The 72,089-nt window shown below is 37.4% G+C and overlaps 4 protein-coding genes across 6 annotated transcripts; 1 reads left to right on the top strand and 3 right to left on the bottom strand.

The window, feature by feature from the left end:
• Positions 1–12,890: 12,890 nt before the first annotated feature.
• On the bottom strand, positions 12,891–19,658 carry stxbp6l (syntaxin binding protein 6 (amisyn), like). 2 transcript variants are annotated; one of them, XM_082147087.1, is made up of 7 exons: positions 19,475–19,658; positions 18,588–18,755; positions 18,338–18,468; positions 18,020–18,263; positions 17,827–17,925; positions 15,457–15,650; positions 12,891–15,009 (listed from the first exon to the last, which is right to left on the bottom strand). In XM_082147087.1, the coding sequence occupies exons 2-7, from the start codon at positions 18,742–18,744 to the stop codon at positions 14,989–14,991; spliced, it is 846 nt and encodes a 281-aa protein (XP_082003213.1). In that variant the 5' UTR covers positions 18,745–18,755; positions 19,475–19,658; the 3' UTR covers positions 12,891–14,988. The 2 variants fall into 2 exon arrangements, with proteins under 2 accessions (XP_082003213.1, XP_082003214.1); XM_082147088.1 differs by having other exon boundaries at positions 15,457–15,647; positions 19,475–19,655.
• Positions 19,659–21,673: 2,015 nt separating this feature from the next.
• On the bottom strand, positions 21,674–42,749 carry ddhd1b (DDHD domain containing 1b). 2 transcript variants are annotated; one of them, XM_082146676.1, is made up of 13 exons: positions 41,541–42,749; positions 39,719–39,925; positions 39,247–39,375; positions 37,524–37,671; positions 37,337–37,446; positions 37,124–37,230; positions 36,626–36,873; positions 33,535–33,610; positions 33,296–33,445; positions 31,018–31,082; positions 30,684–30,862; positions 26,089–26,337; positions 21,674–24,128 (listed from the first exon to the last, which is right to left on the bottom strand). In XM_082146676.1, exons 1-13 carry the CDS (start codon positions 42,304–42,306, stop codon positions 23,947–23,949), a joined length of 2,616 nt encoding a protein of 871 aa, XP_082002802.1. In that variant the 5' UTR covers positions 42,307–42,749; the 3' UTR covers positions 21,674–23,946. The 2 variants fall into 2 exon arrangements, with proteins under 2 accessions (XP_082002802.1, XP_082002803.1); XM_082146677.1 differs by having other exon boundaries at positions 39,719–39,895; positions 41,541–42,743.
• Positions 42,750–43,685: 936 nt separating this feature from the next.
• Positions 43,686–48,562, top strand: cgrrf1 (cell growth regulator with ring finger domain 1). The gene is made up of 6 exons (XM_082147031.1): positions 43,686–43,941; positions 44,117–44,253; positions 44,343–44,520; positions 46,511–46,658; positions 46,739–46,846; positions 47,638–48,562. Exons 1-6 carry the CDS (start codon positions 43,838–43,840, stop codon positions 47,974–47,976), a joined length of 1,014 nt encoding a protein of 337 aa, XP_082003157.1. The 5' UTR covers positions 43,686–43,837; the 3' UTR covers positions 47,977–48,562.
• psmc6 (proteasome 26S subunit, ATPase 6) lies at positions 48,298–54,762 on the bottom strand. The gene is made up of 14 exons (XM_082147029.1): positions 54,607–54,762; positions 54,138–54,217; positions 53,996–54,035; positions 53,848–53,900; positions 52,855–52,922; positions 52,599–52,713; positions 51,754–51,841; positions 51,567–51,628; positions 51,333–51,456; positions 51,185–51,246; positions 50,906–51,026; positions 50,739–50,819; positions 50,562–50,633; positions 48,298–48,765 (listed from the first exon to the last, which is right to left on the bottom strand). The coding sequence occupies exons 1-14, from the start codon at positions 54,689–54,691 to the stop codon at positions 48,647–48,649; spliced, it is 1,170 nt and encodes a 389-aa protein (XP_082003155.1). The 5' UTR covers positions 54,692–54,762; the 3' UTR covers positions 48,298–48,646.
• Between the last annotated feature and the right edge of the window lie 17,327 nt (positions 54,763–72,089).

The following is a 72,089-nucleotide window of genomic DNA, read 5'->3' as shown; positions in this document are numbered from 1 at the left end:
TTCAATGCAGGGAAATTCATGCGTGAATTTAACTGAGTAGTACATGACCATGCACTCGCACAAATGCGACCACATAAAATTTTAACTCGCACATTCTCAAAAAATGGTCGCAGTCTGGAACCCTGGAACGTAATCCATTCATCTCTCACAGCAACATGTTTTGGTAAAGCATGAAAGCTAATACCAATATCTCTCCTCTTAGCATTGCAACCCGCTACCGCACATAGGTATTGATCCGCCATCGTCTTCTCTACTCCTCAGAACCTGACCGACCGGGCGGGCCCCGCCCAGTGGAGTTACTACGTCACAACTCCAGTCTATTTTAGCCGGCATTTTAGCGTCTGCTACTGATTCACAGCCATTTGAATGCAGAAATACTCAGAAATACAACTTTGAGCTTATTTTTCTCAAGATATGTCCTCTAGCATAAGAAAAATGCCACAAGAACATGTTAACACCTAGAAAAACATGATTTTCATCGGAGTGGGTCTTTAAAGAGAGTAAGTTGACATGTAGTGGCAGAGTTACTTATAGTTAGTAGAATGTCTAAAGTGGACAATCGAAATAAAGCGTGATTTTTTATCTTTATATTTTTTTATATCTTCTCTCTCAGTCTTCTTCTGTCCTCTCTGAGAGCATCATAGCCTGATCTGATGACGTGAGGACACATGGGGGAAAGTTATGCTGAAACAGTGGCTGTAAGTTGATGCCAACCATCTGCCCAGAGCTCCAGCCGCTCCAACGATGGATTCATGCCCAGACAAACACGGGACACCAGGAACCCTCGGCACTGATTTTCCTGCAGATCATATTTTGGTGTTTTAGCTCAGTAGATGGCTGTAGGCACAACTAGGCTTTCATGATTAATAAATGACAAACAGTCTGTTGTGAACAGACTTGCCATAGACTCTTTTTGTAATGACAGAGCTATGCCTATTCCTAGCTGATACAGTAGCTATGCAGCAAGTCTACATCTTTATATTGAGGCCACAAAACAGACAATTGGATTTTATGTGAATTAAACATTTAAAAAGATTCACAAGATATGTATGTGAGCTAAAGCTGAGCATTGTTTTTGTTTGTTTTTATACACTTTAATATGTTTGTGATGGCAGTGCAGCTCACCATAGCAATAAAAGCAAAGCTTGTGTAAAAACTTCAATTCAACAACACATTTCTGTCATACTTCATCTACTCTAGCAGTATTCCTATTGTTACAATAAACATAATCTGAAGGCTATAACACTTTTGCATTATATAGTTTGTAGCTTTAGTACATTTTTATATAGCCTGTTAACTGTCAGTGTCTCTGAAGCTTTTTTATTGCCTTTTCCCTTGTTACATATTTTAGTAATCATGTTCCAGAAGCATTAACACTCAAAATTCATCCCCTGAAAACCGTTTTGAAATTGGACATTGTGTTACCATGGAAAAAAGATTTTATATTACATTTTTGTAATATCTACTTCAAATTTAAAACATAACTTGGACACATCATTGATATTCTAGCAATTACTAGCAAATTCTAGCAAAAACATGTTGAGAAGACTCTGTTTCCTGTGCAGCAAAAGTTAATCCACATTGCATGCACTTCCAAAGGATGAGGACTCGGGCTTGACTTGATATGGTAAAACCGACGCCATTGTTACTGTCTGTATCAATGTGTATCAAGTGCTGAGAAAGAACCTGTAGCTGAAATTCAGACATGGTAATAGGCGTTTTGTTACTGACATGCACTGTAAGTCATAGACCAATCAAAACAGACTGGGCTGTCTGACCAATCAGAGCAGAGTAGACAAATCACAACAGATTGAGTTATTTGACCAATCAGAGTAGAGTAGACCAATCACAACAGACTAAAGGCCAATTTATACTTCTGTACTTCCGTAGGCGACGCCGTCGTGAGCATTTATACTTCTGCGAATGTCTGTGTTGCTCTGCAGTTACACCGCCGAAACGCTAGTTGGCGCGGGTGGGTTTTAATGTTCCAGTTCCACTGTGTTTACATTCCTCGCGGCTATTTTGAGTTTAGGTTTCTACGAGCAATGGCGACTGAAGGAGTCATACAGATGGCTGTTTTCCCGTACTTCTTCAAGCAATCACTCGGTCACTTGGTCTATTTCCATGGCTCTTCACTGATCTTCGGAATTTAAAAATGGCGGGCGGGCGGTGCAGAGTGCAGAAGATCATTCCGGAAATGCGTAGGAGGAAACGCGATGCTATCCAGCTGACCAATCACAGATCTTACGGTCCGCGTCGCCGCGACGCGTAGTTACATTTTTGAGGAGGTGCGCGTCAGGGTACGGCGAAGGGTACGACGTATGGTACACGTCAATGCGTATGCTACGCCGTACCTTCTACGCGCACCCGACGCAGAAGTATAAATTGGCCTTTAGTCATCTGAAAAATCAGAGCAGAGTAGACCAATCACAACAGACTGGGCAATCTGACCAATAAGAACAGAGCAGACCAATCACAACAGACTAAGCCATCTGACCAATCAGAGCAGAGTAGACAAATCACAACAGACTTAGCCATCTGACCAATCTGGGCTGTGTTTCCCAAAAGCATTGTAAGCCAAGTTGATCGTAGAACAATTGCCACAAATGGTCTCTATGATCAACATAGGTTTACAGTGATTTTGGGGAATGCAGCCGTGAGCAGAATATCAATGTGTCACTTTTAATCATTCATAAATGTAGGAAAGCTAACACATTTTCACAATAGTAAAAATGAGAATATGATGTAGCCCTGGTAATCACATACAAACAAAACCTAACCAATCAATCACCTATGGCAACAGAGGAAAAGCCACTGCACACACACTCCAATCAGTGATAAGGGGCGACATCGCCCTCAAGACCTCCTTTAGTTAAAGCAACACTATTTATTTTTTCAACCTTCATAATATATTTCCAAGACCCTTGTGATGGTATATCGACTTACAATAGGTTGAATGACACGTCTGCCATAGCCTGACGGGGTCTGTATCGCTTTTACTGGCACTACGGAACTTCGGGGTTCGGGTATTAACCCGAGCACAAAAAGAACTACAAAATTCGACTGCTTTACTGCATACGTCACTTCCCCCACCACTTCCTCAAATTCTGACGTGAGAGGCCAACCAGCGTTTGTTTTCCGGCTTTCGTCCGTATGTTTTTGTCATGGCCAAAGCAGCAACGGACAAAAAAAAAAAAGTCAGAAGTAAGCCTATGTCTAAACGGCGTGTAATTTGGTAGGAGCTACATTCTTGCAAGTAAATAATACATGATTAGACGGACAAAATAATATTTTAGGCTAAGTAGCCTAATGACTGCAGGCTGATAGTCATGTTTGTTTATTTCTTTTTCTGTGTCTTGCCTCAGGCTATATAATGCAAATCAATTTTTCAACTTTGCAGATTCATCTATGGTAGCTTGATATTATAATATTGACGAAAAATGGCTATTACCTACCACAAAAACATTGAATTGAATTAGCATTCTGTAAAACAGTAGCCAATAGACTACTATAATGACGATGGCTTGTAAACGTGAGCTACGCGATCTTTTGGCGTTTGAAAAAAAAATAAAAACCAAGAAATTATATTCATATGACATGCTGAAATATATGCCACTGTACCTGGGATGAAGACATTTCACACGCAACGCAGGCAGTCTGCCCAAGACGTGAGAACTCCTTCTGCAGAGTTTGGGGGTATCGGCTTGTCAACAAATGCACGTGTATCCCCTGGTGTAACCATGACAGATTTTACGACAGTAGTAGAAGACAATACTGTTTCCCAACTGTAGGGGGACCCCGAGAGCAAAAGTTACCTGGTGTTGCTTTAATAACACTAATGATGCAATCTGACCGAGAAGCACTTTGGGAAGTAAAGGAATGCTGCTTTAATTATACCAGGGTTTCTCAAACTCTGTCCTGGAGGGCCACTGTCCTGCACAGTTTAGCTCCAACCCTTATCAAACACACCTGAGCAAGCTAATCAATGTCTTCAGGATCACTAGAAACCAGAGCCCGTCTACGGAAAGCCTTGGCACTTCCTATTAGCCCCATTGTATCGATCTTGGTTGCAGTTCCATTAGAATTTCACTGGAGGGGATCGCGGGCGAGTGCAGACTGAATGGGAGTCTATGGGGCTAGACGGCTAAATGTGTCTCTTTCACCCGATTGCCGTTGAGAAATTGTAGGTTTTGCAAGTTCAACATGGGTTATAGGTCGAAAATTGAATGAACGAGTACTTATGTCCTTTCGATTTCTTACAGGCTGAGTTGTTGTTGCCCGTAACACGCTAGCATTCTGCTAATGAACGCTGATTGGTCAATGAAGGACTGATTACGACCAGAGATACCGCTTGATGGCATCGTGGCATCCGAAGCGGGACCAGAAACAAACAAAACAAAAACTCTTCTAGCACGTGTATTTACCTGTGTCAGCTGTGTTGTCGATGCCTCGAGAGAAAAGAAAGTGCAGAGCGCGAAAGCACCAAAGTGACTGAAGGATTGCCGTAAAGCAGTATCTCTGGTCATACGATGTGTATCATTGACATTTTAAAAGACTTTTTAAAGCAAATAAGTGACTCTAAAAAATCTAACACCCAGCAATGTGTAATTTCTTTGCATCTCCTTTCGAATACAACATTCAAATTACTAGACAAAAAATTAAATCCTGAGAAAAGTGGATTTTGATGGGTATAGCGCCATAGACCTCCATTCATTCTGCACTCGCCTGCGAGCGCCCCCGCATGGACAGAGACGTGTTACTGCAGCCAGTCCAGAAACCGGAAGTAAGCAGAGAGTGCCAATTCTCTTCCTATTCGACATTCTCTGCTAGAAACTCACAGCTAGGTGTGTTTGATCAGGGTTGGAGCTAAACTGTGCAGGACAGTGGCCCTCCAGGACCGAGTTTGAGAAACCCTGAATTATACAATATTTTTTTAATGAAATTTACACATCACAAGCAAATAGCAAAACAAACACTAAGTGCCTTAGCTAAGTAACTGTGCTAAGAATAGCAAACAACAACTTTGGTTGCGCAAGACAACCTCAAATGATTGTCCGACAAAAATTACTGACAGAAAGTTACTCTTTAGAACTATAAATAGTTAGTAAAATAACAGTTGGTGTGATGCCGAGATATAAGTTAACTTTTCCATTTCCAGTAAATTGGTTCCATTGTTCAATCAATTCAATTAGAATAATAAGACACTATAGTGCTTCTACTAGTCAAATGAAATATCAACAAAATCCATCTTTGCACAGAGGCTGCATCTGAAGTGGCATTTAGATGTATCTACACAACTCAGGTGGCATAACTGTATTTACACTGCAAATATGCATTTTGAATATAAAAATATGAAAATATGAAGTGGCGGAAAGTCACTTTCTTAATGAGCGAGTCATCAATTTAAGCTATTTATTCAATAATAATGATGCATTCAGTAACAAAGCAAGTGATTAATTGAATCATTCACTCAAAGTTCAAAAAACAAATTCATTCATGAACTAAATACCACTGAGCTGCTCCGAAATGCGTAACGGTTCTGCTGTGGAACTGTGTGGAACTACTTACTAGCTATATTTATTTATATTTACTATTTAACAACTGTATTTATTAGTAATTAGAGTTAAAATCCCCCCAAAAAATGCCTCTTGTAAATGGTTTGATATACAGATGTGAAGCCTATTTGACTTTTCACATTCAACTGAAAGACTCTCCGAGGTTCAGCCATGCTTTTGATGAAATAAACACTGCTGACCTCGCGGAGAAGTCTCTACCTCTCAATATCCGTGCAGCGCCCTGACCATGAACCCATATGCGCGCGTGCACACTTACCTCTCCCTTCATAAATCACCAGCCGAGGGATTAAGGATGTGATCTTCAAAGAAGCTTAGAACTGCCTGTTATTTACCTAAACTGTCCTCTGCCTGGCTCTAGTCCCATACATAAATGCACTCATTGTTTTAACCCACATAGGAAACTGATTTCAAAACCAGACCAAGCTGTCACAAAGGATAAACAAAAAGTTTTTGATATGACTGCCAGGAGAAAAAGAGAGTAATGATTTATACACCAACGATAACATCAGAACAGGTACGTGACTCCACCAGGGTATTCCTCAGTCCAGAGAGAGAGAGAGAGAGAGAGAGAGAGAGAGAGAGAGAGAGAGAGAGACAGACAGTGACAGGTAAGAGAGACAGTAACACAGACAGTGATCTCTCAGAGGACGGGGGCTTGGCATTGGCAGCACTTGAATTTTGAAGGTTACCAGAGGTTTGGCTGGGATGGAAGGTGGAGAGAAACATATGGCCCTACTGTGAGAGATAGCGCAGAGTCACTGGCGAAAGGCCTGTGAGAAATCAACTGATAGCGCAAAACCCTACCTGCTCTGTCAGCTCTTCCACACTCTTTCCATGACTCTAAAAGTGTCCTAAATAGCACTTCAATATCAGATCAGTGACATTGGGGTCATTGCCACTCCATAATTTATTCAAAAACATATTCAAGTTGAGATGTACAGGACTTGGTTCTATCATTTGGTTGTTGATTGGATGGAGGCAGATCTGAATACGAGCTTGCAGTTGATTTTAAGAAAAAGGTGGGGTTTAAACGGACTAAATGATTGTAGAATCTGGTGTACTTCAACAGAGAGAAGTCTTTCGTTTCACCTGAGAATGTCTGGTCTGTCTATCATTAAAAAAAAAAAAAAAAAAAAAAAAAAAAAAAAACAAGACACATTGGTCAAACTCAGGCGAGTATAACCTCACAATCCTGACCAAATATTTCACATTCACATTCTATGACTTTAGTCCATTTATTGTGGATATTTTAAACTAATAAAGCCCATTACTAGTAAGGAAAGAACAACATTCCAGCAGAAGAATAACAGCTAATTTGAATAGCTATATATAATCCAATTGAAAATTTAAATGTTCATGCATTTTCATGCCCAGTATAAATTGACACAACCGGGTGGACATGTTATGTTTTACACCATTAGACAAGTCTTCTAAGAATAAGGAAAAGAGAGAAAGGTTTATGACTGATACTTACTTTGTTCTTTAAGTTTCTTTCCCTCCAAGGATATTATGTCACTTCTTGCAAGTCATGTGATTTAGATCATTTGCTTAAGATTTTAAAGGGCAAGTAGCACCAATGTAAAAGGGTGGACTGGAGTTTGAGGGACATAAACTAAAAATAATGTACCACAATAAATTGCATTTTGTGTCAAAGAGTAATACTTAAAATTGCTCATTTTAAAATGTGTGTGTAACCTTTATTTTAAAGTGAAGTAGAGAAAACATGACTGAGGACATGGGAATTAGCCTGTCAAGTGTTTCAAAATGTTTTATCGGGACATAAAATCCATTATATTTATACATTAATAATTCATGACATTTGTGAAAAAGTTTTTAACTTTTAATACATTTTATTATGAAAACAATGTTTGTGGAAAGGAACATATGTTACTTGTTACTTGATGGTTAAATCACATTACAGTTTTGATTACATTTTCTTTAAATTTATTTTTATTTTTGAGAATGGTATAAACGTTTTTCAAAACTATATGAAAACAACATGAACCAATTTGAACTTCAAACATGGCCCATGAGATCTACACTGGATATTTTAAAAGCTTTTTTCTTTTCTTTATATTCTATTGGCTCTAAACCAATCTAACTTGGCACAGATTTAGTATTGGCATTTTTGCCTTATATTATGTTAGGACAGTATGTAGACAAGAAGCAAAGTGGGAGAGAGAAAGAGAGGGACGGGACCGGGAAAGGTCCTTGAGCCAGAACTCGAACTCGGTCGCCCGAAGCGCAATGGTGCTGTATGTTGGCGCACTGCCCACGAGGCTATCAGTGCCAACTAATTTAGGACTTTTAACCCATCCTGAGATTATGGCTACATCATTTAACTCTACTCAATCAGCCCATGTCTAATGGCCACTTTAATTAATTTGTAATGTAAATCAATCATATGGAGATTGAATAAGTGGGTTAGTCCTTTAACACTGATATCAGACTTCTATATAATAGGCCTAGTACAGATTATGTGTGCTCCCCATCCCAACCTATTAGATCTATGAGGGCTAAACTTGTTTAGGTACAGACTGGAGATTCAAATATGTATGACCTGACTACTGCAAGAAGTCTGGTAAAGTACCATCTCTTCTCTCTGCACGTCTGTCTTGAATGAAACTGTTGGTGGGTCGGACATCCCCTCAGAGAGGTTGAGAATTCATCTAATCCGTTGGTGTGGGACCTGATGGGCTTCTGACACAGAGAGAGAGAGAGAGAGAGAGAGAGAGAGAGAGAGAGAGAGAGAGAGAGAGAAACAAACACTCTCCTGTCCCACTTCTTCCGTTAAAGGGATAGTTCACTTTGAAATAAATTTTTGGTATGTTTTAGCTTACCTCAAGGGCATCCAAGATGTAGGTGTCTTTTTTTCTGCAGTAGTTTCAATTTTGATATTTTTAGGTCAAACCGTTCTTGTCTGTCAGTCATATAATGCAGGTCGATGGTCACTGTCTCAAAGAGCATGCACAGAGTCCAAATTAAAACAATTCCCCATCGTCCAAATTAACAATTCATCAAACAATTAACAAAACAAGTGATCTGAGAGCGCGGGCGGGTATAGATATATACAATAGAAGTCGCCTTGGCTACTGCAGTTCATTGGAACGAAACCGTAGCCAATGCGACATCTAGTGTATATATCTATACCCGCCCGCGCTCTCAGATCACTTGGACGTGGCTGTGTACAAGAGGTAAAAACGATTAAATACTGTTCGTTTTCTCACACAAACCGCTCGTTTCGTGTCTTAGGCCATCAATGTGTACTTACGATGGGGAATTGTTAATTTGGACGATGGGGAATTATTTTAATTTGGACTCTGTGCTTGCTCTTTGAGACAGTGACCATAGACCTGCATTATATGACTGACAGACAAGAACGGTTTGACCTAAAAATATAAAAATTGAAACTACTGCGGAAGAAAAGACACCTACATCTTGGATGCCCTTGAGGTAGCTAAAACATACCAAAATTTTATTTCAAAGTGAACTATCCCTTTAACTAACATCTGGCCTAAATCTCTCTCAGTATCTCTCTCTCTCTCTCTCTCTCGTGCTCTTCTACTCTCTGTTTTCTTATGAGCAACAAATTGAATTTTATTATTCCCCTATCCCTAACACAGCATTTGTCTGGAACAGAGAGAACTCTGGGTAAGAATGATGTTGTTTGTGTACTGGGTGTATGATCTCTCCATCCACTAATCGCTTTTTCTAGGTCTTCATTTTCACCAGTGACAAATACAATTTTCATCAGGAGGTGGAATTATGGGCCGTTTATGTTTAAACATATTTAAATGATTGTTTTGAAGCTAAGATGACAATGGACAGCGCTATTTTTGGTAACACAATGTACAATACTTCTACCTGTACATCATTTATTAACAGTGTTGGGTGTAACGCATTAAGGCCCGGTCACACCAAGGACAATAACTATAAAGATGTAGTTCTAAAAATAAATCTCAATATTAAAAAATAGCAGAGTTCACTTCACAGCTATAACAATAACAGCACAGAGAAACGATATAATTGGAATCACTTTCAGAAAGATTTTATCCAGCTGATGAACAATAAAAACATTGACAGCCAATCAGAATCCATCTTGCTGTAACAAGCTCAAGCATTTAAAGTGACAGACAAGCACGTGCTTAGAATAAATTGAACGAAATCGTCCGCTGGTGTGGACGCTAATATAGTTATCTTTATACAGCAGTTATCGTTCTTGGTGTGAACGGGCCTTTACGAATAACTTGAGGTATGTAATCAGATTACATTTTTCAAGTAATGAGTAAAGTAATGCATTACTTTTAAATTTACACCAACATTTTTTAAGTAACGAATAAAGTAATTCCTTAATAGTCTGGTGAAATAACTTTTGTTAAGTGTGTCAGAGAGGTTCTGGGTTCTAATCCACCCTTGTATAGTTTTGTTTTTTTTCTCATAAAAAACAATTACCCAAGGTGTTCATCAATGATTGTATCAAGAGCAGGGCATTTTGTTTTGTGATTTCACTGTAACAAACAGAGTCTCCGCAATGGCGTTAAGCTATTGATTGAAGTGCTTGTCTGTGCACGAGCGCCAAGAGAGAACTGATAACATTTATGGTTTCCCGAGATACCGGGAACGAGCATTGCGTTAGCTCACTAACGCGTATGGGGAAAACTCCTGTTTTCTCAGAATCCTGAAGCCTGATTGGTTCACGTCTGTGCTTTTCACAGTAAAATTGCATTTCAGCCTGCCGAAAGGGGCAGGGTTGGCTGCCAATATAAACCATGTAGAAATGCTGAATCGTCAGAATCTTTCGACTGTGGACTGGCTAGCATGACTCGCCTGACTACATAGTACACAAGCACTTAGACTGACAACACCCGTGCTTGAAGAGCAGGAATGTCCAGGTTGTAAAATCTGAAGAAAATGGACGGCGAGGACCAGCTGGCCGCCGCACAGATATCTGCAATAGAGATTGAGGTCTACTGACTTGTATGCCAGCGCTATTGCATCCACATTTAGACACGCACTTGCGAACTTCCCTAAGCACTTCCCCTCAGGGGAATTCCTGCTGCCATTTTGAAGTGCGTTCCACTTCGTGAAGTGGACGAGGGAAGTTTATATGGACAGTTTATATTCCCTCGATTTTGACCGAGGGAGCAGGTCTACTTCATATGTACACTTCAGGCACCTATATGTCCCACAATGCAGTACGATTGTGACGTCACCAAAAATCTTGTCTAATCACCACCACAACAAACAACTCTATGATATATTAATTATATATTTATTTTATTTAAAACAACCCAAATACACCTATATACATTTGGATGCTGAATTAAACAAATTATTAAAGGGAAAAATTTTTTAATAATAAATCAACTCCACAGCTGATTCCAAGTGATCAAGGGCTTAGGGCATTCCAATTCAGTCGATTGCAGTTTCCGCCAGTAGTGGGCACTCGTGCAACGTAATCAATGACGTAGATCCGAGTGAACGAGACAGAGGGAAGTTAGCGAGTGAAGGGCATGACAATTTTCGACTGGAACGCAGCACGGGTCATCTTAAAAGTGCTGTCGGAGCTACCAATCTCTGTAAAACGGCCGCTGGAGCCCTCTGCTGGTAGGGAATCATAAGATGGCCGCTCGAACACGGTGGCTTCGGTGGCCGGTGGCTTCACTGCCTGCTGGCAGTTTAGAACGTCATGAGCTATCCAGTCATTATATAGATCAGTGGGTCGAAAACACTTTCGGCACGTAACCTTTCCTCAGCCTGAGGACCACTTTAAAGTCGTTAGGACCGAACTCAAGACAGGAAGGTTCCACAGACAGAGCCTGCAGATCTCCAAATCTAAACCAGTCTTAAACAAGAACTTAAGAGGGTTCAGGCTTCAGGATTCGAAAAAAAAAGAGGGTGTTTTCCCATAAGCTTTATTGAACCAACGCAATGCGAGTGAACTGTTTCGAAAAGGAACAGCGACAACGAACACTCAAAAATCAAGTCCATTGTATTACATGCTCTCTGAAGTACCCAATTACAAAACAGTTCTAAGGTCAATTACCATTCAAAATTCATTAAAGGCCATTTGGTTGTCATTTGAAGATCTGGTCCAACATTAAAACTCAAGAGGGACAATCCTGTACGAGTCGATACACGATTGATGCAGAAAATCACGACCTGCACCTCTTGCTTCGTGCTTCTGGAAATATATCTTCCAGGTCAATATCACACTCCCAATGCACATCGAAAATGCTAAATCATATCGATTGATCACCATGATGCTTTTCAGAGGGGCAGATTATGGTATAATCTATAGCACATCAGATTATGAAATAAGAGAGAATTAAATTGTGCAGTGTCATGCACAGTCCTACAAGTTATCAATCCTGGAGTCAAACGGTGAGTCTTGACCTTCATTTGGTCACAGCATAAGCACATAATCCTGCAGGATGCTGCATGCAGTAGATGCTGATCCAGCAATGCAGCGCTTCAACCGTGCAGGTCACCGGATGCACACTGTGCCTGTTCATCACGCTCTTCATGCGCCAGCACTTTGCCAAAATGTAAATGCCAACACAAATGCATCAGTAAACAAAAAATCAATATGTGTATGTGTACATCTGGTATTAACTAGAAATATGAAAAAGTCCAAAAGACCACAGGTGAATATTCGGAATAATTGGTGTATACCCACACATAAATGTAGCCCGATAATAATAATAATAATAAAAAATGCTGTTTGGATTTTAATAGTCAAATGCAAAATAGTCTATGATTGGATGCAGTGATTATTATGTTTCTAGCATGTTAAATGTTTGGCAACAGTTCTTCTCATCCTAATTTATGGAGTGTGTAGCTTTTCATTTCTTAAACAACCATATAGGAAGACATATCATGGCCATATTCCAGGATGACAATGTCAAGATTCATCAGGCTCAAATTTGTGAAAGAATGGTTGGGAGGGAGTATGAAGAATCATTTTCACACATAAATTGGCACCTCTGAGTCCTTACATTCATTAAAAGTCTTTAGGATGTGCTAGAGGAGACTTTACAGAGTGCAGGACTCTTGCATTGCCAATACAAGATATTGACCAAAAATGTATGCACTTCTTGATGGAAATAACATCACAACATTTATTTCCATCAAGAGGTGCATACATTTTTGGTCAAGATCTTGTGTTGACATATAAACATATTATAGTTAAATAAATGTTGTTGTTTTTTTGTAAAAAAAATAAAAATAAAATTATTATCTGCTTAATTTGAGTTTAAGTGAAATGCTTAATTAAAACAATATACAATGAAAAAATACATTTCAGAATGGCATTTTATTACATTTGATATGTCCCTCTTTTGCTAAAAACAGCACACAAGCTGGAATGGAATCAAGAACATCTGTCCGTCAGAACATACAACTGCTTCACAAAATTGCTTATTCCATTACTGCCATAGAAATATTAAAGAATCTTAGATTTTTCTTATATATTTTCCCCCCGTTATATATGCTTTGGTTTGAAAGTTTTAGATGAGTAAAACGTACCATTTTACTAAAATTAATTCCAGGTTTTACACTGAATAACAGATTCTGGTGGACATTAGGACACACACACACACACACACACACACACACACACACACACACACACACACACACACACACACACACACACACACACACACACACACACACACACACACACACACACACAAAAAAACATACACACACATATACATACATTACAAATACACACACACACACACATCCAAGTCTGGAAGATGCTAGTCTGCAGGCATGTTGAACTGGTTGTGTGTGAGCGCGCTCTAGTGGTGTGAAGGCGCACAGACAACCACCACATATATTTTGTGTAATAATAGGCTTTTCCGAAGTTGGTCCCATTTCATTTATTGTGCAAATGATGGGCGTTTACATATTTAACATGTTCTTAAATGCAGACAAGAGCTGTCAAAGACAAGGACAGATAGAATTCTCTGTTACACACATATTATGGAATATAAAACCGAACACAACACAAGGAGAACAGCAGAAAGCAGGATGCATCACACATGCATGAAGGGTGTCCGACTCTGTGCGGAAAACACCCTCTGGCTTCTCATGACATGTTGCTCCTGCTACTGATGATCACAATCACAAACAAGACGGACTGACTGTTATAACATTACACAGAATCAGGAGACAAAGACAGAAGAACAAAAATGTGTTATCCACACACATTCACATTCAAATAGATGAACGTTGAGTTCATAGTGAATAGCTGTAATTATAAAACAGCTTGCAGCATCTCTAATGAACTTAAATCTAAAAAGCAGATAAAAGCAGGCTCCTCATGTGATCAGAGCAGAACTGAACATCAGAGGGACGGTACCGTCATTCATGAGGATATCATCTCAATGTGTTATACGCATAACTAATGTTGCACAAATATTGAAGTAACATACCTCTGTTAAGGCAACCAGTATCATCTGTAAGAATCTGTCTGAAACCCCCTTAAATGTCAAATATTAAAAAATACCATTATACTTTCAGTGCTGAAAAATAATAAAATAAAATAAACTACAAAGTCGTTAAAGCTTCAGAAAAGAAATAAAGTGCAAAACGTGCATTAAATTAGTACACATTACCAAAAGTGAACCTCAACCTCATAAGTGGCAATGTGAGAGAAAAATATTCACACTGTGTAGATACAAAAAGTAGCAGTGTTACAATATGAAACCGTAATATTAGGGTACAGCTGGCAGAATAAAAATGAATCCACTTAGACGAGACTACAGAGAGATTTGAAATCATTAGTCAACACAAGTGCAGCATTTCTCCTTTCATGTCATGAATGAGTTTCTTTCTTCTGCTGAACAAACAAGAAGATATTTTGAAGAATGTTGGTAACCAAACAGTTTCTGGTCCCCATTGACTTCCATAGTATTTTTGTTCTAAATTATGAAAGTCAATGGGGACTGAACAGAAGAAGGAACTTTATGGTGAGCAAATAATGACAGAATTTTCATTTTTGGGTGAACTATCCCTTTAAGACTCCTGCCACCGAAAAAAAACAAAAAAATAAATCACAAATCATCTCGCGGAATAACGCATCTCAGCAGAAGAGGATCAGCCTCCTGCTACTGTAGAAAAGGTTAAAAAAAAGAACAGATCTGCAGGTGAGACAGAACAGCATGATAGACCACATCACAGCTGCTTGAAATGCTCAGTGGCTTGCAAAAAAAAAAAAATACATTAATAAAATAAAATAAAATAAATAAAAAGTCCAGTCTGCAGGCGAGGAGAAACAATTGCCTTACACTCAAAATCAAAATCTGAGTTAGATGAGAAGCTGCATTCAAAATATCCAAGAGACCAGAGGATTAAAAGCTATGTTAAAAAAAAGTTTATTGGCAGGTCATCCAGAACACGTCTAAATCTGCTTCAGAGCCAGCTGAGGGAATAAAGGAAAATGTGATGCTTAATATGATTCATATTAAATACAATTTACTGAAATGGCTACTAGTTTATACAGAATGCTGTTTTTTTTCTTCTTCAAATGGTTCAACCCACCCATAATTGTTTCTGACTTGTTCTTTACACTACTGTTCAAATGTTTAGGGTCATTAAGAATTATTTTTTTTTTTTTTTAAGAAAGAGCAAGGACTCATTAAAATGATAAAAAGTAACTTTTACATTGTTACAAAAACTGTTCTGATACATTTTAATAGTTTAAACATTAAATATTTTAATAAAAAATAAACTAATAATATATATATATATATATATATATATATATATATATATATATAAACACAACTGTGTATCACTGACTGGTTGTTCATATGTTCATGAACTGCAGTAGTTCATTTGGAGTGAATGGGTCTTGTGATCAGCTCACCTTCTGAGCTGCTTCTGCGAACTGCTTGGCTCCGTGGAAGAAGTGTCCGGTCTTCTCCTCCGCCCTCGTCAGACGCTCCCCGCGCTCACTCAGAACCTGACTGGCCCTCCGCATTACGTTCCCCATCTTCCTCCCGGCCCGAGGGGACGGGCTACTCCTACTCCTGCTCCTGGATGCTTTAACAGCCGCTGCTGCTGAGGACACAAGCACAAACACATATGAGCATTAAGTCAAGTTCCAAAAACTCTTATTTTACACAATTACTGTATTAGATACTAAATAGACTTACATTTAATGTGGAAGACTTAAGTATTAGTGGAATTCTGCTCTGGAATTGTTTTTTTTGTTTGTTTTTTGGAAAGAAATTAATACTTTTATTCAGCAAGGACACATTAAAAGTAAATATAAAATTTTAGATAGTTATAATATTACAAAAGATTCATCAAAACTATTCATCCAAGTATCCTGAATGTGAGATCATAGCCAATAACTTTAATCAGTGTTGAGGGAAGTTAATTTTTAAAAGTAATGCATTACAATATTGCATTAATCCTTAAAAAAGTAACTAATTGTGTTACTTAGTTACCTGGTCTGTGCTTGCTTGTTTTTTAATAACACCAAAAAAAGGTTGTATTTTTGTCAAATATAAAGGCCCTTTCACACCAAAGGTGAAATGAATAAGCCTCAGGCTGAAGGAAATGCAAATGCATGCCCGTACAGCAGAGGGAGCAGCTCTGATCAAATTCAAAGTCAATACTGTGTTCATTTAAAAGTAATGCGTTACTTTACTAGTTATTTGAAAAAAAGTAATCTGATTATGTAACTCGTAATTAGTCTGTGTGATTTGTATGGTGTGTGAAGTTGTACATAACACACTTGTTTATTCTATAAATCAGAATCATCTACACTTGGAATGTAATTCTGCAATGCTATTAACTAATCGTATTAACTGCAAAAAGAAACAGATATGGCAGTATATGATTATAGCTGAGGTGTGTGGACTGGGACGTTGTATTTTGTGCCTCCAGGGCAGCTTGGCACCTCTCCCATTCATTACACACCATTCATCCATGATCCGCTGTGAAGGCTGGTGCCACTATACTCATCTCCGCTCCTCTCCCCCTCCTCAACGCCTGTCTTTGTGTCCCTGTGCATGCCTTCATCTGAACAAAGTGGCCTCTGAACTAATCGGGCCCTCTTTGCAATGGAGCCATTCTCTGCCACTGCCGAGAGATCTATCACAACACTACAAACAACCAGCCGACAAAGCGCCCTCTCTTCCTGCCTGGACTCTGACTGATCTGACCCACACAACTCCACAGACAGGAACGGATGGAAACCAATGGAACTGCCTAAAAGATGCATTTGTGATACATTGTCTACTTTAGGGGTCAATGATGTTCTTTTTTTTCTAGTAAATGGAAATGCTATTCATACATACACACAATGACTTGAATACACCTCTTCATGACTATTGTTGGTTTTCATTTCTGAATTTTACATTTTTAATAAAGTAAAAAATGTCAAGGTGACAGCTATCCTGATCTAATAATGGAAAAGCCTTGTTAAAAGGATGAAATGACTGAAAAAAGCCATTTAATGACGACAATATTAATCATTATAAATTATTATAATTATAAAAAATAAGCATTCTTGAAAAAAATCGTGAAAAATCTAGAAATAATAATAGTTAAATTATATTTTTTGAACATATTTGAAAATGAATTATTATTATTATTAAAAATAAGCATTCTTGAAAATAAATAAATAATAATAATTATTATTATTATTATTATTATTATATAAAATAAACATTCTAGAAAAAAATCTTGAGAAATCTTGAAATAATATAAATAATAATAATTATTATTATTTAGAAAAAGAAGCATTCTTGAACACTTTGAAAAGGATTTATTATTATTAAAATTATTATTAAAAAACAAGCACTCTTGAAAATAAATGTAAATAATAATATTAACAACATTAGTAATAATAGAAATAATAACCACAACAAATATAATAACAATAATAAATGTTCTTGAAAAAATAAAAATAGATATTTAAATTAAAAATAACAATAATTATTATTATAAAAGTATATTTATTAATGTGTACCCATATTGTCCGTGATTAAATGGTATTAAAATAATCTTTTTCCTAGATGGTTGCACCACCATCATTCAATTTGATTTTTATTTGATTTTTTATGTATAAATTATTTTCAAAACAATAAGACACTAACGTGATCTCAATGAATTTGGAAACACACACACACACACACACACACACACACACACACACACACACACACACACACACACACACACACACACACACACACACACACACACACACACAAATCTTACTAACCTTCACGCTGAGGCCGACCCTGGTTTGCAGTCATACTGTTCTTCATTCTTTTCAAAAAAATCTTGCAGCGGTAGATGACCATATTAACAGAACAAGCATCTAAAATATGGAAACATACATTTTGTTCTGTTACATATCTCAGGCTTTCCATACAAAGGTCAATATAGCGATCTGGCTTCCTGTACGCACTCACCTCCCATTAGCTTTTGCTGACAGTTGACAAAGTTAGTTTGGCATGGAGCATCAGGGCTCTTCTTGTTCTCCGGAGCTCCTGGTATCTTCTGCTCTCCAGGGGTCGATGGTTTGCCAAGCTTTGCCTCCCAGTAGTTCTGACAAGCATGATAAAGAACTTGCACAAACATGCATTTCTCTGCAGCTGAGCCGGCCACCCATTGATCAGAGGTGCGATCGAACACTAGGTCGAACTCAGGAGTGTCCTAACAAATATTCAGAGGAGTCAGAATAATGGAAAGCACTGGGAATAAACAGCTGAGTTTAGAAGAATAGTCACCTTATCAGGGTTGAAGCCATTGACCTGGCGAAGCTGCTCCACAGACCATTGAGATCTTTTAGCAAACTGTCGTGTGCCCGGATACCTCTTAACTTTAGTGATGAGGACTTGAGCTGGTTGACTGTTGGTAACTACATAGAAACATGAGTCAATGATGTCTCCATTAAACTTCAAGACTGCTGATAGCGAGTGAGTTTGAGACATAAGTTTGAGCTGAGATTCTTAGAGACACAATATAAAGACACATTACCTGACAAGCAGAGAAAAGTTGAGTAGTCCCTCTTGCGACTTGCATTGAGGAACGACAGTCCTTTCCTCTTCATCCTTCTCCTCACCTCAATGGCTACCAGTAGCTTTTCATCTTTTGGGACAAAGATCTCACGGCTGATTGCTGACTGAATGTTCATCTTCAAAATGCCTTGAAAATATTTCCACAATGTATGAACAATAAATGTATTTTTGCACCCAACAGGAAATGTTTTATTTTGATTGTTTTTATTTTTAAATTAGATATTTTAATGTATAATTTTGTATGATTTTTTTTACTTAATAGCTTTTCATTGAACTCAAGAACCCCAGTCTGGGAAACCCTGTTGTAATGTAATATTTAATGCACTTCATGTTGTTGAAAATAATAATGGAAAAAAATCATTTTTCTCTGTATTTTTATCAATATGTTACAAGATTATCCTATTCAAATTAACGTGATAATTAGTTAAGTAAAAAGTAATCTAAAAAGTAATCCAAAAAGTAGTCCAAAAGTAGTCAGAATACATTACCTAAAATGAGTAATCTAGATTACATTCCTAAATTTGTCATGTAAATTGCAATCAGTAACTGACTACAATATGAAAGTAATTTACCAGCACATATAATTGCTAAGGTAGCCTATACATATTTAAAAATATTCACAACATATTCATTAAATACGATCAAAAAGTTATCTTACTATAGGCTACATTTTAATTGAGATTTTTAAAACTATTAACGTATGAATGTTAAATGTTTTTGTTAAAAAGTTAATAACTGACAGACCTCTTGTTAGCTCACCAGTTGCTCTAAAAGGTTTCCAAACACAGAACTTTATGCATTAGTAAAACCACACAAATCCTTGAATAAACTGATAAAACAACAGACCTTCTGCTTGATCTTCCTGAGGCTTTCTTCCTCCCTCGAGCCTTAAAGAGCAGTGAGAAGTTTCCAGAAGCCCAGTCTGTTTCTGCTGTTCAAGCCATCTTTATCCCGCATGTGTTCTACTGAGAGACTGCAGGGCGTGTGGGGAGTCCCGGAGAAAACCCACAGGCTGTGTCCTATATCCAAGTGAGCTGCCTAGTGCCTACTGAGAGAGTGCCTACTGAGAGAGCGCTTCAGGGGATCAGAAGAGTTTGAGTCATCTGAGCTCAAACATGCAGACTAGAGTAACGGCTTGGATTTGAGACAGAGTCACTCAAACACACTGGAAACTCGCTAAGGGTCACAGCCCGGTTGGTAAGGATTGATTGGACCGATATTTTTTTTTATTAGAAAATGTTTTTAATGGAAAAACGATTTGTAGTTTGTTTATGAAGTCAATATACATGTCAACATTAAAAAAATAAAAATAATAATAATTCTGAACTCTTCATAAATTCATTATGCATTTGAATGAACTGTTAAATAGGAATTGAATTGATTCTATATTCTTGTTTGATCGCAGTTGGTTCCTAATATAATATAATCAAATATTACCGTTCAAAATTGGCCTCGACACGATGTTTTATGTTTTTGAAAGTCTCTAATGCTCACCATACTTGATTAAAAATACATTAAAATCTTAATTTGCAAAATATTATTACAATTTAAAACAGCTTGTTTTATTTTTTATATATTATTAATTTATTCCTGTGATCAAAGCTGAATTTTCAGCATCATCCTGTCTTCAGTGTCACATGATCCTTCAGAAATCATTCTAATATGATTTGATGCTCAGGAAACATTTCTTATTATTAGCAATGTTGAAAACAGTTGAGCTGCTTAATATTCATGTGAAATTCACTTTGTCATATTTGTCACTTTGTCAATAGAAAGTTCATAATTTATGTCATACATGTTGACATTCACCATCCAGCTAGCGGGACTTGTGGCGCTCTTTTTTGAGGCCCCCTCAAAATTGATCAATTTGGTATCAATCGAAAGCTTACAGTATCAGTATTAATCCCGTGAAAACCATTTTGAAATCAAACATTGCGTTTCCATGGAAACAGTACTTAAATTCTTTTTAGCGGGCTCCTCCCCCATTAGTGGCGATGTCATGTTTCATATGACAAAATTTACTGCACTATTTTATAATTAAAACCTTTCCTAATCTTGACAAAACACATAATTGGAAAGGTCTGAGACTCAAGGTTCCATGTTTGGTGATTGTTTTGTGACAGAAGTGATATTGTGACAGAATTGTATTAATTTGTGACTGATTGAATGCATCAACAACAAACAAACAAACAAAAAATCAGTGGCTGTCACCCGGTGGCTATTTTTGGTTTTGAAACGTTTCAAACACTTAAAATCTCATGGGAACTTCAATTTTTGTGATATCAACTTCAAATTTGGAACACAACTTGGTTAGACATATGGCTTTGGTTTTATAGCAATTGTAGATTAAATATTGTATACAATAAAATAAAAATAATAATAAAAATATAATACAAAGGTAAAATGTAGCAATACTCTTGAGTGTCTTCTTTAAAAAGAGACCAACCTTAGGTCTGTATTCCAAAGCATTCATGAATTAAAAACATTTCAGTTTGGACAGTGTATTTTCACGTCTATGATCAACAGTTAAGGGGTTAAATTTTATAATTTTCATCATTATCATAGCCCAGCTGTAAAGGCACAACAATATCTCAAATTATTAGCATGCCATTGGTGGAATAGAAAATAGAAATTTAAAATGTACAAGCAAGCGCTCAAGTGCAATTTAGGCTACCATCCTAACACATATAACAAACACTGGCCCAAAATATACTATTAGCTAATAAATAAAATAAATAAATAAATAAAAGACATGGATTTACATTAAAGTACAGTTGAGTTTTATATTATGCACAGCATTTGACATTAACAACAAAATATATGTGAAGCATTTAACCTTCCATTTTAAAAGTGTATAGTATACGCTACTGGTGACCTGTGACACAACCCACCAGCTCTAGTGTCTATTGTGTATTGCTAAATCTAAATGACCCCTCAGAGATGAATAAAGTTATATTGCTTTCCAAGGTCCACAGCAACACTAGTTGATCCTATATATTAACTATAGAGTCAGGATTTAAAAGTAATTCACAGAATGAGACAGAGCAGGCGGTCGATATCAACTTTAATGAAAATCACGAGGTTCGTAAAAGAGGAACAGCTCGGCGTTCACTGAAGCTAAACATGAACAGACACGCTGGAGTCCAGTTCTAATATATATGCACATAATGCAGACCGTACCCTCTGACCACAGACCTAATGAAGATCTCACAGTTCAGTTTATTGGCACATTCAAGGGTGAGGCAAGGAGAAATGTTAAGTGCTTTTCTCGTCATCGTAAAGGCATGGGGGTGTCGATTTTCAGGACTACTGTAAACAAATCATACAAAATGAATACATAAAACACAAACTTAACAAAAAAAAAAAAAAAAAAAAAACGGTAGTCGTTTCAAAATGGCAAAGTCTTTGTGACTGTGTGGTTCTTTAGTGCAGTAATACATTAGAAAACAGTAATGTGTTTGATATGCCGATTGCACATTGTTGGCATAAAAGAGTATGCTATATATGAAAAATGTTAAGTGTTTCAACCTGGACAGAACTAAGAGGAGATCCAGTTTTAAGGATTTTTTTTTTTTTAGTTTAAGCCTCTGTGGACTTTCTCTTTCATGCATGTCAAAGAATAAACTATAATTCGGTGGAGATAATCATAGCAAAGGGTGCAGTTCAAATATGCAGTAGATTTCAGTGTCTATCATGCGATTGTAGAGGAGAAACTAATGTCTCGGTGTATCAGAAAAAAAGGAAGAGGGAACAAGACCAGAAATGTCTTTAAAGGAATAGTTCACCCAAAAATACCAATTCTGTCATAATTCTCCCCAATGAGATTCCAAAACCATATGACTTCTTTTCTTCAATGTAAGACTAATGGATCATTTCTTAAAGGGATTGTTCACCCCCCAAATTTCTTTTTAATTATGTCATCATTTACTCACCCTTATGTTGTTCCAAACCTGTACAAGTTCCTTTCTTCTGTTGAAATAAAAATAATAAATGTTGAAGAATTTTGGTAACCAGACAGTTGATGGTAACCATTGACTTCCATAGTAGGAAAAAAAAAATACTATGAAAGTCAATGGTTATCAACTGTCTGGTTACCAAAACTCTTCAAAATATATTATTTTGTGTTCAACAGAAGAAAGAAACTCAAACAGGTTTATAACAACATAAGGGTGAGTAAATTATGACAGAATTTTCATTTGTGGGTTAACCATCCCTTTAAGAATGTACTGGATTAAGAATATACAACATGTTTGGGGAATACCAAATACAATTGCAGTCTGTTCACATTAAATTCAAAGGAATGGGAATATTTTCCCTTTTATAAAAAACTTCATGGTGCTTTTTGAAACATAAAAGCTTCAGTCTTCAAAGTTATTATCGTTAGCTATAACTAAAACTGTTAAAAAATAAAAAAACTTATTTTGTTACATAAAATAAGAGACAACAGAAATAAAATAAAAAAGCAACATTTCTCATTTTCACTTTAACAAAGAACTAAATTAACTAAAATGAACTAAAGTTTTAGTTTTAGTAAATTTTAAACGAAAATTTACAAAACCTGTATAGACAAAAAAAAAAAAAAAAAAAGATAAAAACAAACAACAAAATTACTAAAAGTTTAACAAAAATTTAAATGAAACCAGAAAATATTACAAAAGTATATAATTTATGCAAAAATAACACTGGTCTCCATTCACTATAATAGCATGGAAAAAGCGACTAGTAAAATTCTTCAAAATATCTCCTTTTGTAGTCACATGGATTTGGAACAACATGAGGGTGAATATAATGATGTGGTTATGTGCACTGCTTCCACCGACTATCAACTCAATATTTGGCCACTTTTAGGAGAGATGCAGATTATTTTTTATCATCTAAATAAAGTAAACATACAAGTAAAGCTTAATTTATAAAAAATCTTAAAAAGTATAATTGTTAGGCCAATAAATAGATCACATCAGATGCATTCCTCAAACCCTTCTGATTGTGAACCTCCAATTCATTCTTGTCAGTCATACTATCCAACCACAAGTTAAGTTAATACACATCAGTCAATATGAAGAGTTTGCAACTTTGGGAAGATTCAAGGTGTGAATTGTCCAAGCTGAAACAAGTAGGATCATTGTCATCATTTCATCGATCGAGGTTAAGAACAATCCTAGTTTGCGGATGTAGCGGAGAGAGTAAGTCTCTTCCATGGGTGTGCTTCTAAAATTAAGGAGAAACAAGGCAAGGATCCCTGACGCACAGTGAACAAGGTCTGCTAAACTAAATTAAGGGAGTGATCAAGGGTGCGAGAGTTCATATGTGTGTGTGTGTTATGATTCAGAGTTGTCCTCTGTCATGTCATTCGCTTCATTTGGCCTGTACATGAACGTTAGCAGAAACAGAGCCACATCGTGTGAGCACCAATAAGCCGTGTGTGACGTCACCGCTGACCAATAGCGGCTCTCCACCAGGCCCTCCCTCAGCTCAAAGTCGATGCGTTTCTCAAGCTCCACTGAAAAACAGTAAAAAGAAGGACAGGTGTTAGAGGTCTGATGAATTTCTCTGCACAAGCGAATTTTCTTTATGGAAGCCGTTTCCTAGCCTGACTACGTCAGACTTCGTACTTCCGCTCAATTTCATTTCGCTTCTGTACTCAGTCTGAGACAGCGTCATAGCTTTCCGTTTTCCTCCGGCCTGAAAACAGCCGGGCCAATCAACGAACAGAGGGCGGGCTGAGAGCCGTGACGTAGACGCTGATTGTACCGTGGATGCATAGATTTACTTCACATAATCTGCAAAAGTCGTTCACAGCCATGTTCACTCCGGTATTTTCGCTCGATGGTTTTTGTTTTCGCATCATACATGTGTTTACAGTGGAAGTTAGATGCGGCTGAGCATGCGCATAACACACGCCATAACCAAACGTTATGTGATTGGCTTACGGGTAACCAATGATTTTAAACTTCAGACAAGCGCCCCCCCGCGGGAGAGAAAACACTTCTCTATTATGCCATTCCAGACTCTGTCTACGAAGCAAAGCGAAGTAGCAGAGTTTGGTATTACCAGGCTAGCCGTTTCCGTCTCAGAGTAAAAAATTTGTGCGACTGTGACTTTGTCGTAACTTTATATCAAACAATTTGACTTTATACCACAAATTGTAACTTTATAGTTAGCAAATTATAACTGTATCTCTCCAAATTGGGACTATGGGCCCCATCATACACCCGGCGCAATGCGACGCAAGTGTTTTTTGCTAGTTTCAGCCCGACATCGTTATCATTTTTTATCATTATGTCCATTGCCACGTTGTTTAAATAGCAAATGCATTTGCGCCCATTTGCACGTCCATGGGCGTGCTGGTCTGAAAACGAGGAGTGTTCAGGTGCATTGTTGGGCGCGTTGCTATTTTGAGGCAGCTGAAATAGACTGCGCCATTGACCAACTGAAACCTGGTCTGAAGTCAATGGTGCAAATTTTTTGTCATTTAAAGAGTGCGTTAGTAATGTACGCCTATAGGCGGGTCCACAACGTGCGTTCACTTTGTACCGTAGATGGTCTACTCACGCGTTTTAACCTTGCGCACGAGCTGATTTGTTTCCTTGCTAGAGAAGCGTTCAGTTTTTTTGCATACAAATTCCACCGTGTAAATAGCGAATCCGCCATGGTGCGAGCGCAACTAGCTTTTAAAGGGAAAGGGAATGGAACACGTTACGCCCAAAACACACCCATTACTCATTAAGAGAATTGGAACAACCATTTTAGACCATTCGCTGGGCGCGCCGAACATTTTTAAACTAGCAAACGTGGATTCGGGCAAGCCCTAAGTGCACTTGCGCCGTACGCATTAGACAATGCGTTTAGATCGTTATAATAGGGCCCTATATCTTCCAGTGTGATGTTATAGCTAACAATTGCGATTTGCAAGTGCAACTTGCAATGTGACAGTAACTCCATAATGTAAATTTTTTAACATGATTTGATATCTAGCAATTGTGATTTTGTTTCTGGCAACTGTGACTTTATATCTTACAATTTTATATCCGCAACATAATTTCAAATCTCACAATATGTTTTTCATAATTGCGACTTTATATCTCTCACTGTGTCTTTATATCTGGCAATTTGACTATATTTCATGACTTTGTTTCTTATAATTGCAACTTTATTTCTTGAAATTGTGAGTTTATTTTATAAAATGGGGATATATATTTAAATTGACTTTATATCTCAATTTAGACTTTGTATCTCGCAACGAGATTTTAAATCTCGTAATACACCTTTGTGTTACGTGATTGCAACTTTTTATCTGACAATTTGAATTTACTTCTTATTTTAAACTCTCACAATTAGCCTTTTTTATTTTTTTATTTAGAGGCAGAAACAGGCTTCCATTATTATAAAAAGTTATCAATAAAAACTATCGTTATCAGAAAGCAATTAAATCAGCAGTGTACAATTTCTGAGCCACTTACAGGAGGAGTTATCCATAATGACAGAGGCTGATTGTGACATGCTGGTGTCTCCTGCCTTCTCCTCGATTTTCTCCTCAATCTTCTCCTCCAGTTTATCGTCTAACTCCACAGATCTGCCCTCTTCCCCTTTCTCACATGCCCCACCTTCTGAGTCTGATGGCTCCTCCTCCACACCCCCCACCTGTCCACTCGAGCGGGAAAATCTGGAGAACAGGATACCTCCGATGCCTTTACCTATACTTGCCGCTCCTGTGGAAAAATACACATGTATGTAGTTACTGTTACATTTTAAAGGCCTGTTCACACCATAAGTGATAACTATAATTGAATTGAATATCTTTTTTGTCATCGTACAATTAATAATGATACTTTACTGTTGCATTGCCTCCAACTGCAAAAAACAAGTATGGAGTTTTTGGGGATTACAGAAAATGATTTCTTAGACACCCCATTCTGATCAACTCTGAGCACAACAGGGGGCAATACCAGCAACCTGTTCACCCACATCCTGCAGATTTCGCCACTATACAGAGAGTAAGTTGCAATTATTTTGCTAGTCCAGAAAGGGAAAATGTTACATTAACCTGTTAACTGATGACGCCTCTCTGTGTTTTGTTATATTTACATTCCTTGAGGCTTTTAGTCCAAAAGTGTGCTAATTCAGATAAAAACTTACGGATTATCATATGTTTACTTCAAATAGCTTTAGAGAGTAATATTTTTGTTGTATTTTTACCCAAAATGTCATGTGACATACAAAATGTGATGTCAGCATTATGGAATGCTAAACTCTCACATGGAATTTGTTTCATTCATACTCAACACTGGAGGGCACATTTGCACAGAAAGTCCACAAGTGAGAAACACATAGAAGTATTAAACTTTTGATGTTCCAGGAAATCCCTAATATGGACAAAGACCATCCAGCCATCGCTTTAGCTGAATAAAATGCACACCATTTAACACACCATTGTGACTATGGAATATGGTTTATCTGTGTTCTTCATGCCATCTTGGTTATTGTCGTCAGAATAATCTATAATGCAATGCTAATAGACAGTCTTTATCACTGTACAGAATACTATAAAATAATAATTTCTGCCTCATTCTGTGATAAGAAGCCACATCAGTTCAATGTGAAGTATGAAGAAGGAACAACAGAAGGAAGTTATTTCAATCACTTGGCTGACGCTATAAAGTGATTTTGGAGTATAATATGCTGTTATTCTAATAAATTGTATTTTGAATGCTGTGCTAAGCTAAAACGCTTAACATTTTAGTCTCCTCTGAATTAAATCATACAACATTGTCTTAAAAATGTTCCATAAATCTCTGAATTATATCATTTATTTAATTAATTCTGACGATATGACAACAAGCTGGCAAATGTTTTCTTTCAAATGAGTTTACAATATTTGAAATCCGAAGGTTTCATAAACTATGTATTTTAATTTGGGTATGCCATTTATTGGATTTGGGTTCCAAATGGGGACTCAAGTTAACAGGTTAAGGTATTAGTTGTGATTAAAAACTATTAATAATAAACAAATAAACAAAGTAAAGATGAATTTGACTAATAACATAGGTTTTTTTTCTTCTTTTTTTCCCTAAGGTTTCTATAGATATTGTTACCGTGAATTAGTTTGGCCTCTATAACCGTGGTGTGAAAAATCCGATAACGTGATAGCCCTAATTTCACATAATGGATATTTCCCATTTGTAAATTCAAGACTTAGCAGCATTTAGTGCAACTATGGCTCTGGGGTAAAAACTATTTTTAAGTCTGTTTGTCCGTGATTTTACTGTCCTGTGGAGACCAGGGTTGGAGGGGTCCCTAAGGATGGTATAGGCTTTCCTGAAGCAGCGGGAACTGTACAAGAGCATTTATTTAAAATAGAATATTTTCTAACATTATAAATGTCTTTACTGTAACTTTTGATCAGATTTCAGATAAATGCTGTTCTTTTGAACTTTCTATTCATCAAAGAATTTTGAAAAAAAAAATTACACAACTGTTTTCAACATTGATAATAATAATGAATGTTTCTTGAGCATCAAATCATCATATTAGAATGATTTCTGAAGGATCGTGTGAAACTGAAGACTGGAGTAATGATGCTGAAAATTCAGCTTTGATCACAGGAATAAATTACACTTTACTGTATATTCACATAGAAAACAGCTGTTTTAAATTGGAATAATATTTCACAATATTACTGTTTTTGTTTGTATTTTTAATCAAATAAATGCAGCCTTGGTGAGCAGAAGATAGGCTACTTTTTTTAAAAAACATTAAAGGTGCCCTAGAATGGATTATTTATTATTTTAGAATGTTTCCTGGGGTGCCCTTATAATGTTAGTATGTTTTTTAGATCAAAAGTTGTTATAATTTAGAAATAAAAGGCATATTTCCTAGCCTGATTTCATCCCCTGATTTGAACGCTCTGTTTGAAGGGGCGTGTCTGCTGTGAGACTTCAATGTAAACGCCCACTGCTGTGATTGGCTGACATGCTTGCATATGAAATCTGGCATTCGAGCTATCTGGAAAACTTTTACACGTTTTTACTATTACAGCTATCGGGATTAACGAATCATGAGAAGTTTTTTAAGTATTTAGATCTATTCCCATCACATAAAAGGTTGCAGTGATGACCATTGAGCAGATGACAGCCTGCAGGGCCGCGGGAAGTGGGGGTGCTGCAGCACCCCCTGTTTTCACAGAATTGTAAATGCAACGCATATGTTTGTATATTAAAATGTATAAATTTTTAGCATTTAGTCATTTATTTGTAATAAACACTTTAAGTGGGCTATTTAAAAATGTTTATTTATATGTTAAATTATCTTTTTAAAACATAAGCGCAGAGTGTTACGTAATATTGTGTGTGTTTGTGTTTCGAAAGAATTTGTCCGCAGCTGCTCAAAAAAAAAAAAAAAAAAAAAAAAAACGTCAAAAACCCCACTGTCAGTGTTTTGTAAGGAACAGGCAAATATGTAAAATATAGCAGGAGACATTTTAATTGTTTACTAATAAAACAGTTATTTTTTATGTCAGTGTCGGCTAGACAGATGAAGTTGACGACTCGCGATCTTCGCAGCGCCAGAGAGAAATGCACATTTCATACGAATTACATAAGCAGCGCAGTCTGTTTTCTTTCGTTTTGAATTGTTCTGCTTAAAAGTAGACATTTCAAGCTATCTATATGTCTCAGGTCTGTGAGGCAATAGGCTACCTTATAGGCCTACGCTGAGTTTCATTATGAGACGAGCTCCAGGTTCGCCAGCGCCTCCGTATCCTGATTATTTATTTTCTAATAGCCTATATTTATGCTACTTCTTATTAAATCCAGACAATTTGTTGATGAAACATCGATTAAAATTAAGATACAATTAATACAAAACGAAATTAAATTTAAAGACAGGCTTTGTGCTTTCAGTTTGAGGTCTCTGTGAAAGTTTTAAAACATTATTTTAGTGCCACTTTAGAGCGCTCACGTCCGTAACGGAGAACTGTCTGTAAAAAATTTTTATTTATTTTTTGTGAAATAAATTTCTAAAAAAATGCGACTTAGTCCAGTGCGACTTAGGCTATAGATGTTTTTTTCTTCCCCGTGGCGCATTTTGTGACTGATATGCGACTCCGGAGCAATAAAATAAAAGGGACTCCGGAATAAAAGCATGAATCAATAAAGTCAAAAATGTGATGTGCAGTCAGGTTTGAGTGTGTGCGCGTTTTTTGAGGAGTTTTATAATCTTGATATTGTTTCTTATTCAGAAGTGGTGAAATCGCCCCCCTTCGTCCGTTTGGGACGCCGAGAGAAGCCTGGCTGCTTGATATTGTTCCAGGTTAGAAAAACAGTCCGTGGTGAAATGGGCAGAGCAAACTAACAACTTCGAATTAAACTGTAGCGGTATCCGATTATAGATAGATAGATTAGAGATAGATCTGCCATTTTCCCTATGATCCTTCACCTGCAGAACTTCTGATGATTCGGCTGCGCAGTTTCGCCTGGCCTTGAACATGGGCTGGCATATGCACATTTTTGGAGGCGTACATATTAATGATCCCGACTGTTGCGTCACAGTTGGTGTTATGTGGAGATTCGCCTGTTTTTCAGGGCTGTTTTTCAAAAACGAGATTTAAATAAGAAAGAGAAAACTATGGTGTTTGAGACTCACTTTATGTCATGTCCATGTACTGAACTCTTGTTATTTAACTATGCCAAGATAAATTCAATTTCACATTCTAGGGCAATCTTACTGACCCCAAACTTTTGAACGGTAGTATATATATATATATATATATATATATATATATATATATATATATATAAAATATTTATAAGATTTATTATTGACACTTCCTAATTGCTTTATATTGATCCGATGCTTTGCTGAGTTGTTTCTGTTTATCGCTTTTACATTCAAATCAGATGGTTTAAACTGCAAATGCTCAGTAATTGAAGGTAGACCGCCATTATCTCGATATTTGGGAACCGTAATTCTACTCCTACATCACACACTACACATCCTGCACTCCCTGCAAGTGTTTTACACTTCCAGTCGTCTTTAACGATCTTCCTCTCCATCTCACCCATGATGCTGGCCTTGCCCAGGTTGGTGATAGACTCGCCGTAGTGTCTGCGGGGCTGTGGAGGGGAGGTGCATGGGCTCGGGAGGCTCTCCGTATCGGACACATAAGCACTTTCCTTTGACGGATTCAGTAGAGTGGGACGGATCTGGTCATACGGTGTAGGGCTGGTGGTGTTGTACCTAAAAATGTTTTTGGTTTTTTTGTATACAATAAAATCACACGTACGTATGTAAATTTTTTATTGATAAAAAAACATTTCTTATTCATTCATTTATCCTTTATGATTATTGGGGGGGGGCACATTTCAATTTAGCTAAAGCATCGCTTTACTCACCAGTGAATCTGGACAGGTGATATATTGCTGTAATGCTTCAGGATGAGAGGCTCCAATCTGTATGCCTGCAGGAAACCATTTGTTTTTATTTAGATGTTATTCATATTTAGAAGTTATTCATATTTTCTGACTGATATTTGCATATTATACACATTTAATTACAAAAAATATTAATGCTCCGCATTAAACTGTTTATTCAAAGCAATGAAATAACATCTATATATTTTGCCGTTTTAATTTCTCTTTTTTCTCTCTCCTTTATTTGTGTGTGTGTGTGTGTGTGTGTGTGTGTGTGTGTGTGTGTGTGTGTGTGTAAATATACACATTATATATATATATATATATATATATATATATATATATATATATATATATATATACACTGTATATATGCAATTCATTGGTCTCTTACTTAGTATAAGCACCTATGTCTTGTTAATAAAAAATAAATAAATACACAAGATTTAAAATCTTATATCATTTCATACATGCACAATTATGAATAAAACAACATCATGTACGTACAGAATAGTTTAATACAAAGAGCCGCACAAAGTCTCGAATCTCAAGACATGTTTTTCTAAATTTGAATTACATGATAGCTTTATATGCTGAACAGATTTAGGCTTTTATTCACATATAAACATTCATCAACAGTTATGATAAATGGAAGCTCAAGCATGTTCGCTTGACGTGCAAGAACCAATGAAGTTCATTCTCGTGTGTAACGCAGCACGTTTGAGCTTCCTCAAGAACCAATGAGGTTCATTCTTGTGTAACGCAGCACGTTTGAGCCAGCAAGAACCATGAGGTTCATTCTTGTGTAACGCAGCACGTTTGAGCTTCCTCAAGAACCAATGAGGTTCATTCTCGTGTGTTATGCAGCACGTTTGAGCTTCAGCAAGAACCAATTAGGTAAATACTTGTGTTAAGCAGCACGTTTGAGCTTCCTCAAGAACCAATGAGGTTCATTCTTGTGTTACGCAGCACATTTGAGCTTAAGCAAGAACCAATTAGGTAAATACTTGTGTTAAGCAGCACGTTTGAGCTTCCTCAAGAACCAATGAGGTTCATTCTCATGTTACACAGCACGTTTGAGCTTCAGCAAGAACCAATGAGGTTCATTCTCGTGTGTTGCGCAGCACGTTTGAGCTTCAGCAAGAACCAATGAGGTTAATTCTTGTGTTACGCAGCACGTTTGAGCTTCAGCAAGAACCAATGAGGTTCATTCTTATGTTACGCAGCACGTTTGAGCTTCAGCAAGAACCAATGAGGTAATTATTGTGTTAGCAGCACATTTGAGCTTCAGCAAGAACCAATGCGGTTAATTCTTGTGTTAAGCAGCACGTTTGAGCTTCAGCAATAACCAATGACGTTAATTCTTGTGTTAAGCAGCACGTTTGAGCTTCCTCAAGAACCAATGAGGTTCATTCTTGTGTTACACAGCACGTTTGAGCTTCAGCAAGAACCAATGCGGTCCATTCTCGTGTGTTATGCAGCACGTTTGAGCTTTAGCAAGAACCAATGAGGTTCATTCTCGTGTGTTACGCAGCACGTTTGAGCTTCAGCAAGAACCAATGAGGTTCATTCACATGTTACGCAGCACGTTTGAGCTTCAGCAAGAACCAATGAGGTTCATTCTTATGTTACGCAGCACATTTGAGCTTCCTCAAGAACCAATGCGGTCCATTCTCGTGTTATGCAGTACATTTGAGCTTCAGCAGGAACCAATGAGGTTCATTCTTGTGTGTTACGCAGCACGTTTGAGCTTGCTTCAGCAAGAACCAATGAGGTTCATTCCCGTGTGTTGCGCAGCACGTTTGAGCTTCAGCAAGAACCAATGAGGTTCATTCTCATGTTAAGCAGCATGTTTGAGCTTCAGCAAGAACCAATGAGGTTCATTGAGATTTGTTCTCAAGCAGGTTCAGTTTATCTTATTTTTATGTTTGCTGATCAATGTTTAAATGTGAATAAAAGCCTAAACTAAATTTGTTCATCATATAAAGCGATTGAGTCTCTTCAGGAAATTTTGACTAAATCACTTCTTGACAAAATCTCTTTTTGGGTGAACTAACCCTTTAACATTAACCAAGATTTAATAAATGCTGTAGAAGTATTGTTCATTGTTAGTTCATATTAACTAATGTTAAGAAATGAAACCTTGTTGTAAAGTGTTACCAATCATTTGACTTTTTTTAAATGGGCTCATAATTTATATGGACCTGTACTGAGAAATCTGATCCTAGGCTATCTTTATACTCCAAAAACCATCACTCACTACAGGATCAGTGGGATGGAAGATGTTGAAAAGCCGCTGGCAGATATATTTAGGTAGGATGTTGTCCTGCGTTCCGTCGGTTCCAGGACGGACACCTCGCAAAGCCAAGAACACAGCCAGAGGAGATCCCATGCAGAAGAAGTTCTCCACCTACAACCCCAAATCACATGGTTTATTACATGAAACTTACACAAACAGATGGTGGGAAGGGGAAGTGAAGGTTATTTATACTAACGTACCTTGAATTTCAGGGCTGGAGAGGGTCTTGAGGATGAGGTTTGGACATGCTGAAGCTTATCTTCCAAATCCCTCATTCTGCAAATGAATATTAAATTAGATTTTTGGAGAGGAAAAGTACACACACCAGATTAACAGAGGGATGGTCATTATGGAGTAGAGTGCACACAAAACTAAAAACCTTTAAATAATACATAACCCAATGAATGCATCGGAAACAACATGAGAACAGTAAAATCAATGCAACTGGCAACTGAACAAATGGATAATACATTAAGAACTAACAGATTGTAAAAGATAATCTTTCGAAATGTTAGTGTATCGTAAAGCCGAAATTAAAATTAAAATAACAATAACAACGACTTTTACATTTTCTGAAGAAAACAAGAGTGGTCTTAGCCTGTGCAAAACCGACAGCCACAATGCAAGAGTGGATGGTTATTATACATTGTTAAACAGATACTGAGGCAGGGCTGGGAAACTCTGGCCTACAACATTTACTTTCCAGCAGAGTTTAGCTCTAACCAACAAACACACCTGAACAAGCTAATCAAGGGCTGCGTCCCAAAGCTTAAAAGCCTTCGGAGGATGCATCAAGGCACGTCCGAATCCAACATTAGCTTCACTTCCTGTCTCCTGAGATACCGTCATCTGATTGATTTTTAAGGCTGCCTTTGATATCCCACAATCCTGTGCGTTCCTTTTCGTGACAGTTAAGCTAAAAAACTTGTCATTACCTTGTCAGTTTGAGTGTAAATGTACGTTTTTGATCAACATTTTGATCAATATCACTTTTGATGTTATTTCTAAGCAAAAAATATTTGCTTAGTTATCATCAAAGCTCTCTCTGTTTAGCTCTAGATCATTAAACCATAACGCTGTCTCAGAAGCCTGTCCGAAATCACTTTCGTGAGGTAGCTTCGTGTGCAAACGCTGCCTGCGAAGTCAGTACCTGATAGGACAAAGAGGCGACAAGTCAGCTGCCTAAGCTTTCGGATGCAGCCAGGGTCTTCAGAATTACTAGAAAGCTACATGCAGGTGGGTTTGATCTGGGTTGGAGCAAAAACTCTGGAAGAAAGTGGATCTTGAGGGTCAGAGTTGCCCAACCTTGTGCTCTGAGTGGATGTTAGCATGTTGCTATGTAGTCGCTACAATGTTGGTAGTGATTGTTAGTGTGTTGCTAGTGTGTTCTCTGGGTGAATGTTAGCATGTTGCTACTGTGTTCTAAGTGGTTGTTGGGTTACTTGCTAGTGTGTTTTGGGTGGATGTTAGCATGCTGAAACTGTGTTCTGAGTGGTTGTTGGGTTACTTGCTAGTGTGTTTTGGGTGGATGTTAGCATGCTGAAACTGTGTTCTGAGTGGTTGTTGGTTACTTGCTAGTGTGTTTTGGGTGGATGTTAGCATGTCGATACTGTTCTGAGTGATTGTTGGTTACTTGCTAGTGTGTTCTGGGTGGATGCTAGCATGATACTGTTCAGAGTGGTTGTTGGGTTACTTGCTAGTGTGTTCTAGGTGGATGTTAGCATGTTGATACTTTGTTCTGAGTGGTTGTTGGTTACTTGCTAGTGTGTTTTGGGTGGATGTTAGCATGTTGATACTGTTCTGAGTGATTGTTGGTTACTTGCAAGTGTGTTCTGGGTGGATGTTAGCATGTTGATACTGTTCTGAGTGATTGTTGGTTACTTGCAAGTGTGTTCTGGGTGGATGTTAGCATGTCGATACTGTTCTGAGTGATTGTTGTTTACTTGCTAGTGTGTTCTGGGTGGATGCTAGCATGATACTGTTCAGAGTGGTTGTTGGGTTACTTGCAAGTGTGTTCTGGGTGGATGTTAGCATGTTGATACTGTGTTCTGAGTGGTTGTTGGATTACTTGCTAGTGTGTTCTGGGTGGATGTTAGCATGTTGATACTTTGTTCTGAGTGGTTGTTGGTTACTTGCTAGTGTGTTTTGGGTGGATGTTAGCATGTTGATACTGTTCTGAGTGATTGTTGGTTTACTTGCAAGTGTGTTCTGGGTGGATGTTAGCATGTTGATACTGTTCTGAGTGATTGTTGGTTACTTGCAAGTGTGTTCTGGGTGGATGTTAGCATGTTGATACTGTGTTCTGAGTGGTTGTTGGATTACTTGCTAGTGTGTTCTGGGTGGATGTTAGCATGTTGATACTGTGTTCTGAGTGGTTGTTGGGTGACTCGCTAGTGTGTTCTGGGTGGATGTTAGCATGTTACTAGAGTGTCCTGGCTGATTGTGAACGTGTTGCTAGAGTGTTTTGAGAGGTGGTTAGCATGTCATCTGAATGGTTATTGTTAAACTGTTGCTTTGCGATTGCTGAGAGGTTGTTGGTGTCTTAAAAGGGTGTTCTGAGTGCATTTTGCTATGCTACAGGCACCTACAGCTGTACATACTGTGAATACCAGAGCACTTTCACCCTGCAGATTTTTCAGTATTTACATATGACGTATTTCTGTCGACTGACCAACCCAGCGATGCTAAGCATTTGTGAATTAATCATTCATTTGAGTCGGTTCTCTCTTTCCAATAAGTTGGCCAAACAGGTTTGCAAAACAGTCTGAATTGATTCGCATCCACTGTCTCACTGAATCATCAAAAGCGGTTTCTCAGTCGGTAAAACAGACAGTATTGAGAACACAGAAAACAAACAGCAATGGAATAAAGTGGATGTTCACCTACAAACAATTGAATCTAAAGGCTACTTTTCACACCGAAAGTGTTTTTGTGTCCGCCCGCGCTGTTATTCTGAACATATGAACATGTACTAGATGGATGTCTGGGACCATTTTGTTGCTTTTTCCATTTTTGTGTTTCAAAATATTTAAAATGTGTCTACAGAGTGTCATTGATAATTTAGTCTGAAGAGTCTCAAGTCTTATAAAAGTGCACAGTAGTTACATACATACTAGACATTAGCAGAGTTGCATTTTTAATGAGCATATATTGAATTTTGTGACTTTTTAGTGTTGTTTTTCCATGTAGAAATCCTGCAGGCACCACTATGCTAGAGTGTTCTGCATGGTTGCTTACATCCTTTACTTAATTTCATGAGAGTGTAGAGTGTAACTATAATTAGTTGTAAACCTTAAGCATGTCATACGAAGATCCTCCAGTAGCTGACGCTCTTGTCTGCTTACATCAGCCTCCACAGCATCTGCCACGTCTTTGTGAACAAAGCGCACAGGGTCCCACCCTGTCATGATGTCAAAGGTGATGACACAGCCGAGTGAGTGGGAGACGATGGACACCTTTCCATTCTCTGCAAATTCTGGGTTGCGTTCGCAGAAGAGCATGTAGAGTCGGTTCAACTCTTTGGTCAGACCCCGGGTGATCTGAGGATGCAAGTGCAGAGAGCGTGAAACGAACAAGTGTGACACTTTATCTGTGCACTAGAAAAGAGTGGGAGAGAGTGTGCGTCTGTGTATGAGTGGGACGTCTTTTGAGCTTTAAAGTATACTTTTTTTGATGTGCTTTCACATCAGGAGCCCAAATATGATGCTTTAAAAATCTTGTATGTGGGTTAGAAAACTGAAAAAAAGAGCAAAATGAATGAAAGAGTAGAGAACTATAGATGTAAATCACCTCATCCCTGTACAAAGGGCTTGTGTAGTACATAATATCCATTGCACTACTGTTCAGCATGTCTCTCAGACCTCGCACTTTGTCTGGAGTAATGGAGTCCACAGTGTCTGAAAAAGTAGACTTATCATAAATAAGCCATAATCATGTCTATCACTGATAATAGTTTTCAAACATAATGCACTTTATATTTTTAGCATTGACCATAGGCAATACCTCCATCAAGGGCGAGTTTAGATCGCCATTCCACAGGAAGGAACTCAACGTGTTCATTTGTTCGGTCAGAAAAGTGCTTCTCCTCCATCTTGCGGGCAGCATCACGCATCCTAAACCGTCAATGAAATGCATCAGTTTCAGGACTAGATGTTTTTTGCAGACTCAGCTGTGTGATTTGTGGACTTACATGCTTGTATTTCTAATGATCCGCCCCTGATCCATCTTTTGGCCAATCCCATGTACCACAAAGACTATGTGCGTTGTTTCAGGGGGCGTGTCCTCTAGAGCCGCCTCCTCCACGTAACCTCGGTGGAGACGCGTCCCACTACTGGAGGCTAACCAGACATGCTAAATTGATAACCATGCACTTTATTTTATCTTTAGTTTTAACAGTGACTTCCCTTGTGAAAAAGAAGTGCACTTAACTGTGTTGAATGTACAATCTTAAAAGGTTTTTTTTTTTTTTTTTTTTTACTATACTTGCAGATAAAATGATACTAATTAATTCAAATAAAAGGCCACTTAAGTGTACTTTAAAGAGATTTTAAAATGTGCACTTTGTAATATTGAATTAAAAGTTTTGAAGTGTACTTCTTTTTCACAAGGGTTAGTTCACCCAAAATAAAAAATGCTGTCATCATTTACCTCATGTCGTTCCAAAACCATTAGACTTTCGTTAATGTTCAGAACACAAATAAGGATATTTTTAATGAAATCTAAGGGTTTTCTGTCCCTCATTGGCAGTCTATCCAACTACCACTTTGACGCTTCAGAAAGTTCATAAAGAGATTGTAAAACTAATCCATATGAATCGAGAGGTTTAGTCCAAATTTTCTGAAGAGACAATATCACTTTATATGATGAACAGATTTAATTTAGACTTTTATTCACATATAAACAATGATCAGAGAACATAAAGAGAGGCTTAACTGAACCTGCTTGATGTGCAAGAACAAAACTCTTGCAGAAGCTCAAACGTGCTGCGTAACACAAGAATGAACCTCACTGGTTATTGCTGAAGCTCAAACGTGCTGCGTAACACAAGAATGAACCTCATTGGTTCTTGCTGAAGCTCAAACGTGCTGCGTAACACAAGAATGAACCTCATTGGTTCTTGCTGAAGCTCAAACGTGCTGCGTAACACAAGAATGAACCTCACTGGTTCTTACTGAAGCTCAAATGTGCTGCATAACACGAGAATTCATCTGTTCATCATATAAAGCGATTGTGTCTCTTCAGAACATTTGGACTAAACCGCTCAATTCATGTGGATTAGTTTTATAATCTCTTTATGAACTTTATGAAGGGTCAAACTGCTAGTTGCGTAGCTATCAATGGAGGGACAGAAAGCTCTCAGATTTCATTAAAACATCTTCATTTGTGTTTCAAAGAAGAACGAAAGTCTTACGGGTTTGGAAGGACATGAGGGTGAGTAATTAATGACACAATTTTCATTTTTGGGTGAACTAAACCTTTAAAGACCACATAACATTTTTAATGTTTTTATTTTGGCTTTTAGTCCATGTCTATTTGTTTTGAAATCATGTAGTACTCCAATAATGTACTTTAAGCAGATCCATGAATTAAAAAGTGAATGTCTTTCTCTTCATTTCATGTGAGAAAAAAAGACTCAAAATATTGATGACTCATCTTGCACATACATTTTTGTCCAATCGAACTAGCAAGTAGTGAATAGTGCTGAATCTACACTAGTAAGAGTAAAATAGTATGCCAGTATGTTATTTTGAGTTTAGCCATTTGGCCTATTTAATAAATTGGGCCTTCAGTATGTCCTGCCCAAGAAAACAGAAAACATAACATAGAACACTGAACTCATCAAGCCATTTCATGTGGTCTACAAGTAAACAACACCACTGAGAAAGTACTTACTAATCAAGGGTGTTACAAACCTTTTGAGAACCCCAGTTTCTGAGTGACTGTTCGTGCAATCTTAGAGGTGGTGGCATCGCTGTAAAGGTATACTTCATCCACGCTGTGCCAGTCCACATGGCTACGGCTCAGTTTCAAACTGTGAATGGCTGAGTGAATTAAGAGCAGAAGTTAAACGGGTCTGTTTCAAATTACCTGAGTGTTAAGTAATCTTAAGTGGTCTAACTAGATCAGTTCATTTCAATTAAGGGGCATTTTAAGTATTTGCAAACACAACTGAAAATCGATACCAGTATATACAAGTCAGTTTAACTTAGTTCAAATGTGTTATGGGACAAACAGGATGTCTGGGTTTGGGATGTAGCACATTCATGACTGTGCCTCTGGGTCAGCTGAACTAAGCTTCAATGTTAAGTCGATCTTTTTTGTGTGCTTGACCCCTAGTACAAAGCCTCCCTAACCCTGAGTCCTATTGGTTCCATGGTCTGTTACCATCTTTGCTGTCCACCGTGATGGCCACCGCTTCTGTGTCAAAGGTGTCTTTCATCTGCTGGCCTCGGAAACGGGCCAGGTGGTCCAGTTCAATGAGGTCACTGTCCTCTTCCTCCAGAGGCAACCAGGTACCGTCCGTGAACCACTGGCCTCTCATGACCGGGATGTGGTCCTGTTCTGTAAAGACAAGCAGTCCGAATTGTTGTCCTAAAGCAACAATTCATCTGACTTAAGCACACTGTACGTTTTTGGTTTACAACTGTTTTTCCTAAAGAATTTCTGTTGTTGTGGGGTAAAATCACGAGTCTTTGCTCACCTAGCGTGTCAGGTTCACAGATGGCGATTTTAATGGTCTTTGGGATGAAGCTTAGCCTCAGACAAATTTCGGGGAGTCTCAGAAAATTTGGGTCACACTCCTACAGCTGTTTTACGGCTCATGTCCACTGAAGAACCAATATAAAGGTGTCTTTCACGGGTCGAGGCGAGAAGCGAAGTGCCATGCTACGCCTGTCATTTGGTTTAGAAATCATTTGGTAATTCCTATAGTTTTGTTTATATTGAAGTGAGGTTTATTGTATTTGGTCTGTCTATAGTATGTGGAGTAGCGTTCAAGTAAGTTTATCATTTTACTTAGTAACTTGTAATGACAATAATAAATGACTTGACTTGAAGGTGCGGTCACATTTACTCTTGTTCGACGGATTTTACCTTTGTTTGAGGATTAGGATACATAACACATTTTTGAGTTTGACGGTTTTGCGTTTTTAGAATGCTGTGTCATGCACTAGACGCGCTCAAAAGACGCGAGAGCGAGCGCCTCGGATAAAGACGTCCGTCTAGCGCATATTTACATTGAAAAACAATGGAAGAGTAGCCTAACGCACTGGAATGTAAAAAACATGTTCTGTGGGAATGTCCCCTTAGATGTGTTATTTGCTGAAAGCCACATTCGAACATTGACGTAAAATCTGGTGCAATTCATCTTGCAGGGTCAAGTTTGGATATGGAGCTTATGCTTAAATATGATTTGAGAGCTACTGCAAAGATTTTTGACAAAAAAAAAAAGACTTAAATTTCAGTTTTTGTTTCTCACCAGTGTTGGGTGTAATAAATTATTAATTAATCTAATTACTGTAAATTACTTTTCCCTTGAAAAGGTAAAGTAAGGAATTATTCTTACTTTTTCAGAAATGTAATTACAGTTAGCCTACTTCTGTTCTAATGTAGGCTAATTGCATTAAATACGGTATAGACTAGAACAATATATAAATACTATATAAAACAATAGTGGATTTAACATCAAAATGTAAGGTTAAAATGTATGTTTTTAATGTAAAAAAACCTTTACTCCCTTTACAAACTCTGATCAGTTTAAGAATAATTTATGCAGTTGAATATTGTTTATTAGAAATAATCAAAAGTGCAGTTTCATGTCTATCCTTGCATTGTTTAACTAAAGTAATGAGTAATACAATCCAATACTTAGGCTAATTGATAAGAGTAATACAACTGTTGATGATGTATAGCTGTAGTATCAATTACTTTTTTAGAGTAACTTGCCCAACACTGTTTATTATCGTATGGCTTCATAGAAGATTTGGAATACAGTATTTACATTAGGCCTACTTTTAGGATACTTTAATGGCGCTTTGTCAGACTCAAGTATGTACTATCGTTGTAACTTGTATGTATAAGAAGAACTAGCCTACATTAACATTCGGCAAAACCTCTCTTTGTTTTCCAAACACCACATAACAAATATGTTTGAATTAAGGCGTCTTGTTTGTTTTCTTTAATGCAATAAGATTGTAAAAACACTCACGGTTCCAGTATACAGGATAACAGTCTTTCCCTTTAATGTCCACCTCGTAGAGTCCTCCACGGACACACACTGCCTCCACATTGATGGTCTCCGACTCCAGCTCCGTCTCGTCCGTTGAGCAGCATCCCGCATCCGAGCTCTCGTATCCCGGCGCCGATGCTGCCGCCGCCGCGGACTGTCTCCGGACCGCCGGCTCTTCACATTCTGACGGAGACTCGAATAAATCCTCTGCTTCTTCACTGGCCTCCCTCCGTTTGACCTCGTTCGGGTTAAGCTCGCAGAATTTGCGATAAGCCAACTCGATTTTCAGAGAATCGTGTCCAACAAACGGTTTCCAGGTCCTCTTGTCCTCTTTGTAGAACCAGCGCACCTCTTCGGGTCCGAGTTCCGTTACAACTTCCCCGCGGTGCCGCGAGCTGTTGGAGCGGTTGCGCTTTTTCGTGGTGACGTTCCCGTCGCTCTCGCTGTAGATCGGGTCGCTGGGGATGTCGAGATAGTCCGAGTCCGGATCAGAACCGAGACGGCCATGATAGACGGGGAAACCCTCTTCCACCAGGCCTAGCATCAGTTCGCGTTGGCCTAGGGGAAGCGGCAGATGCACGTCTATGCCCGACTGCACCGCATTCATCCCGTCGTGTATCGCGTCGCCCGTGGGCTCGTCAAAGCAAGACGTATACGAATCATCCATCCTTCCCCATTCATTCCCGCTGACATTTTCCCTGCTTTCCGAAAAACTCAAAGACGTGTTGTCCTGACAAGCGCTCATCGCTGTCAACGCTTTCTGGAAAACAGCAAACGGAGCGATTTCAGCACCGGTCAGCTGATTATGATAACAAATCTAACGATGTCAAAACCTCTCCTTCCTCCGGCGCGACCAAAGCGGCCAGCATCTGTACAGATGCGTCAATCACAGACGCCGAACTTGAAACGCCATTGATTAAAAGCGAATTCACGCTTACAGTCCTAAACTTATAGGGCGGACACGCCAACCTGTTCACTTTCCATTAATATGCCGCCTGTAGTGGTGGAGCCCCTCTGCTCTGTAGCGACGTCCGATGAGTGAACGGATCTTGAGTCGGATCTAGCTGTTCACAGAATCAGTCTGAGCGAGTCGTCAAACGATTCATCTAGTCCGAGCGGTTCTCGAATCCATCAACTGTTCAACCGTGAATGTTTTCCTTGCCTTGTGTTATATGGCTGATGAAATATGAGTATTATTAGGATGCTACTTAATGCAAACTGTATTCTAAATAACTTTGTTTTTATGTGCATGATACAAATTACAACCTTATTAATCAAAAGCGTAATATGCTATTTGTGTTTAAGTGTACAAATGTTAATTATTTAGTACACGTAAATAGACCTCTGTACTTTCTGTAATAACTATCATGAAACCTTGTGTTTATTTTGCCATTATTCAGTTATAATGTGGTGTGAGATACAGACATATTTATTTATCAATGAAAATGTTCAATTTCAAGACCTCTCTCAGTTTTATGGAAAAAACACACTTTTTTTGGCTTCACCGAATATTTTAAAGAGAATGAAAAGTGTTCTATTTAATTTTTTACTGAAATATTTCTGAACAATTTTCGCATTCATAAATGTATTTAGCCTATACTAATATAAAGCCCAACTTTATTGTTTTGTGGAATATAAGGCTGTCCATAGACAGCATAGAGACTGTTGGATAAAGCTTTGTGAGTTTGTGAACTTTACTATTAAGTATTTATTTGAATATTTTAATTGATTTGAATATTGAATAAGTATTTATTTTGAATATATATATTTGAATACAATTATTTGAATTTTATTGTATACACCTTTATTCTGATTTGAAATCACTGTTGTATATTTAGTTTTGTATATAAAATTGTATGATGTTCAATATTTGAAGCTGCATATTATATAAAGTTAATGTACTGTTAATGTTTATTAAAAAAAACATTTCAAGATGACGCCGCAATTACGTGATGACGTGAAACTGAATCTGTTTTGAACCGATTCCATTCAACGATTTGTTTGAAAGAGCCGATTCACAGAATGAATCTGACTTCCCCTCACTATCTTGCTGTAACGCTCATAACGCTCCTCCCTATGCGTGACGGTATTGGTGTCATGTGCGGATTTGGTCCTCTGGGCCACCGTAGCAGCGGCTGTCACAACCGGAAGTTTACGTTGATGAGTCTTGCAGGGTGACAGCCTGAACAGGATAACCGCATTATTATTATATTTTTTAATGATTTTATTATACGTGCAGGCATTTAATCGCATTGTATTAATGTAACACTTTGAGCATGGCCGCGGAGTTTTTAGTGATGTTGTATGAGTATTCTCCTCTCTTTTACATTACTGTTATATCAGTATGTTTCATCATCACTGTGGCTGCCGTGTTGGGCTGGTAAGTCAATGTGGATAAGGATAAACTAGCATTTTAGGCCAGTGTTAAAGTGGTGAACTATGTGTGATGTTGATTTCTCTCAGTCTGAATTGTGCATCTCCAGTGAGTTAGTTCCTCTTTCAAAGCAGAAGTTGCAATTATCTTTGTCTCACTAACTTTAGTATCTCCTGTCAAGGTTTGGATTTGATGTCCCCGTCATTTTACGCAGTTCAGATGAGACTGAATCTTTAATTCCTGTGCCTGAGAGGAAGATGGTGCAGGTGACCAATCCCTTCGCTTTGGAGATGGACTCTCCGGCTGGGACAGTTACTGGTAAGAATCAACTCACCCAATGTTGGATCCATTTTAAATGAGTCAAGCGTAGTCCATAAGTGTGTGTGTGTGTGTGTGTGTTGTGTCAGAGGGTGTGAGCTTGCGGCCGTATTGTCTTGAAGACTGTGTCCTCAGCTGTTTCTGGGGCTGTGGGGTCCCGGCGCTCCAGGCGGCCCTTCAGAGTCACCAGCGTGGGCTCTGGCTCGACACACCGGAGCGGTTTCAAGAAGCTCTGCAGTTAAGCTATCTTCACCACCAAAGCTTCAAGTATCCTTTTAATTTAACTCTTATAGTAGTAATAGCTCTATAATAACATTCCACATCATCCTTCCACCAGATCCATATGTAATTGAGGTAAGCTGTGCCACTTTTTACTTGAGCTGTACAGAAAATATCTAAATCTATTTCAGGATGTGTGTGCCATCAATTAAAAATTAACAAATTGCATCAAAGGGCTATAAAAATGACTTTTATAGACAGAACTTGCCTCACATTAAGGGTAGACTTACACATAACTGCATATAATATACATAAATTAGTTAGCCTAACGCTGTATCATCATCATGATGATTTACTTAATGATTAGCTCAATTATTTACGTAGCAATATTATGGACTTGTTAAAGCTGCAGTCGGCAAGTCTGGCAGATTGGGTCGATTAGCCAAAATTTTTAATGTTTACAACTCTCATGCCCCTCCCCACTACCAGCGAGCACTCTCCCATCGAGGTCGTGCTCGTCAGTGCGTCACTGTGCGTGTGTACCTGATTTTCTGTGAACGCGTCCGTCTCTTCAGCATCTATCAACACCATGGACTCGGAGGTAGGCTGCCCTGGCTAATCTATCCATAGAAAGCAATAACCGAGGAATTGGAAGCTTGTTAGTAGATTTTTTCTCCGCTATCACGCTTCATGCAATCTCCAGGCGAACTTCAGGCGTGGCGTGTGCATGTGATATTAACGTGCGCGAGTGAGGGGGGATCTGTGGCGTGTGCACGACCTGTGATTGACAGTCAGATCTCACACCCCCCTGCGCTGATTGGACCCGATGATCCGGGAGCGGTGGATTTTTGCAAAACAAATAACACACTCCAGGTGGAGTTAGAAGCTCGGGTTTTTATTTATGTTGTTCTGTCGGATTACAGTGTCAATTTCACTGAATATGAAAAAAAAAATGTTGCCGACGGCAGCTTTAAATATCACTGTAGAAATATATGCCTGTATCATGAAACATAATTTGCCTTAGTAAAAAAATTTGTCTTTTAAGTGGATTCATCAATGTTCCACTTAAAGGGATCGTTCACCCAACAATGAATATTCTGTCATCATTTACTCACCCTAATGTTGCTCCAAACATGTATAAATGAACACAAGAGAAGATATTTTGAAGAATGTTAGTAACCAGACAGTTGATGGTAGCTATTGACTTCCAATAGTACTTTTTTCCAACTATGAAAGTCAATGACTACCGTCAACTGTTTGATTACCAACATTCTTCAAAATATCTTATTTTGTGTTCAGCAGAAGAAAGAAACTCATACAGGTTTAGAACAATATGAGGGTGAGTAAATGATGACAAAATTAAACATTTTGGGTGAACTACCCCTTTAAGTGGAACATTGAGTGATGAAATTTCAAAGTGATTTCCATCATTTTCACAGACAATAATAATATTCTATTTACCTGCTTTAAAAAGGGATGCATTCTTAGTGCATTCCAGTGATTATTCATGGAAAATATCAGGAATAAATCAGGATAGCATACCACAAATGTGCAGTATATGTTGTCTTTTTACATACTGATTTAGCGAATATAAAGGGGAAAAAAATAATAGTCAGGAGAAAAATAATCAATTGACTGAAAAAAGCTCTTGCCATGGATATTTTTGTTATACCATGTCACATTACAATACCAAGCTTTACGCTATTCTCCTGACGTCTGAAAATAGAACATGAAGGAAATTGTACAGCTCATTGAGTCAATCTGATGGATAATTATTATTTATAGAGCAGCAGTATGATTTAAAATGTGAATGAAGTGTATTAGAATTTGTAGTAAGACCCTGTCCCAAATGGCACACTTCCACAGAAGACCGTAAGTGTTTAGGGTGCCATTTGGGACAGGGCCTAATAATGCATCTGTATCGTGTGCCTTCCTGAAGAAGAGTCACGTGACCTGACAAACAGATCTTACACGACTCCCACTTTTTAAATTCATAGATGGAACACAATGGCACGTTTTGTCCTTAACATAATACAAGTATACAGAAAGAAGAAAAAGTCGAATACTTCACCCAGATGCCCCCAGATCTCGGAGTATCCGATTTTGGGTTGCTCCCCCGGGACCGATACCCCTTGGTAGCTGTGCTGACACTGGCCAATATGGAAACCAGGGACGACTACAATATCGTAAGCAGCTGAGAGTCTTTCATTATCAGATTAGTTTGATCGGAACAGGTGAAGTCTGTTAATAGCCTGTTGTTTTCTAGGTGGCCAGTGTGACAGTCCTCCATGTTCCTGATGTCAAATACAGACTCTCTGCCAGAATCTTGTTCCAGTATCTTCTCACGGCGCATGGAAACTTTTATGATCTAAAGGTATCAAAATGTACACTACCAGTCAAAAGTTATGGATCAGTAAGATGTTTAATGTTTTTAAAAGAGGTCTCTTCTGCTCACCAAGGCTACATTTATTTGATAAAAAATAATATTGTTAAATATTTTGCCAATTTAAAAAATTTAAAATTTAAAATTTAAAAACCAATTAAAAAAAGAAAACTGTTTTCTATTTTAATTTATTTTAAAATGTAATTTATCCCTCAGATCAAAGCTGAATTGTCAGCATCATTACTCCAGTCTTCAGTGTCACATGATCCTTCAGAAATCATTCTAAAATGCGAATTTGATGCTCAAAAAACATTATTATCATCAATGTTGAAAACAGTTGTGTACATTTTTTTTTTTCAGGATTCTTTGATGAATAGAAAGTTTAAAAGAAAAGCATTTTTTTTTAAATAGAATCTTTTGATCACAGGAATAAATTACATTTTACAATGTATTCACATAGAAAACAGCTATTTTAAATTGTAATAATATTTCACAGTATTACTGTTGTTGTTGTTGTTTGTATTTTTAATCAAATAAATGCAGTCTTGGTGAACAGAAGAGACTTCTTTTAAAAACATTAAAAATCTTACCATATGTACAACATTTTGTCTTTTTTTTTTTTTTTTACTGTTCTTGGTGCAGTCATGTTTTGTATGCTCATTTTGATCACATTTTACCTTCATCACCTAGCGTCCCTGAAGCAAAATGGCACAGTGCCGTTAATTAAGTTAGCGAGCGTTAATTTTGTCTCGTGTGGTTAAAACTTGTTCTTTTCTTCACAGCCTCTCTTCATGTCAGCAGACAACAGCAACTTGCCTGGATCCACAGAGCCTTCGACTAGCACTCAAGATGCGGAGCCGCAACCTGAAACGCCATGTGCAAAGGGGGAGGAGTCTGATTCAGATGGGGAGTGGCCTGATACTCAAGGCAAGGACTGTGTGGTGTGTCAAAATGCACCGACAAACAGAGTGCTTCTGCCATGCCGACATGCGTGCGTATGTGACGGCTGCGTGTGCCGCTTCCAGCACTGTCCGATCTGCAGAGCTTTTGTCCTTGAATCCTTTGCGCTGTCAAACCGAACAGATCATGATATTGAAGAGGAGGACTTAATGGAAGACTAAACCTATTTAAAGTCAGTATTAAAGGCAAAGCCTTTGCTGGAAAGGCTAAACCATGAAAAGGAAACATTGTAGCATCTTCAAGGTTAAGAGATGCAGGCAGCTGACCTTTAACCCCACATATGGACACTTCTAGAATTATTTCAATTTTAGGCTTTTGAAGTTGGATGTGCTTGTAAAATGTGTTTAATATAGAGATTTTAAGTTGAATAGGATATTTATTTATTTTTCCAATATATTGGTTGAACTAACAAATACATGATTCAGAATGACTCATTGTGGAGTTTTTCTTATGGAGATTGAGGTACAGCGATACTGTCGAAAAACCATGGGAGTATATTTTATTATTTCTTTCTTTTATCATTGACTTTAATGATGTGGAAGGAAGCAGGCCAGGCACACATTTTATATAACTGATCACACAGAATTATAAAGAGCCGTATCATTTTTCAGGTCTACATACTCGGCCAACAGGTAAAGATTTGTATTAAATTGGGGTTAAACAATGCAATAACTGAACAACTGAAGTCACTTGATGGTAGCAATGGAAATGTTTTCAAATGTTGACACAAAATCTATTGCAGTAACTTTAACAAAAAAAAGTGTTGTGTCCATGGACAGTGTTGATATCCCACTAACCCCTCACGTTTATACTTTGCACAAAAATGTGGTTTTATACAGGTTTGTAGTCCAGTTTGGACTCCAGCTTCTTGGAGTCTGCCACCTTCCTCACAGCTTTCATGAAATCCTCCTGAGTCACATAATCATGGTCGGCACGAATGGCAAACATACCTGTGGGACAAAACGGAGGAGGAGGTCATACACTGGAGAGACTCAATCAAAAGTTCAAGGTTAGCATTACACTAAAAAAAAACACCAGCTGTTAAAAAACAAAAGTTGACAAGCAACAATTCAAAATGGTTTCATTATTTTTTTTTGTCCACATTTCTATGGACAAAAGAATCTGAAAAGTATTGGAGGGCAGAAGTGCATGACCCAAGTTATAAACATAAGATCGCTTCAAACTCGTAAGCATTTAACACAGCTTGCCCTATCAGGTGCTCTAGCGTTTGACACATTTTCACCAGCGCATAACTTGCATTAAACAGTTTCTCTGTGAATGCTAGAAAGTCAAGAAAGCAACTGTTAAAGGTGCTGTATGTATCTTTTTCACTCTACTAAAGCATAAAAATACCATAATATGTTTGCAGGTATTTAGGAAACATGCTGTGTTCACATACTCGTTTATCTGAAAAACACTTCTACAGCCAGTTATTTTACTTTGAAACGTGCGTTTCCAGGCTGGAATGTTTGTTATTTTGGTCTGTGATGCTGCACGTTGCCATTGTGCTCGTTCCTGTTGTGTGTGCTCAAATTGCCAACCAAAGTGAGCGCTGTCGAGTTTGTGGAGCAGGTGGAGGGAGAAACGATCTCCGATATTTTTGAATTCGACTGCAGTAGCGATTTCGACCACTAATTTCCACTTACATACTGCACCTTTAAACTTCACAGACTTCAGGCATTTAGTTGGTGCTTTTGTTTTTCTTTATTACGGTGGGCTTTAGAAAGTAATGTTTATATTTTAACCTATTGCCCCCATAAATTACAGTCTACATAGATACATACAGCCCTTTTTTATAGCCTTCGATTTAGACATTAGGGATTTTCACACTTATAATAGTTAACACATAGTTAACCCTGGGTCATTCTATAACCAGGTAAACAGAATCCTGGGTTATCTTGCTTCACATTGCTTATGATTTACCCGGGGTTAACAATTAATTCTGAGTTTTCATAAGATGACGTTTCACACGATGACGTTTCACACTGTACATATTTGCGGTGTCACTGATTGGACAACGCCCACACGCAAATTGTTTTTATAAAGACTCAAGCATTTGGCATCCTTGAATTATATATTGCAGACTGTCCTGTCAAGTTTATCCAGAATAGACTTTTCCGACTATCAAAGGTAATAATTAAACTGTCTCATCTTCAATCTAGTAATCACATTTTCGGTCACCATTTGACTTTTTTAATGGTGCTGACCCTGGGTTTCATAACACCGGGTAAAAAGCGATGCAAACCCGCTACTAAATTACAGCGGTTAAAAGTGGGGTTTAGAATGACGATAACCCTGGGTTAAACACAGTGAAAAGCCCTATTGTTTGGAGCGCAACATTGGGCAGGATGTAGAAAAAACATTTTAAAATAAAAAAACGAAAATATGGAGGCATTTAAACGACACTAAAAAAACAGAGCACTTGTGCATTTTGGCCAATCATTTACACAACAACGGCGTTTTGGAGGCCTGAAAATGCAAACTTTTGAAAACGGGTTTCAAAGTACAATATGATACCATTATCGTCTCCGTGTAAACTACAAAAATAATTGTTCATTGCAGCTCTAATTATATTAGCATGGTGCACTTTTTTTTTTTTAAATCACCAGATCTTTCCTGTTCCCAAATATGACTGGATTTTGTCTCCTCCTCAGTTTGTATATACATGCTAGAGCATGGCAAATACAGTTAATTTTTCTTTAAAACAAAATCTTTGATTTGCACTTTTCAATGTGATATTTCCTACCAGCTTCAGTGCACACATTCCTCAGATCTGCTCCATTGAAACCGTCTGAAAGCTTGACGATGGCTTCATAATCTGAAGACAAAAGGAAATGTGATGAGAGAGGAAAAGGAAACACTCCCAAAGAAAAAGAGTCACATCTGTAAAAAAAAAAGAGACCGGAAAGTCATGGAGGCGCACCTATATCTCCATGCTTGGTTATGGGCCCAGAGTGGATCTTCAGGATGTCCAGTCGAGCCTGTTCATTGGGCAACTCAATGTCTGTACGGTGGGGAAAGAAAAGTTAGAAGTTTCCAAGTACAATCACTGAATGTGTAAAGAGGGAGGATACTGAAACACAAACGTACGGATCTTTCTGTCCAGTCGGCCAGGACGCAGTAGCGCAGGGTCTAAAGTGTCCGGCCGGTTAGTGGCCATGATCATCTTGACTCTATGCAGAGTATCAAATCCATCCATCTGATTCAACAGCTGATATAGAGACAAAAACATTTAATCATGCGATTAACATGGTTTTTGTCATGTACATTTTGATATGCAGGAAGGTCTTCAATTAAATTATTAGGCATTAATAGACAAGATAAAAGTTAATTAAAAAAAGAAAAATTCCAATTGACAAATTTTGAAACCTCCATAAGTGTCCTTTGGATCTCTCTATCTGCAGACGTTCCTTCAGAAAACCGACGCCCACCTTCAAAAACAAAGCGTGTGTTAATATATATTCAGAACAACTGCACAATTACCATGGCTTGCATACGATGTGGAGAAGAGCATTACCAATAGCATCGATCTCGTCCATGAAGATAATGCAGGGCTGATGGTCTCTGGCATAGTTGAACATCTCTCTGATGAGTCTGGCGCTCTCACCGATGTACTTGTCAACAATGGAGCTGGACACGACCTGATAAACAACATGTTTTATTCAACACTATGACCTCAACCATAACAGTTGACTTGTGCCAAGTTAAACTCCAGCTGAATAGTTAATTTACTGCATCTAAACCAACATACCTTCAGGAAGTTGCAGTCCAGCTGACTGGCAACAGCTCTGGCAAGAAGTGTCTTTCCAGTGCCTTTAAAAAACAAATTAAAATAAATAAAATATTTTTGTGAAAATAACACATTTGTTTCATATTTGCACATCACAACAACTAACTCAACAAGTAAGTGTCCATCAAACCATAACAGGGTGACTGACCTGGAGGTCCGTACAGGAGGCAGCCCTTGGGAGGGATGATGCCCACTCTCTGGAACAGCTCAGGATTGGTCAGAGGAAGCTCAATTACCTACAACAGAGAATCCATTATTAAAACCGTTCAACAAGTTCAGTATAGTCCAAAGCTGCATTTACGCTGTAATGCACAGATCCAGCCTTTAAACACTGTTTTACATTCAGGCATACGAGTGTTTTAACTCAGGTCAGATGACAGGGTATCAGATTTATACCTGATTTTGATGCATATGAAAATGGTCTAACAAAATTATTTGATATGTTCTTCCTATTTAAACACCTAATCAGATGATTTGCACTCGATATCAGCAAAAGGATAGAATATAAATGCTTAGTTCAAATGTTTGGTTTTGTTTTTAAAGAAATTATTACTTTTGTTCAGCAACAATAAAAATTTACAGTGAAAACTTTATAAAAAGAAATCTAATTCAAATCATTGTTCTTTTGAACTCTATTCAAAGAATATGTATAACATAGTATGATATAAAAATATATTTTTGGTGATGTCCATTGAAACATCACAACTGTTAAGATAATAATAATGTTTCTCGAGCAGCAAATCAGCATATAATATTATTTGAACGATTTCTGAAGGAAAATGTGACACTGAAGACTAGAATAATGATGCTGAAAATTCAGCGTTGCCATCACAGGGATAAATTACATTGAAAAAAATATAAAAATAGAAACAGTTATTTTAAAATCGACTAATATTTCACAATACCACTGTTTTTGATCAAATAAATGCAGCCTTGGTGAACATTTCATCAGATGACATTGATATACAGATATACAGATAGTGTCTTTCTGACCTCTCTCAGCTCACGGATCTGCTCTGACAATCCACCGATCTCGGAGTAAGAAACGCTGCCAGGATCTTCATGGGACATGTTGTACACTAGAGGATCCACCTCCCGAGGCAAATACCTTTATAAAAAATAAAAAATATGTCGAAAACAGGGTTCTTGTAAAACGTACCAGCTGAATATTAAATATACTACTTTATATATGCACAAATGAAACTAGACTGACAGGTAAGAACACAAGCAGAGAGACTGAACCTCTTACCTCATGATAGTGAGAGTCGTCATGTCCAGAGCCACTCTAGTGCCTGGTTTAAGCTTGCTTTTATCCAGCTAAAACAAAAACATATGATCAGATAAAATAAAGAACATGAGCTTTGACCATTTAAATATCATCTTTCCTAAGACATATTATTGAGAGATATATATTGAAAACTATGCAAGTAATCTGCTATACTGTTATAAGAGCTCATTGATTTACAAGCTATCATAATTTCAACTTTCTTTTTGGCTATATGTTATCATATCAACTGCAGTAAATTGCATATTTTTGGGACAGGAGTTTTTTCCTCCTCGAGGGTAACTTCATATAGAGAACGGGAATGTGAAGTCAGCCACGCAATGCAGTCTGGGACTTTTTGACACAGACAAGAAGAGACATGAGGCATAGTAGAGGTAAGATGTTAAAATTTATACTATACAGTTAAAACATTATAATGGTGAACGCTTGCTGTCTTATGAACTGACATAGCATAGTAGTTCATTGGCTTTATAATTTGTACTTTACTATGTATTACAGATTCATTAGAGAATGCCATGTGATTAAAGAGATTAGAAAAATTAATTTGGTCTTGTGTATGGGCAGCCATATGATTTCTGTATGAAATGTGATGAATATGGGCAGTGTCTTGGCCGCACGACTGAGTGCTCGAATGTCCGTAAGAAATTAAAATATTAGTCAGTTTATTTTGTGCGATTGTAAGCAGTTCATAAAAAGTATTAACATAAGTACAGTTGTTTTTCTATGGTGATTTGTAAGTTGTTATTGTATGCTCCTGAATGGTTCCTAAAATATGACATCCACTACCCAGAATGCAATGCAATGCACAATGACATAGACATAAATGAACGTGTGTGCATGTCCATATATATATATATATATATATATATATATATACACACAAACAAACACACCAAGTTTCAATTCTGTTTCATTTAAATAAATAAAAAATTGATTCATTAATGCCAATACATTCACCTGTCTGCGACATCCAACAACATAGCGTGGGCCATTGGTTGCTTTGACAATAACTGTAAAAAAAAGAAGAAATTAAGTAATAGAGCAACGTTAGACTGACTGACTATCAACTAACAGTTACACCAGAATAAAGGTGTTCTGCACTTACATTTCTCCTCGGTCAGTTGTTTCAACACCTCACCAACAATCTACAAAGACAATGAACAGATCAGACCATCAGAAAAGCAGATCTCCGGCTCATTTCATGTTAGTATAATAAAACACAGCAGCAGATTTAGCTTCGACCTTACCTGTCCCACACTCTGTAAAGCTTTCAGATCATTCTCAGACTTCTCATACTGTTTAGTGAGTTCCTTCAGCTGCTCTCTCACTGAAACGAGCCAATGAAGCGACATAAAGTGTTTATTTACATGTAAAAACGTGATAAAAGTTTCATCTTCTTCATGTATCAGAGATGCTAAGCGTCCATTGGTTAGTGTTTCCTCAAGGAGAATAACTGAGTGAAAAATTACTATTTTTCATTGTACAGGTTATTAAATATAGAAAGAACGCTTAAAAACATGCTGTGTACATTAATTTAATAATGTGAATGATATCTGTCGGTAATCTTAGCTGTTACCATTAGCCGCTAATTCATTTCAGCACTGCATGACAAAGCGACTTACAGCACAGGCTGTCGAATTAAAACAAACAACTGCCGGAGACGGTGTCAAACTGGTAAATAACAGTCTGGCGTGGACAAAAAGACATCTTACTCACACTCTTTCAGGCGCCCGTCAATCTCTTTATGCTCCAGTAATTTTTTTCTGTAGTCTTGTAAACCTTTCTCCCTGGTATCCGCCATGTTCACTGCCGCTCCACTCTGTCGCTTCTTCTTCGTGCTGTTTAATATCAGCGGTTAGCAAAAGCATGTGACGCGCATTACCGCCCCCTACTGGAGGAACAGAGCGCTCGCGCACGGACAAACACAAACAAACACGTTTGTTGTTTTTTTTAAGATCATTGGGGTCTATTATCGGCGTCTGTTGGTGTTGGTTGGGGTTTGTTTTCACCAGACTGACCATGTTCTCGTTTGTCAGTGTCTGTTGAGGACAGTGTGAACATGGCAGTTGTTTTTCATAAAATTATAAATCCAACAGCCAACTTGTTTGTTGGTGTTTGACTGTGCGGTGTGAATTATGGCCTTTAACCCTTTCATGCATAGAGGTCACTACAGTGGACAGCTTTTCCAAAAATATTTTCTTGCAGTTGCATGGGTTTTGATGGCATAGTTGCACATCAACATCTACAGTGAACCCTGGTGCATCATCCTATAAATTGCCATCAAGTTGCAAGCCGTTGTGTGTAGCCTACATTTTCCCCCTTCAAACCATGGTTTGAAGGGGGAAAATGTAGGCTACACACAACGGCTTGCAACTTGATGGCAATTTATAGTATCCTATAAGGAATGGGTGGATATTCTGGAGCAACTTGGCAATTTATGGTATCTTATAAGGAATGGGTGGATATTCTGGAGCAACTTGGCATTTCTGACCGGCCAATGGCAGGTCAGAAATGCCAAGTTGCTCCAGAATATCCACCCATTCCTTATAGGATACTCTTGCTGGTAAAACATAATCAAGCAATATCTAATGAGTCATATCACAGTAACATTTTCCAAGTATTGATTTTAGATTGGGAGAAAATTCTGATTAACCATATAGTGGGCCTCGAGTCATGCATCATTTCAGCTACAATTCATACTATTACTGTGACTGTTGTTTTTGAAAATATAATCTGCAGTAACTTTGTTTGACTGTAAATAAACGTATTTGTTATTAGAATGTAATTTGATTTGAGACTTGTAATGCATTACTTTAATCATTACATCAAAAAAGTAATCTGATTACGTAATGCACATTACTTTTAATGCATTACTTTACTGGTAACATCAAAAGTAATCTGATTACGTAATGCATGTTGCTTGTAGTGCATTACTTTACTTGTTAAATCAAAAAATTATCTGATTACATAATGCATGTTGCTTGTAATGCATTACTTTACTCGTCAGATCAAAAAGTAATCTGATTACAAAATGCACATTACTTGTAATGACTTACTTTACTTGTTGAATCAAAAAGTAATCTGATTATGTAATGTGTGTTACTTGTAATACATTACTCAAACATTAAAAATATGATTACGTAATGCACGTTACTTATAACACATTACTTTACTCTTTACATCAAAAAAGTAATCTGATTGTGTTATGCATGTTACTTGTAATGTGTTACCCCCAACACACTGTTAATTTCAGATGGGATTGAAAACACCTGATCCCTAGGTTTTCTAGCTATGTTAGAAATGTGTCCATCTTGAACATAATCAGAATTATCAGCTAATAAGGGTAAATTGACATACTCTGGTACACTGGAGGGAGAATCTGAGTTGGGTTACCTTGACAGGCTGTAGAGATCTCTGATGGAATCTCGTCCTCATGTTCTGATATCAAAGATACGCGATGTTCAACTTGCCTTTGCAATGTTTCGCATTTATATATTTTTGAAGCCTATATATGTTAGTTTTCACATGATTTAAATCATTTTATTGATTGGTTTGTTAAATACACACAATATTGCTGTTACTACTGTATTACAGTATCTCTTCACTTTAACCCATAAACGCATGCTGTCCACTCAAGATGAAAATATCTTTGAAAAATATGTTTTTAAAAAAACAACAACAACAAAACATTTCAAATCTTGTTTTTCATGCCCTAAGTATAATAAAAACACATATGGAAAAAAAATCCTGACTGAGTTTATCATAATTCATGAAAAGGTTAAAAGTGACCATGAAATCAATATTCACAATTCAAATTTTTATGGAATATTGCAGTAGGGCTATTTATTAAAAATAAATAAATTATTCTTACACATCTTTTTTTCATTTTTTTTTCATGTGCCCTCATGGTATTTAATCAAAATAGCCTAGTTCCCCTCCCTTTTGCAGCGTCCACTTTTTTCTTCTCTAATGATGTGTTTACTGGCATGAGGGCGGGACAACCTGTCACTCACATGAGATCAACCAATAGCAAACCACAACCATCCAATCAATTCTCGACTGACAAAATCAAGTCCCGCCCTTTACTCTAAACCGCAATCGATAAATTGTTGTGATCTCATTTTTGAAACCATTAAATGAGAAAATAATATAAAAATGAAAATATATAACCTTTTTACCCTATACGTTTTGTTACTTGAACCTTTATAAGGAACAGATTTGGCATTGGGACTGTGGCAATCTATTATCGGTCACATGCAATACTGAAAGTAAAAGCTATCTTAAGAACATTTTTCCTTTTACATCTTCTCTTTTTTTTGGAGTTTGAGGAATAAGCATGAATGCTGTCAATTTAATCTGTTTTCATAAGTTATTATCCTCCACAAATCACATGGCATAACCATACATAAGCATGTATAATTTGGTAGGTCTTCTCTGATGGATATATTGCTATAATCCATAGGACTTTTAAAATTATTATTTTATTCTGTAACAAAGGACTTGGTCAAGTCAAATCAATTGTTTTTGTATAGTGTTTTTCACAATACACACTGTTTCAAAGCTGCTTCACAGAAATGTATAGCATAACTCATAGTCTACTTGTAACAGATGATAGTTTATTACATTTGGTGACAATAATGATCAACAGACAAAATAATGAACAAATTTCCTATTTTATAGTTAGCAGGCATATGTAAAGTTGAGTAATAGTTGGGAAGGTAATGGATGTTTGGTGAACCCAAAGTGCAGATGTTTTATAAAGAAATCAAGAAAAAAAGTCTTTAAATTTTAATTCATAAACAACGATAAAGGCTTCAATTGGAGCAAATACACTGATTAATGGGCAAAAAAGAACAGACCTTGACGTCCTTCATTTGTCTATAACTCATAATAGATGTATGTCCTTTTGTCCTCTCAGATCCGGCGCTGGTTTACTTGGTTCATCATCACCATCCTCCTCATCATAATCAGTATTATCACCATCATCACCATCATAATTATCATCTTTATCCAATTTTGGTTCACTTGGAGATAAGGAACTGCAAAAAAATTAAATGAAAAAATTAATTGAAATACTACTACTACTACTACTACATAATAATAATAATAATAAACATTTAAAAGGTGCACAGATAGATTGACAATAAACAATAAAATAACACAAAAATAATAGTGCAAAATTAAGAAATTATACCTGTATGGACCTCACAAAAGTTAATGTGACTGAATGTATGACCGAGACAGAGAGTCTCCATTCAAGGGTGTAATATGATTAAATATGATAGACAAATCTAAACAATGTGTTAGTTATGGCTAAGATGCATCTTGATTTAGCCTCGGGGGAGGGACGACTATAAAGAATGAAGGATACCCCTCACTCGTTGTCACACTCTGCAGGCACTTTGTAATGACTGTATGACTGCTGACCTTTCCTTACAAGGGAATAAATAATTGTTAAAGACAACTGATACATGTTTGTCTCTTATTCAGTATTAGAAAATGTTTGCCACCACAATTTGCCGTAGTCGGCAGGATTTGACAATATGATCATTCCAAAACATTTTTTAACCATTATGGTAAACTGATGCACAGGTTGGACCATGCATCAAAAGGGGGGATGGTGACACAATTAACAAAAGTCTGGTTTACAAAGGGGTTCACAACATATGCTTGTAACGGTCACCAGCTGGAGTGCCCTTGAAAGCCACCAGAGGGCACTCCACACCAGACTATCATGATTCACTCACAACTACATTTGCCATAATTCACTGCCCGGACTCATCATCCCTGATTATCACATTCACCTGTGTCTCATTATATTGTTTAGTTCACCCTATATAAGCCTGGTTCACCTCATTATTCCCTGCGAAGTTTTGTATGTTATTCCACTGCATTTCTGAGCATTTCCTTTGTTGTTGTTATTCCTGGTTCTTGATCTCTGCCCGTTAGTGATGGCAAAATGAGGCTTCCTGAACCACTGAGACCTTGCAGCCCATTGCTTCAGCCAAAGGTTCATTACTCGAAGCTTCATTCAGCATTGCTCACTAGTGACACCTAGCTACTGTGCAAAGAAATAGCAGACAAATTCATTCATTCTGAACCAGTGTCCACTAAGCCTACTATAATTAATAATAACAATATACTATAACTATTCTAACCTGATAATGTAATAATATACAGCCCTAACACATTTATGACACAATAACGACAATGACAATGATAGTTATTTAACTCTGACTCTTTAACACTACTACAACTGCTTCTACTACTGCTGACAACACCCACAAGGTGGCGCGAGTTTCGAAGCGCCTTTTATCTAGAAGCGACACTCAGACCGAACCAATGACGTATCCACACAAACCGAGGCCTCGTTTGTCATCAGTCACGTGATTTTCACGTTAACAACACAAGCCTCGAATCGCGGCTTCATCTGGCACGCCCATTTTTTCTCGACACAAGCACCGACGCCTCGCTTCAAATGTCACATCACTACTGCCCGTGTCCTGGTTTTCCTGTTTTTGCCTCACCCTCTGGATTTGTCTGTTTGTTGGATTGCCTGCCTGTGTATGACCTTTGCCTGGATTTTGACTGCAATTCTGAATAACACTTTAAATAAACTGCATTTGGATCCTCAACCTTCTTGTCTCGGAGCAGTTCGTAACAATGCTGAAATTTTTTTGTAAACGATGTGTTATTTGTAACACACACAATGTGGGAAAAGGGATACAAATGCCCCAGGCATCTCATCCACCACCAGAGGGAGCATTTGATCATCTGATGATTGATTTTATAGAACTGAATCCATGGGAAGGGAAGAAATATTTCTGGGTTATGGTGGACATGTGGTCTAAATGGGTGGAGGTTTTCCCAACATCAAAACAAGATGCAGCAGCAGTAGCAAAAGCACTGTTGACTGAAATAGTGCCGAGATGGGGAATCCCAAGAAAAATTTGATCAGACAATGGAACACACTTTGTGAATGAAGCAATAGGTGGGAACATTTTTAGGTATTGATATGAGACGACACCGTGCATACAAACCAGCGTCAGCAGGCGCTGTGGAACGTCAGAACGTGACAATAAAAAACTAATTGGCAAAATGCTGTGAGGAAACTGGGCTCAATTGGGTAAAAGCCCTACCAATAGTCCTGATGTATATGAGGATGAGACAAAGGCCTAGATCAAATCTAAGCCCTTATGAGATAATGTTTGGGAAACCTCCATTTATGGGTATGGAAGGGGTTAAACAGCGAGTGCCATCAACTGAACTGTGTGAACATAACATGTTGAACTATTGTAAAGAAATGTCTTGTCTGTTATCAAACATTTGTGTGCAGGTAAAAGCAGCTCAAGGAAAAGCAGCTGATAGACAGCTGCATGGCCTCAAATCAGAAGACTTTGTGGTGATAAAGGATCTGAGGAGAAAGAGCTGGAAGGCAAACAGGTGGCTTGGTCCGTTCCAAGTGCTGCTAACAACACAGACAGTGGTGAAAGTAGCAGAGAAGGCAACGTGGGTCCACGCCAGCCATTGCAGAAAGGTTCCAGCTACAGAGCCAGGAGAAGGGTCGAAGGAGTGACAACCAACTGTTTCTGACGACGACTATCGTTATCTGAACGAGGGCAAAGATAACAACGAGAAACAATTCTGAAGTAACCAGTGTGCAAGAACAGGCACAAGTGGAGCGTGAAGCAGCATCGATTTATCAATGGAGAAAAGGAACTTCTAGGTACAGCAGGACAACAATGGTTGATGTGCCTACCATGTGTAATGCAATGTATTTCAGCTTTGGTAATGAGACTGGTGACAAAAACAATCTCATACCAAATGCTTCGAATGTCTAATGATGAGGATCAATTTAATGATGTATGTCCAAAACAAACGCAATTTGATGATGACACAGACAGCGGAAGTTACAGTGAAATGTATTAATTGATTTAAGATGTTGTTTTTCTTTTTTATGTTGTTTTTCTTTTTTTTTTCTTTCCCTACTATAAAAATCTATACTATTGCTTGTTTATACTGAGGTGACTGAGGGTCCGATCTAGGTCACGAGTGTAATAACAGTGCTTATTAATTTAGCCCGGCTTCAGATAAAGTTTTTACTTGCTTGCCAAATACTTAAGGGACTATCCCTATTAAAAAAACAAAAACAAAAACAGCCTAAGCTTTCTTATTTTAAAAACCTTATTTTCACACGTTTAAGAGAGTGATCATTTATACAAAAAATCAGAGATGAAGAGTATAAGTGTGATGTAATGACTTAAATTTGCTGTATTATTATTTTGTTTATCAATGAATGATAAAAAGAGGGGAATTGTGGAAGAAATGTAATGTTCTATTATGTTTGCATTTAATTATATTCATAGAATCTTAGAAATATGATGGTAATTAGATTAATGTGGTGTCGATACATATTCTTAATATATGTAGGCCTATGTGTATGTCCGCAAACTGAAGTGGGTCTAACTGTGGGTCAATTACTTTAGTGATACAAGTTTTATTAATCCTCTCCATTGCCTTTATCACAAGAGAGGTGGGAGCAACAGGCCTGAGATCCTTTAGGGTTTTGATGGAGCTCTTTTTTTGGTATTGGAATAACTGTGGAATGTTTCCACAGCTGAGGGACTTCAACACTGGCCAAAGAGTTCTGAAACAGAGCCTGACACCCGCTTACTGCTCCGCACACCCTTACGAAAAATACGTTTATTCAATAAGAAAGTATACTTTCAGTCTACTTTTTATGTACTTCTCAGAAATATACTTCAAATTCCACTTAAGTATACTTTATACTGACAGAAAAGTGTATATTTGGCCTGTACTTGTTGATCGAGATATACTTAAAAGTATAATTAAGTAGGTATTCTTGGCTTGTACTTGTGTTTACTATTTTGATTGAGTATAGCTTATTAAATACTTTTTTTTGAAAACATAGTATTACACACTGTCTTATAAACTAACATGTTCAAGTTTATATAGTAACAAGCTTTCGGGTGGAATAGTTTATAGAGTAAATAAAATAAGCATGGAACTGATCCTGATCTTGTAAACAGCGATAATTCCCTTATGAAAAATAAGTTTATTGAAGTGTTCTATTACTATACTTTTCAACTGTAAAGAACAAAGCAGACTTTCAGTCTACATTTTATATACTTCTCAAAAATATACTTAATTACACTTAAGTGTACTTGACTTATACTGAGAGAAAAGTCCAAGTATATTTGGCCTATACTTGTACTCAATCTTTTGATCGAGATATACTTAAAGGTTTAATTATTCAAAGTATACTTGGCTTGTAGTTGTGTTAACTCTTCTGATTGAGTAGCTTATTAAATATACTTTTTTTTTTTTTACATAGTTTTTCATATACAGTCTTATGAAACTTACATTGTTTGAAAATATTGATTAAAATATTGATATAAAACAAGTATGTTTCTAATTCTGCGAATCTGAATTTTTGGGTAGGCTAGTCCACTGGTAGTGCACATAGGAACTGACTTTAATTCTACTTTACTCTTTATAGTTTACTATTTATATATCATTTTTGCACTTGCAGTAGGCCTATACTACTATGTTCGAATGTTATTTTTTATACTTGAAAAATACCTTTAAAGGAGAACTTGGTAACTTTTTTAACTTAATAAAACTGTCTAGAAATCATTTGGATGGTTAAACAACCTGTTCTGGTGATATTGGTGACTTTCCCCGCTCCCCCCAGCGTTCCCAGGCGGAAAACCAACCTTGCAACTTGCGCACTGCCGTCCCGGCAAAGTGAAATTGGAAGTCTCGTGAGAAGCGAGAACTAGAACGAGAACGAGCGCGAAACACAAATTGCTTTACGGCAATTCGACATAAACACACACGCATGTATGATGTATTACCAGATTACTCACCTCGGTAGACATAGTTCCACACGATACAGTTGGCTTGCTCCGATCAAAACAAACGCACATGAGCAGCGGTAGAGAGGGGGAGGAGGCCGCCGCAAGTGAGTTTTTTACGACTGTGTTGTGAAATATACGCCCCCCCCACAGCTGTAGGGGGAGCTCGTGGGGAAAACATGCGACAACAAAAGGGAAAATCAGCGAAGAAGTGACTAGAGTTCGCTAGAGTTACAGAGTTCTCCTTTAACTGTACTTTCATTTTAAAAACATTTTATTAGCTTCATGCATCCTTTTTTATCAACACTTGAATGTTGGTAAGTTTCATAAAGAAAGGCAACATTTTAAACAAAAAAGTTGAGAAAAGCACATTTTTGTCAAAGACTACGCCTTCAGATTCAGAACGATGGTCAAAACACAGATGGAGTAGATCGAGTCCAACACCCCCAAAGCTTCACAGTCGTTTTCTCTTCATGGGTTATGCTTCATTTTATTTGGTAATATTAAGCAGTTTTGATTTACACGCTGTTTAATGTTTGATGATCACGTTATTTCACATTTGAGTGAGCAATCTTCTATCACTTTTTCAGCTTCTTCTTCTGTGTTTTCTGATCTGGAAATTCTGTACTAGAAGATGTCATATAGCTTCCCCTACTGTAGGGGGCGCTATATGACCCTACTGTATAACAGTGAAAACATGGATAGCTGGAAAATGCAGTCAATGGTGGGGAAAAGTAGAATTTAGTCCACTACCGGTAAAGGACGTCAGACTTGACTTAAAGACAGATAAAAGACATCTCTTGACATAAGTGTCCACAATCATCCAGTTTATTATATATTATTGTTTGTGTGCAGACTTTAATGTAATTTCACATTTTTGGCAAATAAAGACCCCATGGATTCAAATGTGTTTAATGTATGTAAGAAATGTTTCCTGTTGACTGTTTTATTAAAGGGTCCTTTTCAATAAATGGTCCTTTTAATTTGTCCGTGACAAACAACTGATTTAATGAACTGATTAAATTAGCTTGTGAAGTAATAATAGATTTTTGTGAAAAAAATAAAATAAAAAGATCAAAGGACAAACAACGCATTTATTGTTACAGCTCATATTTACCAAAGTTGCCAATAATTCGGACCACTACATACATTTTTGATGAAAATGTCTAAATGTTGTTTTCTCCCTTTAAAAATAAATATTAGAATTAGATTGGATTTCCTTCTCATCATGTTGTTCACTTTCAGGATTGCAGGTGTATGTTTTATTATTGCAGATTTCTGATGATGTGTGTCTGAAGCGGGTTCCATATTTGCTCAGAGGCACCAGGATATGCATATTTGTACATCTCTCAACAACTCTAATTGACCATGACTCCCTCCTCCCTGTAAAACTTGTGTAACCGAGGCAGCTTAACCACATAGTGACAGTACAGCCATTTATATTTCAAAATAAATGAAAGAGAAAAACTGTGTAACAGTGGGTAATAATCTCATGCATTTGAGTTACTTTGAAAGAAACCACAATCTGTATATGTTGAGCTTTTATATTTTGTATAGAAACTAAAGAAAAAGTTTGAACTTAGCTCACATCACAACAAAACATGAGTTTGTGGATGCAGTACATGTAAAGAATTACTGAAAAAGTAAATAATTTGGTAAACAGTGTGACTAAAAGTTGATGTCAAAGACAAATGTTCTCAATGTGGGCTTAAAACCACGATTCTGCATTTTATCACTTCCTTTTGGTGAACATTTGACTATTTTTCCCACAGAGAAAAAAACAAACTGTTTACAGCATTACTTTGTCAAAAATGTCAGTTATGCTTAATGTCATGTCATGCAATCGTTTGTGTTTTTATTTTCTGGCGAACACATTTAAAAAAAAATCTTCACATGTCTTTTCCACAAAGCAATCATCATGATGGTTAGGAAACATTCAAGAACATGCAATGTATATAAACATGTATATTACAGTTGAATTTTGACTTTATTTATTTATTAACCTCACAGAAAATTATTATATGGACGATTTTATGGATCTTTTATATTGTTCTACAGATTGTGGTCACTATGAACTTTCATTGTGTGGCAAAACAACATGTGTTTTTTTTTTGTGTGTGTTTTTTTTTTTTAACTAACAGCATATGAGTCAATAATGACAGAATTTTCATTGTTGGGCAACATTTCCTTTAATAAGCAGCAGAAAGTTGATTCTTCATCATCATGGCTCCATCTGCGATTATGGCCGATAGAGCTCTGTGGTTCCAGAGAGGTTTGAAAGCACATTCTGTGGTGAACAATGGATTTAGTGTAAATTCAGTGTACTAAAATAAATGAAAAATACAATTAAAGGGGCATTATTTTATTTATAAGAATAAGACCACATCCAGAAGGGGGATTTACAATCTATTATTTAATCCTCGGTCTGTTTGAAGAGACAATATCAGTAAATCTCCACGACTCAAATCTTTGCTATCTCAGCAGCTTGACATACTGCAGTAATGTTATTTGATATCAGTGAATATTGCACTGACAGCAGCATTAACCATTCTTTTAATGGGAAGTCTGACGCCATGTCTACGTCCTCGTCAGATCCAGGAAATAAGTACAGTGGGAAACACTTGAATTCAGTTCACCACGAATGTCACAACAGCCAATCCTGACTCAGTTTCACTTCCTCTCCACTTTTATTATGTAATCAGTTTAAGTGCATGAACTACTTTTTTTCTTTTTTTTTTTTTTTTTTTTGTAGATTGTTTAGTTGGTTTATAGGGACTAAAAGCTAAGAGATGACCTAATCCTCATTAATTATCTTGCTCATGCAAAGGAGCCTGGGAACATTATACAACTGACACAGAGACAAGACATCTGGCCTTCTTATAGATAAGAGTCTCCTTAGAGAGAATGGGTAGATTTTTGGTTGTTGTTGTTAGAATCAATTATGGGTAGCGAGGTTGGTGAATGAAACATTACATGTTGTCTCTATATTGATGAGCCAGACAACATTATCAGATCTGAAGTCTATCTTTGAGTTACAACCTACCGAGAGAAAAGGTGCTGTGTTGTGTTTGTTATGGCAGGTCATTAAAATGACACACTGTATGTAAAGCTGAAAAGCTGGCATCAGAGATGATGGTGATTAAATACATGGCCTGTTCTTCCCGACATTTAGAAAAATACTGTAATTAACCCTTAAATGCATTAATGTTTCGCCAATTGTTATTACATTTCCGGGTCTTATAGCGACCCGGATCTATATCTAACACGGATGGATCTCTACCTTTCCCAATAATATAAAACTCTCCTGATATTAGAGTAACAATTACAGAAGAATAAAATAAAGCATATTTTGTTATCTTTTGGAGCTTGGAAGGGCTCAGTTTGAGCAGATGTTTTATATTATCATCACTGTCCTCGTCAGAGCTCATTTCCCAGTACAGTCAGCATCGGGCTCATATTCACCATCTCAAACATGTTCTCAAAACTATAATTTTCAACATCAAAATCAATATTTTGATCTTTGACAGTTTCTTCACCAGATCCACCATCAACTGACAGTGACACTAATATTTGATTGCGTCATTTGAATTTTTGCTGATGGATACTTCCTATTCTTTTGTTTTCTGCCTGCAGTAACTATGAGTGAAACGTCACTTCATCATTGTGTATCAGACATTTTCCACCTTGTGGAATAAAGGTGATTTGCACTTATTTAGTCAGCAAAGATTAAATAATTGCTATGCAGAAAAAATATATACTGTTACACACTTTGGGTCATCAGCGACATTTTTCTGTTGACTGTTTTTGCCCAGTTGTGTGCAATATAAGAATAAACTGAGTTTTTGAGAGAAAGAGAGAGAGAGAGAGAGAGAGAGAGAGAGAGAGAGAGAGAGAGAGAGAGAGAGAGAAAGAGAGAGAGAGAGAGAGAGAGAGAGAGAGAGAGAGAGAGAGAGAGTAAAGTAAAGTGTGTGAATTACCTCAGTCTGTGCATCTCTCAACAGTGTTCGGCACCAGCATCTACTAATAGCAAAACTACTTTTATCTGCAGTGCACCTCGCTAGTGAGAAACATCATGTAGCTTTTAAGTTACTAAATTATTTTAGTGATAAAATCATCAGAGCAGCACTGACAACACAAGTGTGTGTTCGTACTGTACATGTGTGTGCGTTTGAGTGGGAGAGAGAGCACGACTTGCGCGAGATAGAGATGTGGTTTTCCAAAATAACTAATAAATGCAAATACATAAAAAACTTAATTTTGTAGCAAAAAACTATCCTATTATTTACTATATTTATTTGCTTGGTCAGTGTCGTTGTGGGATTTGGTTCTTTTGTTGTTATAGGCTGTAAAGCCCTGTGAAATAACTGAAATCATTCGGCGAAGTGATATGGAACTGTAATGCGGTCAAGACCTGCCTGGAACTACTTTAGCCGTGCGTTTCCCAGAAAATAATTGCACACCTTAGAACGTTCGTCAACCAATCAGAATTAAGCATTCAGCAGCTCCGTAGTATAACGCACAATAAGACAAAGAATGTGCTTTAATAAAAGTACATTTGATGAATAAAAGGTGTGACAACTTAGAAAGTAAATGGCTTAGCTTAGTGCAATAACCAAATTTGTTCACAAAAAGTCCCTAATGTTAAATATTTAGGGCATAACCTGAACACAGACATTTTTTTAATTATTGTGATGTTGTCAGTGTAAAGGCCCATTCACACCAAGAACGAACTATGAAGATAACTAGCGTCCACACCAGCGGATATCGTTCTGTTTATTCTAAGTGCGTGCTTGTCTGACGCTTTAAATACTCTAGTTCGTTACAGCAAGATGGATTCTGATTGGCTGTTCAGGTTTTTATGGTTCATCATCTGGATAAAGTCGTTCTGAAAGTGATTCCAACGACATTGCTTCTTTGTGCCGTTATCGTTATAGCTGTGGTGTGAACTCTGCTATTCTTTAATATTGAGAATGATTTTTAGAATTATATCTTTATCGTTATCTTTATCATCATCGTCATCGTCATCGTCATTGGTGTGAACAGGCCTAATATTGTGCCCTGCAGTGCCAGTGATTTAATGCTCAAAGAACGTGTGGCTTTGTTTTGTTGAGACAGTCTGCCAATCAGCAATGCCTGTGCTAATCACAGTTCATTGCTTTGCAGCTGAAGCCATTGAAAGGAATGTGCCTTAGGCAGCATGCTGAGCAGGAACTGGCCTGGAGTCCATTGACATATTCCAGATTTCACACTTCCTTTCCAAACAACCATGTGAAGCATAAAGCTCTATTTATTATTTGGTTATCTTATCTCATGAGTATGATTAAATGCTAAATAGCAGGCCTACTTGTGTTTTATTTATCTATTTGAAACGAGAGAGTGGATTGTTTGCTGGCAAGCATTTTTTTTTTTCGGATGTTGTCTACTGTTTATATTAGTTTCAATGAGAGTAAAAGAACATGTTTACAGTGGTGAGCCATGCAGGAAACACAAATGATTATTTGTATCCTCCTTGAGAGATGTTTTTTATTTCTCACTTTTCACTAAACAAAGTTTATCTTCTTCACATTTATCTCCTTCTCATATAAATTACAACATATGTTTCTTCAAACTCACTTTCCTAAAATGGACACATTTTGTCATGTTTCAAATCAAATTTATGACCACAATTTGCATCCAGTAATGCTGAGGTTGAGCTCTGAGAAATATGTGGCTAAATGTGTGAGTATTTTCTGTCATGACAGCAAAATAGTCATCAAAATGATTAAATATGCCATGAGGGAGAAGCACAATGTGTTATGTGTTTTATTAGAACTTTTTTTCCCAAGAGTAACTATCAGGGTTCTCTGACTCGGGTTGGACTTATTTACAGAGTACGTTTACATGACAACAATGTACTAAAGACTGAAATGTTTTTCCATTGTGTTATTAACGTACAGACGAAAACATTGTCAAAATGATCCCCGCTCATACGAATCCACAAAAACTATAAAAAATGCTGTATTATTCATGCCAGGCCAGTAGTTGGCGATCTCACTTTGTAAAGAAACACTATGCGCCTATAGACTGAACATGTAAAATGCATGTGCATGACGTCACCATTTTCACAAATTCAAGTTTTTGTAGCTTACATTGAGACGATAACGGTATTGTTTTCAAAAACTTGTCTTCCCTTGTTACCCTCTTTATTACCGTCCCCATTTATTCTCCCTGTGTTCTCCTTCTTGTGTCTGATCATTACCTAATGGTTCTGGAGTGTGTGCTCCCTTTATATCCTAGCCCTGCTGACTGTGTTTTCTGGGGTAGTTTTTTGTTTGTTTTTGTTTTGCTTTTTTCATTTCACTTTGCCTCCTCCCTCTACCCAAAAACTGCCCAATAACATTCTGTGATTGAAATGACTGCTGTGTAAATTACATTTGAAGCATTTTTTGAATAAATTGGCTGACTTTGTCGTGCACAGGCTAATTTCATAGCTAGCATTTGATTTATCATATATATACCATAGATATGGAAGCCCATTTCTGCGACATAAGAAAAAAGAATCATGCTTTTGAAAACCATAATTATGACACAAAAAGTAAAAAAAATAACACAGTAAGTCATATTTATGAAATGAAAAGTCAAAAGTAATTAAACAATGAAAAATGCTCATTGATTTTAGACAAGCCATCTGTTCCTCAGAGTACCATTACTAAGGGGCAGGTTGTTTAAGTTGTGGAATCTTTTATCTTGCAGTTTGATTGACAATAAGTTGAAATGTACATCCAATACTGAGATGTAAGATAAGAAAGCACAACAACAACTATATTGTCTTTGCAAATTGTCACAATTTCATGTTAACAAAACTCTTATTGTCATGATCCCAGCCTGTGTTTCCCTGTTTATCTCCTGTCTTTTATGTAATTTCCTGTTCTGTCCCATGTTTTGTAGTCCTTTTGTTGATTGGATCCCCGTTATTAGGCTTGATTGTTCCCAGGTGTGTTGTTAGCCCTTGTGTATTTAAACCCCTGTGTTTTTTGTTGTTTTTGGTCAGGTCTTGTCATACTTGGCTGTATGTTGGTGCAACTCAGTTCTGTTCATGAGGATTTAGCTGTTTGTTTTCCTGTGGATTTATTCTGTTTTGTTCCTGGTAGGTAGCCTATGGGCAAATGAAGCCTCATGAAGCACCGAGGCTTTCCCCTGAATGTTTCGGGAAAAGATTCGAAGCATCAAGAGTGTCGAAAACAGCGCCATCTTGTGGCAGGTCAAATTTATAGCAGCCATGTTTATGAGCAGCTGAGTGCGCAGCGCCGTTGTTTTACCCATTATGCACACACACAAAAAAGCCTGACAACGCTAAATGTTCAGTTTTCTGATATTATAATTCACATATTAAAGTGTGGCAATAAATTAAATGTACAATTATATTAATACTAATAAAAATACCAACCATTTAGTTGCTTGATGCAAGTAAATGTTGGTCTAATTATTTCAATGCTTGTTTATGTGTCAGAATATATGACCATGTAACATAGGCTATAGGCTCATTTTTATATATATATTTTTTTTTTTAGTAAATGGACTTAAACTTCCAAAAACCTGTAGAGTAGTGTTCTGGGTTCAAACCATAGATATCCATATAAGGCTAGATGTCTTAAGGCGGAGTCTCGAACGGCATCACACCGGCGGCCATCTTGTCACAGGGAAGCTTTCTGGCGAGCTCTGTGGCATCTGAAGTAAAGGCGGGCGAACACGGTGCGTTTCTCTCCCGAATTTTTTAAACATGTTTAAAAATTATCGGGAGGTCGGGATGGTGTTCATAACGTGCTTGGCTTGGCTCGTAATTCCTCTCACACGCTGCGAGCCGCGACCATGCGAGCATCACCGATTCCACTCGATTTCTCCCGAGTGAAAAAAATCATCTGCGAGCTCATAAAAACAGAAAAAATCGCACCGTGTACGCCCGCCTTAAGGTGAGTGATCAGCACGCACACAAATCTCTCACTGAAATCTTGACGGATTTACAAACTGTTTGGTTTCTTACAAACGTTATTAACGTGGCTATAATTCTGGATGCTTGAACATGTTTAAATATATTATATTATATTTATTGATAAGTATGCAACTACATCTCTGACGTTTATAACAAACCAAACCGTTTGAAAATCGTTAGAAAATTTAGCAAGTTATGGTTATTTAAAAAGTACATGCACCATTTACACAATGTTACGAGTGAGCGAGCTCCCTGTGGCAAGATGGCTGCCGTGTGCGGACGTCGACCTCCATTAGCCAGCAGAGCGGACGAGACATCTAGCCTTTTTTATATGATATCTATGGTTCAAACAGTCCGACACGCAAAGTGAAGCATTCACGTGACTGGAAAGAAAGTGAGGCTTCGTTTTTCGTTGATCACGTGTTTCTCTGAAAACAATACGCGCTCCGGCACGGAGCTTCATGAGAAATTGCGCTGCAAACTCGATACGCGCTTTGAAGCTTCAGTGTCAAATGTAACATCACTAGTTCCTGGACCTTGGCTGTGTTAACACATAATGTGTTAATACATTATTACTACATTTACCCCTTTTTATTCATTAAAAAAATAGAGAAATTCATTGAAAATTGAAAACTGTGATGCATGAATTTTTTTTATTTTTTTATATTTGTGATAATTGTTTGAATATATCATTATATGATATGCATAAGAAAGAACTGAGATTTACTAGTATCAACTCAATTTTGAACTCAGTGGATTTAATTAAATTATTTCACCTTCAGTTTAATTTTCATTGATTTTTAGTTTGTTTCCTGTTTTTCCTTTGTGTTTCTTTGGTTGTCTTGGTGAGTATGTTTTCATTTGTCGTCATGGTGATTCATTGTTTCATTGATTTCATCCACCTTTGCCATCAGTTCATTTGTCTTTTTCTGGTGTTGGCTGTGCATAAGCACTGTTAAAAGGCACCTCTTATGCCCCTTTTCACAAGATGTAAAATAAGTCTCCAGATGTCCCCAGAGTGTGTATGTGAAATTTTAGCTCAAAATACCAAACAGATCATTTTTTACAGCATGTTTAAACTGTCACTTTTTAGGGCTCAGAAAAACGCGCCATTTTAGTGTGTATTCCTTTAAATGCAAATGAGCTGCTGCTGCCAGCACAGAGGGCGGAGCCTCACGAGCTCACGCTCAGAGCCAGGACGTCCGACAATCTCATCTCACGGAATTATAATATCAAAACAGAAGCTGTGTTTATTTCGACCTGGAGTCGGGCAATAATGCCTACAGAGCCAGAGAATATATGCTGTATGGAGATAGAACAGGTATAGTTTATTTTATTTACGGTTATAACGT

This window comes from Leuciscus leuciscus (genome assembly GCF_965113295.1).
Source record: "Leuciscus leuciscus genome assembly, chromosome: 19".
In the NCBI taxonomy this organism is placed as follows: Eukaryota; Metazoa; Chordata; class Actinopteri; order Cypriniformes; family Leuciscidae; genus Leuciscus; species Leuciscus leuciscus.
Note: the sequence above shows the minus strand (reverse complement) of the source record. Positions and strands in the feature narration are given on the sequence as shown.

What these genes read in the sequence shown, in the direction of transcription:
- psmc6 (XM_082147029.1), bottom strand. Translation starts at nt 54,691, where the DNA reads ATGGCGGATACCAGGGAGAAAGGTTTACAAGACTACAGAAAAAAATTA. An exon ending in TGACGGGCGCCTGAAAGAGT is followed by an intron (nt 54,218 to 54,606) that starts GTGAGTAAGATG and finishes GGCTCGTTTCAG; the next exon opens with TGAGAGAGCAGCTGAAGGAA. An exon ending in AACCAAGCATGGAGATATAG is followed by an intron (nt 50,634 to 50,738) that starts GTGCGCCTCCAT and finishes TTTTGTCTTCAG; the next exon opens with ATTATGAAGCCATCGTCAAG.
- stxbp6l (XM_082147087.1), bottom strand. Translation starts at nt 18,744, where the DNA reads ATGAACATTCAGTCAGCAATCAGCCGTGAGATCTTTGTCCCAAAAGAT. An exon ending in ATGGCTTCAACCCTGATAAG is followed by an intron (nt 18,264 to 18,337) that starts GTGACTATTCTT and finishes AATATTTGTTAG; the next exon opens with GACACTCCTGAGTTCGACCT. An exon ending in TCGCAGAAGCAGCTCAGAAG is followed by an intron (nt 15,010 to 15,456) that starts GTGAGCTGATCA and finishes TTATTCCCTCAG; the next exon opens with CTGGCTCTGAAGCAGATTTA.
- ddhd1b (XM_082146676.1), bottom strand. Translation starts at nt 42,306, where the DNA reads ATGAGCGCTTGTCAGGACAACACGTCTTTGAGTTTTTCGGAAAGCAGG. An exon ending in TAAACTCGCCCTTGATGGAG is followed by an intron (nt 37,231 to 37,336) that starts GTATTGCCTATG and finishes CTACTTTTTCAG; the next exon opens with ACACTGTGGACTCCATTACT. An exon ending in TCCATCCCACTGATCCTGTA is followed by an intron (nt 31,083 to 33,295) that starts GTGAGTGATGGT and finishes GGTTTCCTGCAG; the next exon opens with GCATACAGATTGGAGCCTCT.
- cgrrf1 (XM_082147031.1), top strand. Translation starts at nt 43,838, where the DNA reads ATGGCCGCGGAGTTTTTAGTGATGTTGTATGAGTATTCTCCTCTCTTT. An exon ending in TCCGGCTGGGACAGTTACTG is followed by an intron (nt 44,254 to 44,342) that starts GTAAGAATCAAC and finishes GTGTTGTGTCAG; the next exon opens with AGGGTGTGAGCTTGCGGCCG. An exon ending in CCAGGGACGACTACAATATC is followed by an intron (nt 46,659 to 46,738) that starts GTAAGCAGCTGA and finishes GTTGTTTTCTAG; the next exon opens with GTGGCCAGTGTGACAGTCCT.